Here is a 65,276-nt window from a genome sequence, read left to right as displayed (position 1 = left end):
AAAACATCACGTTGGAAGAAAAAAAAGACAAAGGGTACTAAACAAGTCCCGTGGAAAGTACTACGTTATTTCCCGTTAACAGATTGGTTGAAGCGTCTGTACGGTTCTCGTCACACAGCTAAAGATATGACGTGGCACCATCGTGGGCTTTCAAATGATGAGGATTTAATGTGTCATCCAGTCGATGGTATTGAATGGAAGGAGGTAGATGAAAAGTATCCTGAGTTTTCACGTGAGCCGAGAAATGTTCGCTTGGAGTTGGCCGCTGATGGTTTCAATCCTTTCGGGAACATGAGCCTCTCATACAGTATGTGGCCGGTAGTTTTAACGGCCTACAATTTACCTCCGTGGTTATGCACTAAGGATCATTATAAGATGTTGACATTGTTAATTCCTAGCCCAAATGCACCCGGAAAGGATATGGATGTCTTTTTAAGGCCCCTTGTGGATGAGCTAAAAGACTTGTGGAATGAAGGAGTATTTATACGTGACGCAGTTTTGAATACATCATTTCATATGCGAGCTATGTTACTCATGACTGTTAATGATTTTCCTGCTCGTAGTAGTTTATCTGGATGGAGTGGTCAGGGCTATTTAGCATGCCCAACTTGCAACGATGCAACTCCATCAAAGAGGATAACAAGTAAGACTTGTTTTGTTGGCCATCGGCAATGGCTTCCTATTAAACATGGGATGAGAAAAAATAAAAAGTTTGATGGTATGGTTGAGAAACGACCTCCACCGGCTCAAAAATCTGTTCACCAAATCTTAGCTCAGTTACAAAATGTGTCCTTCAGATTGCCTGGTAAACATGAAAAGTATGGTGGTAAGAAGCGGAAAAGACATGCAAGCGAGCTTAATTGGACAAAAAAGAGTATCTTTTGGGAGTTGCCTTATTGGAAGTCATTATCGTTACGTCACAACTTAGATGTCATGCATATTGAGAAGAATGTATGCGATAGCTTATTAGGCACAATTCTAGACATTGACGGAAAAAGTAAGGATATGGATAAGGTGAGAATCGATCTGCAAAATATGGGGGTGCGCAAGGAGTTGCATTTGTACAAAGATGGTGATCATTGGATGAAACCACATGCGTCTTATACACTATCTCCCGACGACAGTAAAAAGTTTTGTGATTTTTTAAAATCAGTAAGGTTTCCTGATGGATTTGCTTCAAATTTAAAGAAAAATGTGATCGAAGGGAAGAATAAAATTACTGGGCTAAAATCACATGACTGTCACATCATAATGCAGCGATTATTGCCAATAGGGATACGACCATTCATGAAGAAATAGATCGTTGATGCAATAATAGAATTAAGTAATTTTTTCGAGTTAATATGCTCAAGGACATTGCGGAAAAGTGATTTAGAGAAAGCTCAACAAGATATTGTGCTTATTTTATGCAAGTTAGAAACAATTTTTCCTCCTGTCTTTTTTAACATAATGGTACATTTAGTTATACACTTGCCTGAAAAAGCCATTCGAGGAGGACCAGTTCACTTAAGATGGATGTATCCATTTGAACGTTTTCTTGGATCATTAAAGAAATATGTCAAGAATCGTGCACGTCCTGAGGGTTCGATTGCTGAGGCATACATTGTGAACGAAGCTCTCACTTTTTGTTCGTTGTATTTAACTGGAGTTGAAACACGGTTTAACTGACTGGGCAGAAATTGGATGGACGATGAAGATCGTATTGTTAAAAAGATTTCTGTATTTTAGACTCACTGTCGGCCAATTGGGAAGATGACCCCCGTCACATTGGATACTCATTTGCGAGAGAAAGCCGAGTGGTACGTCCTACAGAACTATCCAGAAATTCAGGAGTTCATTGAGTACGTATTACTTTCACTTTTGTCACTTAATTGTTCATTGATTGTGTCGCATACAATCGTGTCATTTACTTTCATTCTCTGTTAAACAGTGACCATAAGAAGGAGATTGAGCCGACGGTCGAATCATACCATTGGATGAAATTCAATCGAAAGAATTTCTAAAATGGTTTAAGAATAAGGTACATTTATAATTAATTTGCATTAACATTGTTAAGTCATTAAAAAGTTTCGTTTTAAACAAAATTCATGTCTCCTTACAGATTTTCAATATTCGAAAGCAGAATGGCCCAGAAGCGAATGATCAAATACTTTCGCTTTCAAGTGGTTCAAACTTCTCATGTTGAAGTTATCCTGGTTGTGTGGTGAATGGTGTCAAGTTTCTAACACGCAATCGGGATATGAATCGAAGTACTCAAAATAGTGGTGTTTGTATTCGCGGACCTGATAACCAAATGTTTTATGGAGTTTTAGAGGATATTTGTGAACTGTTCTACTTGAATGACAATTATGTTATGCTTTTTAAATGTCTGTGGTTTGACTCTCGTCCGGGGAAGAAAATGATTCAACACTATAAAAATAGAATAAGTGTTTTTGTTAAAGACACGTGGTACGAAAACGAACCTTTCATACTTGCATCTCAAGCAGAGCAAGTTTTTTACGTAGACGATTTATTTAACGGTCCAAACTGGAAGGTTGTAGAACACTTTAGACATCGACATATCCAGGACATTCCAGAAACTGAAATTGATGACATGATGATAGTCCAGGATACAGAGTCTATAAATATTGAGTTAGTAGTGAAACTACCAGAGATTGACTCATTTGTATTGAATCGAGATGATGAATCGTCTAATGTTGTCACTTCCGATGTTGATGCAATTATGAAAGATAAGTCTCCCGTAGTTGATGATTTTATTAATGACGAAGACGATGAAACTTTAGAGGAGTACGTTGAAGAGGAAGTCATTGAATCTGAAGACGATGATGACATAAATGATAATGGAGACAATCAACAATGTAGCAGCGACGATGAGTAGAACTACAGAATAGTAATTTTTGTCATTTTTCTCAGATTTCGTTTTAATATTATGATCTTATTTGAATTTATAAATATTATTATTAATATGAATTTGTTCACAGACATTGATGGCTGGTAGGGTAGCGACTTGCGCTGGCTCTTCAGGGGGAGCGCAGCCTCCTCTCGGTCCTCATAGAGTCCCAGCATACTGTGAGTCTGGTATGTTATTCTGACTTTTTTTCTCGTTCTATCATATAGTAAATAAATGTAGTAGTACATGTTGATTTGAAATGCTTTCATATGCTTACAGCACCTGAACCTCGTCAACGTAGAGGGCGATGTGGGACAAAAGGTTATGAAATCGCCCAAAAGGTTCTTCAAGACAGAAAAATCACAGTAGAATTTGATGAGGCGGGAGGTACTTGGAAGGCGCTTGGTAAATATGGTGTCTGGTTTGATAGTGCGGTTGGTATTCATACCAGGGACATATGCGAGCCCTTCCACGATGCTTGGCAAGACATTAGCGACATGGACAAGAGGACAATTCTGGCCCGGATGCTGGTATTTATTTTATGCAATAATTTGTATAGTTTATACTATAGTTAACAATGCGTTTTAACGATGTGAAACTGTTTTGCAAGGATTGATTTAACATGGATTATAACTATAAGAACGGCATTCTGAGGTCTGTTGTTGATAGGGAGGCAGCAAAGTGCTACAAAGACTGGAAAAGTTCCTTGCACCACCACTACAACTATTACTTATTATAGTTAATCATAAACAGAAAATATCAGAGACAAATAGAAGTAATCGCAGCAACCAAAAGTATCCAAGCCTACATGGTCGGTTATCGTACTTTCAGCATCACAATAAAAAGGTTAGTACTTAGTTTTTTTTATCATTAACGTATTTATATGTTTGTGATTCTTGTTCTGGGTGGCACATCTTGCAGTTATGGTGTGCCGAAATCTTTTAAAGTTGTTTTTTTACAGGTTTTGATTTTTGGATTATATGAAAAATAAGTCGTTATGCTGCCGAAATTTAGTTAGAATTTAAGAATTTTAATAAATGTAATTTATTTCACAGGCCAGTATGGAGACCCAAGAGCTGATGTCTGCTATAGACAATTGGGCGGATATGCATCGTCGCGGGGACTCTTGGGTTAATACCCATACGGAACAGACTTTCGTAAGTATTTTTACTTTTCATATTACATTTTTTCATACTGAAATAATGGTTTTATAACACGTAAAAATAATTATAATGTCTTATTATGTAGAACACCCTGGAGGAGGAGAGACAAATGCAAAGAACACAGACTACTTCAAGCTCGACTAGACCCCCCTTGACGACCATGGGGTTTTGGAGCAAGTTCTTGGCATGCGTAAAGGACATAAGATAGGAGTGGGTCCGACGCTCTCCCAAAAGCATTACTCCGGGGCTTCTCCTTCATCTGCTAGTTCATTCTCGGACGCAACATCATCGGCTCAACCTGACCCACGTATGGATCGTTATTTAACGAAATCGTACCGGGAACAAATGAAGATTTATGACAATCAGGTGAAGATGTTAGAGTTGGCGTCTAAATTGCAACCTAACGTCCAATTACCTATGATTGCTCGTCCAGAACCAGTTGACCTAGATGCTCCTCTGCCTCCTTCAGATGATGACAGTCCTGATGATGATTCAGCTGTTGGCGATACTGCAAACTTAGACGAATAGTTCCGTTATATGTTCTATTTTATTTTTCACTTTATTTAGACTTTTATATTTTTTTGAACATTATATATGCACTTCATGTAGTATTCATAATATATTTTATAAATTTATTTAGATTTACTGTTTTTAATATTAATTTAAATTTCACTTTTAATGTATCTTAATAAATTATATTCAGTATGTAACATAATAATGTTTAATTAAAATTATAAAAATTAATTAATTGCCTTTTTTAAAAAAATTGAAAAAAAAATTTATTTTAGTTTTTGGCGACGACTTTTTTATACTTGTCGTCGCAAAAAAGTAAGATTATTTGCGACGACATTTTGAAATTTATTGTCACAAAAAATATTATATCACGAGAATTTCACAACGGCGTATTAGCGACGCTTGTTGTCGCAAATATATTTGCGACGATACTGTGGCGTCGCAAAAAAAGTTTTTGCGATGACATATCTACGACGACATGTCGTCGCCAAAACGATTATTTGCGACGACACTGGGTTTTTGCGACGACTTTTTGTCGTCGCAAAAATTCATTTTTCTTGTAGTGTAGGAAGATATATTTAAAGGTTTATAAGTAAATTGACGAGTTATTTTCTAAAATTTCTAATCAGAAAATTAGTCCCTGAATTCAATCAAAATATTGCAGAGTAATCCTAATTAATTGACAAAAGACTTAAAATTTTGAAAGAATAGATCTCATGCAACATGTTACATGATATGCTCAGTCCTCATGCAGTCACGGTTTTCAAACGAGCTCACGTGACGTGTCTCATCCTTTGCTCACTTAATTTCCTCTTTGCTCTTGCTCTTAGTTTTTGTGATCTCGTCACTAGTACAATAAGCAAATACAATAACAGTGAAAAACCTTTGTCAGAAGATATCGTGACGGTTTTTAATCCATCTTTAGATATTGTGTTATCGTATGTCTTTTAACCTATAATGATGAGTTTTTAAGTGTCATCTAATAAGCATTAGACGATAATTAATTTTGCAAAAACCGTCATTAAGTGTGCCACTTTTAATGATAGTTTTTCTTTGGAAGGTAAATTAAAAACATTTTAACCGAAAACTATTTCCTTACTCAAACAAAATTTTCTTCCAATGTTATTTATAAACTAAATATAATCAATTTCCTTAAGATTACATAAATAACAATCTTTAAACAAATATATTACAAATGCTCATTTTTATATATAATCATCGTCGATATAAATATAACAGAAATATTCCTAAAATTATAACTAAAGTTTCTCTATGAATTGTAACTAAGAAAGAAGACTAAAAATATACAGACAAACTCATTTACAAATTCAAACAACTTAATTACAACAGAAAAATATTTAGGATTATATGCGATATCTAGATTATGGTGGTCACACTGGTGGTGACGTCACGACGGTGATGGCGGGTATAGTTGTTGAGATTGTGGAGGCGGCATCGGCGACAGTGTTGAGAGACTGAATGGTGTGAAAGAGATGAAAAGGGTATTTTTGAGATAAAACTTTGAGATTTGGGATGGAAGGGAGTTAGTGGTGCATCCCATAACAATAAAGAAATCTATTTTTTTCGCTCGAATACAATTATTATAGGAAAATGTTCAAATTTTTATTATTAAAAGTTTTCAATTAATTAAATTACCATTTACAATTAGAAAAGTTTCATTTTTATAATAATTTGGTCTAAGAAAGTCTAAGTTTCATTTTGGCTTAATTCTTAGGTCAACTATAAGTTAGTTTCCTTTTTTATTTTGGGAATCATTTATTTTTCTATTTTTATTTGTAGTTTTTTGTTACCATTTGGAGCATTTTAACCTATAAATATATTAGTCCTATCACATGTAAGAAAGAAGAATTGATTTTATTCTTGAACAACACTTGGTGGAGGTTTCTAAAATATTCATTTTTAAAATTGATACAATTGATTTTATTTTACCTATTTTAAAAAACGATCATTTTAGTGAGTTCAAAATTTATTCACTTCAAAAATGGATCATCTAGAATTCATGAAGAAAATTATTCTCTACACATATCACTTGAGGTTACTCTGAATTCTCTCCAACCAAGGGAAGATGATGCAGGCCACATTAGAAAACAAATCAATATTTTTGGCTCGAAGACAATTATTGTGTAAGAAAAGTCAAATTCTATTATTACAAGTTTTTAATTAATTAAATTACCGTTTTACAGTGAAACTTTTTGTAATAATTTGGTCTAAGAAAGTCAAGTTTCATTTTGGCATAATTCTTAGGTCAAATATAAGTTAGTTTCCTTTTTTATTTTTAGTAATGATTTATTTTTCTATTTTTATTTGTAGTCTCCCGTAATCGTTTAGAGCATTACAACTTATAGCTATGTTAGTCTTATCATATGTAAGAAGGGAGAATTTTATTATGAATAAAATTTGAATGTTGACACTTTATTTTTTTTTTAATTTTTGGCATTTTTTGTGAATCAACGAATTTTGATGTCAATTTCCAGTATTCTATTTGAATCAACGGAGTTTAAAGCATTTTTCTTAGTGTTTTGTGTGAATCAACAGGCTAACTGATCTATCTATTTTATTTTAATTTTTTAATTTTTTTTTCTATTTAAGCTTTACATCAGTTAGAGAGAGATTTGGGAGGTGAGGAAAAAAGAGAGAGGGGAAGTGAGAGAAAAATCTAGAGTTTATAAATTAGAGAGATCATCGATGAAAGAGTCTATTGGAAATTATAGAAGGGCCGGGACATAAAATTTGATTTCTTTTTAATTATGAGGGGGAAAAGGTCCATTTTTTTTAATTAAAAAAAAAAGAGAATTGACATTAAGCATCTAATATATGCTACTGATTTTTATCTTGTTATGAGCTACGCCCTTTGTAAGGGCTAATTTGATCCTCCTCCCTCTCTTCTTCCCTCCCAAGATTTCTCCACCTCTTTCTTTATCTTGTTGTGATCTACACCGCAAGCTGACCATCAGGTGCCACTACTGTCTTTCCTTAGCTATATAGGTCTTTTTTTTTAAAAAAATGGATGATTATAAAATTTAATAGTTGATGATTTTGTGATTTCATTTTATTTTGTTTACTTTTGGATATATGCATGGGAAGCTAGTATGAATTTGTGATTGGAAAATTAGTGATGTTTGTAATTGTTTTGGTTCTTTGATAAGTTGGTTTTAAGTTTGTTTATGTGTTATTTTTGTAATGGAAAGTTCTAAAATGTGTTGGTTAGGTTTTTTTTTTTTGTTAGTTAGGTTTGCTTCCCTATTTTGGTTAAGTGGTATACGTTTGGATATGAATATGTGATGTACGGTGAATTTGGTTTTGTTGGGGTTTTCTAAATATGATTTTGATTTTGATTTTTTTTTTATAAGTAGATATTGATATGAGAATGTGTGAAGTAGGGTGATTTATTTCTGGTAAATTGGTATATGATTAAGAAAATGTGTAGTAGAATCCTTCCAAAAAAAAAAAAAAAAGTGTAGTAGAATGATTTATTCTTTTTTTAATATGAACAAGTAAAAACGTTAGATTGATTTTGAGGAGACTTACCATTATTAGCACTGCTCGAGAGGCTCCTAGAACTGTATTGGTGCTTTGGTGTCCTTCTTTACAGAAATATTGGATAAAAGTTAACGTCATTGATGGTGTTTCTAGTGGTTGTTTGGGGCAATCCGCTTATGGTGGACTTTCATACTGACATTGGCAAAATTTCTAACGAAAGGAACTCGAAAGAGAGAATTCAAGAACCAATAAAGAATCATAACACCACACACAAATCAAACGCAGACAATTTACGTGGTTCGGAAATCCCCTTCCACGGTCAGGACCTGGATTTCACTAAGAACAAAACCAGAACAATTACAACAAGAAACCCTTTGAGACTTTTTTTTTTGTTGGAGAAAAGTATCCCTTTTCTTTGACTTTTCCTCACAACAAATGGGGCCCACTCACGAAGTTAACGTTTTGAGTTGGAAAAGTCTCTTCTAGTAGAGTCCATAGTTCTAGCATATCCCTTATAAAAATATAAAGATTTTTGCAAAGGATGTTTTTGAGACAATCAATGTTATTTTTCTTGCTCATTCGGATGTGGAAGAAAGGTTTGGATTGAGTGATTCTATTTATATCTGTGGTTGACTTGATTAAATCGTAGTTCATATGTTCTTTGGAGATACAAGCTGGCCCGTTGGTTGTTAGTTAACTTGTCATCTTCTGGGACAAATGACATATTTTTTTATTTGTATATTTTCAGAGAGGGCAAAAAAGTTGCTAATAATACAAACTGGTTTCACATGGTATTAATTAATCTGGAGGATGAGGTTTGGTGGTTTAACGTTCCTCCTTCTGCCTGGGTCCTCTTGCCCATGATATGGAGGGTTGCTTTCTTATAGTTTTTCTTCATAGACGACTTATTATTTGACTGGAGTTCTTGGTTCTAATGTTGATCATGTACCCTTTTTTCTTTTTCTGGCCTTTTCCTATTGGGTTTTACAAGGATTTTTAAGCAGGTTACTTTCTAGGGGCATAACATATGCTTGGGTGCTATACTGCTATTATCTTCGGTATTCTTCACCAAGATTTCCTCGGCAGTTTCTAGTTTTTGTTATGCTTTTATTTTTATTTTTGTTAGCTTTTTTAGAAGTTTTTTTTCTTTTATTCTCTTATGAACTTTTTGTAAATCTGATTCTTTTTCTTTAAATTTAAATGAATTTGAGTCGGAAATTTGGAATCTAGCGGCCGGGTGCCAACTTATTGAGACGCGTTAGTTCTTCTTTAACATCAAATAAGAGCCAAGAGAAGACGACAAAAAACCTCGTGTACAAATGTCCTACGCTCGGTTGTTGGGTGAGAAATTTGTTAATCATTTACACCAGTTGGATTGTTGCTTTCCTTGTAGAAGCAAATTAACTAGAGGGGAAAATTTAAAAAATAAAAAAGGAAGAAAAAGAAGAAGAAGAAAATCACTTTCTTTTCCTGCAGAAAAAAAAAAAAAAACAAAGAATAAACAACGTAAACACACAATGGTCATGTTCACTTCGCCAATTTAAGTTTAGAATTCGAGTTTTGTTATAGTAAAAAGCTCTCAAAAACAGTCACATCTAACTTTTTTACTACAATAAAAAGCTCTCATATAACATCACATCTTAACTCAAATTAAAAACTCGTAAAAAACTCTCACATGAATACATATACATTTCTCTCCTTTAAATTTTTATTTGGAAGGATCGCTTTATATAGCTATATATACACATACATATGTAATTAACCAATAATTCAGAGATGCTGAAGTGTTTCCAGGTGATGACTTGGATTCATCAGTGGTTGTCAATTTATTATAAGCTAGCTAGGGGTCGACCAAGACAGCAACCAAGGTCGACCAAGACAGCATGGAAAGCTATTAATGGTTCCGGACATAACAGCTTCTTCACCCAATACACAAAAATGGAAAAAACAAAAAAAACAAAAAAACAAAAAAAGTACTAATCGACTTAGCTGTTTTATTATAAAGAAAGCCAACTGAGGAAGTTGCAATTGTTTCAGATTGAATAGCTGACCACATGGAAAGAGCAAGCAAATGCTTGTATGATATATTTGCATTTATTATGACCAAACCAAATAATATTTCTTCGAGTTTCTCACACGACAGATCTGCTACTTGCAATCAATGGTACTGTAAATATATTTGCATGTTTATAACTGTAGATCTAGATTTTGGTTGTTGGGGTTGAAATTAATCGGTTCTTTCTTTTCACTCTTAAAACGTGTCGACAGTTAGGATTTCCACCAATGTATCTGTTCGATTCTCTTTTTTACGTGTATGTATTATAATGTGTCATGATTAGACACTTTCCTGATTCTTCGTATAATTATAAATATCCATGCACTATATGCTACGTGCATTGTTATCAGTTTCTACATATATATCATATATAATGGGACAAGGGTTTTTTTTTTTTTTTTTGGGTCTAAACGATCAACTTTCATCTAATTCCAAATAATAATATGGTTGGGTTAAATTTTCTATCTAGCTATTTAAAAACTTTGCACCTATTGTAATTAATATAAGAACGTGTATATGTATGTATATAGTGCATATTATATGATATCTATATTATGGTGTTACCGAATCGCCCAACGGAGAGAATTTGGTTAAAATAACCAAGTAAAAAAGTAAAATTAAGAAAATAACTTTTTTAATTTTAATTTTATTTATTTCTCCTTCCGCCGGTCTCCTTCCGCCGGAATCAATGACAGCTCCTCCCGCCGGTCTCTTTCCGCCGGAATCAATGGCAGCACTCCACTTTTCTCTCTTCTTTTCTTTCTCTCTCCCCAAAAGGCCGAGACCCACCTCTAGAACGTGGCCGCTGAGAATGACCCTGGTGACGACGCCGGTGAGGTTCAGGACTCTGAACGTGCCGTTGATCGCGCCGTTCACGATCGGGATATCTCCTATGTTGGGTCTGCTCTGTTGTATAATAATGCTCGCTTTATTTTATTGGCAGAATCTGTACTATTCGCTGATTCGGATTATAATTTCTCTGCAATTAATACTTGAGAGGGGAATCGGTCGTCGATTTATAAATAAAAAAAATAAAAAAAATAAAAAAAAAAGATACATGTTATTAAAGGCTGGCAAATTTCTGCAGAGTCTGCCATGGGGCAACGTACCTAGACCAGTTTTCACTAAAAAAAGGAAAACAAAAGTAAAAAAAATAAAAAGTAGGTATGTATATCAGTAGGATAATTTGCACAAATAATCTTTAATTTTTTTAATAAGTGACAATTTAATCCTTAATTATTTATTTTAATAAAACGACTCCATTAATCTCTTTAAACGATGCAATCTCCAAAAACTAACAGGACAATACACGTGACCCCCGACGTGACCCATGTTTATGGTTGAAAGGCAAAATTGCCCTTAATTACTCTTCTTCTTCTTCTTCCTCGAATTCCCTGGTCTTTTCTCTTGTTCGGTACCTCACTTCTGTCCTCTCCGGCAATGCTGATCATCATCATGACCTTAACTCCTCGAAGCTGATCGTGCCGTCTCCGTCGCAGTCAACGCCGCTGATCATCTTCTGGCACTCGGCGATTGAGCATTCGTCGCCGAGGCTCCTCAGCACCTCGTAAAGTTCCTCCGCCGAAATCGATCCGTTCTTGTCGATGTCGTAGACCGATGAACTCCTTCAAATCGATGAAGCCGACGCCGTCGGAATCCACCTTCTTGATCATCTTCCGAAGCTCCTCCTCGCCGGACGGCTATCCCAGGCTCCCCATTATCGCGCCGAGCTCCGACCAAGAGATCTTGCCGTCGCCGTTGATGTCGAATTTCTTGAACACCAGCTCGAGCTCCTCGATCTGAGTGCGGCCGTTGACGGATGGCGATAGGGACACAAACAGAACCTCCGCCGGCGAAAGATTAGGGTTTGCGGTTGAGGAATCCGGTTTCTTTCTCCGGCCAAACAGGGATTTGAAACCCATTCTGTTGAGGAAAGAGAGAATGCAAAACAAGGATTTGAAACCTTCCACACCATTTCTTCTTTCAAATTTTCTTGCTTTCTGTGGAAGCTGAGGAAGAAAAGGCCCTTAGGGCATTTTTATCATTTAATTGAAAAAGGATGGCACATGATGTTCACATCTAAAAATCTGTTAAAAATTTAACAAAAAAGAATAGATTATATCTGTTTAATGAGGTTAAGAATTGTTTTATAAAAAAAAAAAAAAAATTAAACTGTCACTTATCAAAGAAGTTGATTAATAAATAAGAGTAATAATTGTTTTTTTTTAATTATTCTTTTAGTTTCTGTCTATGTTTGATGGGATCCACATTAACATTAAAGCAATGGAGAAAAGGGCATACATATATGAATACATACGTACGTACTTACATATATGCATATGTATATATCTATCATTCAGCAACATGCTATGTGCCTTTGTCTCATGATCGATTTGAACAATTAATATTTCTGTTTTTATGTGGCTACAGCGTTAGCGTCTTGTTTTGTTTTTTTTTTTGTTTTTTTGTTTTTTTGAGTCCGAGTCTTTTCATGGTTAGGTCCGAGGTTAGAATTGATCCAGACGATGAACTAGCAATGTCTAAAAAAAGTTGTGAAAATAAGCTTTTATTAGTTAAGCTTAATTCTTAAAACGTTTAGTCCCCAAGTTATCATTATTGTAATGATTTGGTCGCTAAATTTTTGTAAGGCTGATTCATCTTTGAATTTTAGTATAATTGTAACTTATTTTTAATTCCTTAGAGTCAAAGTTGATATATGGACTTTTCAAATTAAGCAAAAGTAATGCATAAAACTTGACAAAAACAATAATATCATGAGTACAGAGTACATACTCTAATATTTGAAGGTTTCGAGTACAATGACTTCAACTTCCTTGTACTTCTTGTACATTGGAAACTTAAGCTACCAATTGAATTTTTAATTTCAGTTTTATTGTAGTAAAATTTTTTTTATATAAAATCACATATCAACTCGAATCTGTGACCTGAACGAATCCTTAATCACTTTAATCTGAACAACTAATCGTTAATATAATTATTAGAGTTTAGATACCACAATGCCGTGAAAATAAATTCAATGAATATATATAATCAACTTTTAAAAAAAGTTTTAAAGACTAAACAACAAAATACTAATCATCCATGATGCATAGTGCGATAGTACGATATATTACCTTCAAATTTGAACGTTTAAATGCAAAATGGAACAATATATTTGCGAACTTTATAAAGGTTCTAGCTAGTATATTGAATTACTTGCTTAAAACTTTAAAATGATATATTGCAAATTTAACCGTTCAAATTGTAATTCTGGATTGAGATTGGAGCCGCGAATTAAATTTCGAACACCAGAAAACAACCTTTAATCTTAGTGAAGGATTGACCTGTTGAAACCAATGAAGTGGAAAGAAACCTGACAGCTCATGATTGAGACTTTTCCACTCGACAAAAGAGCAAATTGCTAAAGAAATTGATGTCTGATGGCCGCCAGAGTTGAGAAAACTAACATTTAGACCATTGACATAGGACCTTTTTAAACTTGACATATATCCAACATTTATATGTAGCATAATTACTTGACTTATCTAAAGGCTAATTTTTTTCCTCATAAAAATACATAATTTATCATGATTTTATACAAGTCTATTATTTATATCATTTTAAATAATTAGATGTTATCGTGACTTTTTATTTTCTTTTTATTTAATTGAATGACACTTATTTATTTTTAAGTGAAGTGATATAAACAATATTTTTTTTTATTATCTTGAGTGGTATTTCTATTTTTTTTTTTTTGCCCTAATTGTATAAGCTTTGGATTTCTTTTGGGAGATTGTTGTCCAAATAGAAGCTTTTTTTTTAAAGAGCAAATTGGTGTCCTCATATATTTTTTCTTTTTTCTTTTTGTATGGTTTTATTGTGATATTTTTCTTATATTTCTATGAGAAAAAAATCTTTGAGTACTTTTTTTTTTATTTTTAAAATCTGGTGAGACGGGCACTAACTTGCTATTGCCAGTTGCCAAAGTTTTTAGTATCACAAGTATCTTGGTAAGATAACGGTAGTCTTCAACTATCAAAATAAAGTATTACGTAGGAAATAGATAGCCGCTGGCTAGCTAGCGCTGATTTATGATATTTTTTGTACAATGATAGGAAGTGATGAGGTGACAAATTTTTGTCAGGGGGCTAATTATAAAGATAACAAAAATTTAGTCAAAATTAATTGTTAACACACCCTAACGGGTTCTCATATAACCTCATTATCAAGGTTATTGAAGCTATCCTTTTCAATGTACACAAGTAAAACATTATTTATCAATTGAACTCACATTCTATTACATGGATGATTCTCTTCACGTTCATAGCAAAAATACCCGTTTTTGAAGTAGAAGTAACAAAAGATACAATTAATATTGATATTAGGAGTTGATAAACTAATAGATTTGCATTCTTTTTTTTTTGTCTCAACCATTTATTATTATTTTTTTTGGCAATATCATAAATAATTTTTTATATGAACTATTGCTCATTAGAACGAACATCAATAAAGTAAATTTAAAGCTGATCACCAAGTATCATGAGCTCTTTGGCCAAAAAAAAAAAAAAAAAAAAAAAAAAGGACACCTTCAGATAATACTCACTAAATTGGATTAACTTTTTTTTTTTTTTTTGGTTATAAAATGAGGATAAATCATTTGGACCATTAAGCTATTGTAACTGCATAACGATAATAGCAAAAAGATATCTTCACAATGAAGGAGAAGGGTTAAAATAGATTACAAATTCCTCTTTCCTTTTCCTTTCTTCTTAAGTTGAAAAGGCTTTTAAAGTATGAACCCATTAAATATTCAAAATTTTTTAGGATATAAGAGTAGATTTTTAAATTTTTTTAAGGGGAGGGGACTATGTCTAATTTACTATATACATGGCCATACTATACATACATATAGGTTACAAAATACAAATAAGAAGTTGAGGGGAAATTGAGCCCCCGGGCCTTAAAGGAGACCAGTGTTGGTGTGGAACTTTTTGCAAGAGCTTGTTTCTCAATAGTTCATTCTTCTTCTGAGGCTTAATACAGATGGGGTACTGTAATTGCTAAATTGATTTTATAGTAAAAAAAAATTATTGTGGAAAATGTCACATTAGACATCTGGAATATAAAAGGTGTCCCAAACAGTGGTCACCAACGGTATCCTATGATGATAATAAAGGTAATCCAATGTAATACTGAAAGTTTTTGCTACCGATAAAAGTTACTCCTAGTTTCTCAGCGAGCTACTACAACAATCACGAAACTAGTTAATTAAAAAGCCAGCTGATCAGGACAGAGCAACACTGAGGCAAAGAAGATCCAAACTTAGCGATCCCTCGTATTAAGTCGTCATTGTGTCAGCCATATATGATGTACTAATTAAACGGTGATGTGTATTCGTCATGTCAATCCGAAAAATAAACATTCTATGTTCGGGATGACATTTTTATTATTATTAATGAACAATTTGGATTAATCTGATTTTTTGACATAATTAATAAAGAGATTAACAAAACACGACCGTGTTAAACACAGATTGTCCCTAATAGCTGGTTAGTATAATTCGTGACAATAATATTTAACTTTATTTATGATCCATATCAAAGATAACCGGTTACTATCAAATCCTCAAATTCTTACGAGGATACAAGCTGGTTCATCAAAGGTTGAGATTGAAGCCAAATTTATCTAGGTCCTCAAAAGTGACTCCGGTTTTCTGATTGATGCCTAATCCTGGTTGGATTAGGGTTAATACTGATGGTTCTGCTAGAGGTGCTCTTGGTGCGGCTGCTTGTGGGGGAATTTTCAGGATTTTTAGAGGTTTTGTTTGCTTTTGAAACAGAGCTTTGGGCTATTATTAATGCTGTTCTTATTGCTTATGAGAATGGTTGGCACAAGCATTGACTTAAAAGTGATTCAGTTATGGCCGTTTTGCTTCTTGAGTCTAGCTCTTTAGATGTGCCTTAAAAGTTGCGGAATGCATGAAATCGGGCTATTCTGTTGTCTAGAAGGATGAATTTTAGGTTTTCTCATGTATATAGATTAGCTAATCTTGATATGATAAATAAGAATAAGATGTGGTGGTCAGCTTGTCCTGATTCTTTTGATTTTTTAGTATATGAGAATGCTATGGGTTTGCTTTTTTACATATTCTCTTGATTGAGTTTTTGTTTCGTATTCTTTTTCCTTTCTTTAATAATATTCTCCTCTCTTTGAGGGAGTTTCATTCAAAAAAAAAAAAAAAAAGTTCTATCCATGCATGAGGTTTTCTAATTCAATGATGCACAGTATTCCATCTATAATAAATTAACTTCTTAGAATCCAAAATATTGTACATAGTTCGAGTTAAATATTCGTATTAATGCATGTAATTTAACAAATATCGTTTATGTCACTCTTTCATTTACACCTATCAGGCAATAAGGGGAACCGGGAATGTAATCTATTGAAACCATTTTTCATTTGCATTATTTCTAATTTTTAAGAATCTAAGCGACTAAGATCGGCTTATCTTGGGCTACGATGGGTTAGCCCATCCATGGTGATGGACTTGCTCGTCTATGGCTCATGTGCTATCTTGCCCAACCCAACTAGCACGTTTAATGGGCTGTTGACTTGGCCTTATATGTTGTTCAATGGTTTAGGCCAAGTAGTTGGGCTAACCCAGTCAAAAGCTCGGGATGAGCTAAAAAAAATTACTGAACTTATTGCACTGTCTTAATTTTTATTCTTTATTTTTAATTAATATCATTTTAATTAATATAAATATTTGATTAAAGAGTATTTTGTCTCTTTTCTCCACCAAACAATTGGTTGATTGGGCTGGCCTAACTTGCATTTGTATATAAAGTGATTTTAGGATTGCTATGTTTTAACAGAATCAGAAGTAATAGAATTTAAAAATTACACGTTTCAACTTCTTTAAATAAATTTAAAAGTGTATTAGTCTTTTTCCAAAATATTTTAATATTATAACTGCATTCATTTTTGTGCAAAATGTTTTTAAGAGATTAAAAACAATCTAAGATCAAACCAACAGTTGCTTTTAAATTTAGCAATCTTGCTTCGCATTTCCAAAGGAGTTTTGCAAATCTTATTAGACTTATTTATCAGCAAGTTATAAAAAAAAAAATGGTATGTGGTAATGAGCACAGTTTCTCCAAATGGGTATCTTTCAATCTCTTCAAAATTACCACCATTTTGATCCTCATCCTCACCATTTGCAGCCATGTTCTTCTTCCCCAGCACCAAGGTTCACCAAAAAAATAATAATAATAATAATAAAATTAAAATTAAAATTAAAAACAGCACTAAGACAGACCGAAGAACAATATTCCAACACAAAAATTAAACACCCAAACAATAGTAGTAACAAAAAATACCCAAAAAAAAAAAAAAACGGAACGGCACTTGACAATATCTTCAATTATTCCATCAGAACGGACTCCTTTTTAGTGCTCCCAATGGATCTGAAAACATATCTCAGAAATGCAAGAGTGATTTCGAAGAGCCATCGTGCCTCCTCTCTTATAACCATAAATAAAACTATCTCAATCTGTGCGATAAAGAGGTGGGTAAATGGTGAGAAAAGATGGGCGTTAGGAGGGTTAATGGTGTTTTCCGATGACTGAACTTTGAAGCGATGAAGTGCAGAAATGCTTTTAGATAGAGAGAAAAAAAAGTTGAGTTACAGAGAGAACTAACGGGTAGATTACACCGTTAGAGGTTTTAAAGTTTCTAATGAGGTTTCATTAATTTATTGGTTAGACACACAGACACAGAGTGGGACATGAATTTAATTATGTGATTATAATTATTTTTAATTTATTTATATTTTTTATGAGAGAAAATATTATAGTAAATTACGAAACATGATTCGAATCAGAGAACGAATTTAGGTACCAAACGGACTCGAAATTTTAGACGAAGAATCTCAGGTGTCGTTCAGTTTTATGAATTTGAGTTAAAATGTAATTTTATATAAAAAAATTTTACTGTAATAAAAAAAATTAAATGTGATTTTTTATAAAAAATTTTAACTGTAATAAAATTAAATTTAAAAATTTAAATTAATGAAATAAATGAGACTTGGACAAAATTATTAGTGGTTTTTTTTTTCTCAATATAATTAAGGAAAAGAATTGCCACGTGGTTTAGTTGGACAGCAATGTCGTTAGGATCTACTGGTAATTAATACTAAAGCAATCTCTAAGGATAAGGATAAAGATAAGAAATACTTTAGGTTGTGTTTGGAGTTATTTTTATTTTTATTTTTTACAATTTTTGAGAAAAAAATAAAAATAGAAGAAAAATAACGTTTGATAAAATTAAAGTCAAAAAATAAAAATAAAAATAATTTTTTAATTTAGTGTAAAAAATGAAAAACAACTTTTATTTATTTTTTATTTTTTATTTTTATTTTCTCTTCTCTCAAATAAAGAGAAATAATAATAGATTTTTTTATACTGAAAATAATTTTTTAATAAAATTATAAAACATATTTTTAAAAATAAAATCGGTCTAAAATTAAAATTATTTTTATTTAAAAAATAAAATTATTTAAAAATAAATTTTAAACGCACCATTAATTACTCTACTTATTTGCAATTAGTGATGGATCAGTAGATCTTGAAAATTTTATGCCACGATGGGCAGCAACTTCCCATTAAAATATTGTGGATCGCAGACGGTGCAGTTGCTTTTCCAGACAGCTGCAAAGAGGACATGGCCATGGCATGGCTCCAGCTAGCAGAAATAACAAATTAAGAGGACGTTTGGTTGGAGAATTTAAATTATGTGATTTAAATTATTTTTAATTTACGTGAATTTTTTGTGAGAGAAAATACTGTAACGAATCACGAATCATGATTCAAATCAAGGAACGAATTTCTCTACCAAACATCCTCAATTTCTAGAGAAATTCTTTGTACAAAGTCAAAATCCAGTTTGCAATCTTTATTAATCATCATGAGTTCATGACATAACCCACAATTGCAATGGCATTGACTTTGACCAACTGTAAAGATATGTCTTACGCGGCAGACCCTTGGTATAAGCCATCAAGGTTGCCGGTGGCTTTATGATTTAGGTCAAGTTTAATTTATGGCTTTAAAATGATGATTTATAATTTTAATTTTTAAAATTTAAATTTTTTATGAGAAAAAAATATTATAATAAAATTAAAAATTATAATCTTAAATTAGACAGAATTTTTAAAACAAACGTCACCGTAATATTGTTGAGTCAAATTGTGTGAAACAATTGAAAAAAAAAAAAATGAAGTGAAAAAGTGTGAAGAGATCAGGTTGGTGTGGTTGGTGAAGGATTGAGCTTTTGAAGGTTGTTTGTAAAGTTTTTGCTTTTGCCTTTAATTGGGAGAATAAGGGGTAAAAATTATGACTTTTTAATAAGTGTTTGAAATTTTAAGTTTAAAAAATCATAAATAAATTAAAATGTAAATTTTTTTATAAGTAATAAAAATGTAACAATGAGATTTATAAAAATGTAACTTTAATTGAAAGTTTTTTAACAAATTATTCGAATACTTTAAGAAATAGCTTGGACTCATAAAACAATTAGCCTTGCTTGTAGTAAAAGCACACATACGGCTAAACCCTTCACCAAACCCCACATCCCTTTCTCACCTATTTTTTATAGGGCATTTCTTTAAAAAAAAATAAAAAGTTAAAGGAAATTAAAGACATTCTTCTTGAAGGGGTTTGATTTCTTTAAATACCAAGCAATGATTTCATTCTCAAAGTCCTCGCCGATAATCTTGGATACGTCTCTAGTCTCCAAATTCAAAACTATTTTAATCCTCTTCCTCTCTAAAAAATTCCGAAAATAAATTTAACTTTTCATTTAAAATTAGGTTTGCAAAGAAGAAACAGAAGACTATTATTGCAAAGCTACTTGAACACATTTTTTAACACAACCACGATTGTGTAGTCAATTTTCTAAGTAAACAATGAGATGACCATTGGTAACACCATAGTGGCACGGAAAAAAACCCGCCACGGCCGGATTTATGACTAGGAAAGATTCAATTTCTAATTTGAGCATAAATAATAGTTTCAATATTCGAAGTTGTGCTTTCCAATATTGACTTATTCGGAAGAACCTTTTCCTACTCTCTTGCACATTCTTGTTGTCAAAAAGATATTAGTTTTAAGAAGTCTCTTCTATGGGAACCAGAACACTTTCTCTAGCACGCGAGTTTCCATTTCCTGCCTGGCTCTACCTGAACTGAAGCTATTTCTTTTAAGTAGAATATTACGTTAGAATATAGCTTTCAATCGTCAAAATTCAATCAAAGCTATACCAGTTTAGTAGATATTTGATAACGGACGGTTTATTGTGTCAAATTGATAAAATATTCTTAAAGGAAACTTTTCCTATGCTAAAAGAAAAATTCCTAATACCAATGTCGAACATACAATTACATACGAACTTGATGGAAATTACAATTACAATTATGATTCTTAAACGATTTCATGATTCTTGTAGAGCGATAAATTTACGAGCCAGGCATTGGTGTCATGAATTAGCTAGATTCCTAGTACCATAAACCATCCATTTTTTTTGTACTTGCAACAAAATCCTCGTCCTTTTAATTTATTGATTTCCCAGTTTTCGTTTTATTCAACTGTGTGTTGCCACATATATTCAAAACTACCCCAAGTATTATCATTTATTTATTTTTTAATATATATATAGTGGCAGACTCGGGATTTTAGTTCAGGAGAGGTATAGTAAGTACTCTTAAGAGCAACTTCAATTATGTTAGTTATTTTATGTTCTCAATTAAAATAGTTAATAATTTAATTAGAATTTAACTTTTTTTCACTCCAACCATTAGTTAAATTAGTTATTTTAGAGACTTCATTCCACACTAGTTAAATATAGCTATTAAGAAGTGGCTAGCTATTTTGATTTTTTGTATTATTTTATTGTTTCAAACTATAATAAATACAAAGGTTCTTTTAAACTTCAATAAAGTTATTTATATTTTTAAACTCAACAAATATTAAAATAATTTATACTCAGCTAAAATAGGGAGTGTGTTTGGAGTGTATGGTCACTCAAAAATTGCTAGTTAAAATAACTTTCTAGCTATTTTAGTTAAAATTTAGAGAGCTCACTTAGATATGCTCTAATACTATTAACTAATTGAAAGTGTGTGTTAGGCACATACATGTTTAATTTATTGAATTTCTTGTTTAAATATAAAATTTTGTGAAGATTTTACTCTCTTTTTTTAAGTCATCATTCTCATAACATTTTAGTTCATAAAATATCTAGTAGAATGGATTATAATATGTTTTGGTTAACATTATACATGCATAGAAACGCATAGAATATAATTGAGTAATAAATATTTTAGTGACAAAATTATTAGAAAGTACACACGAATAACTAATAATTGAAAGTGCTAGAATAATAAGAATTATTAAGGGACACATTTGAAATAAATATTTTTTAAATAAGGGCAAACTAAAGAAGAAGTATTTATGAGATAATAATTAAGAGGGTTGTGTGGATAGTGATAAATTTGAGGACAATTATATTAATGACTCATTTAATAAAAGTTTTCTTATTTGAGATCACTTTTGATATGATAAACACTATATGAAATTAGATTTAGTGGAGACATTTAAACTTAGCTGATTAAGAGGAGGGTAAATTTGGAAAAAATTTGAAAAACTATATGCATTTTAAACTAAAAAAAACAAAACTCCAGGAGCCTAAAAAATTTCTTAAAAATCCAGGCCCTACCTCTCTCCTCCTCTATATTTAATAGCATGCTACTGATACACCTTACCCTACTTTGAGGCAACCATTAAGGGTGTTTATCGAATTCAATCAATTGATTAAACTGACTGGTCCAATTCAATTTATTTTTAACGGTTATTAACCGATCTCAATTGGATTGAATTGAATGTGAACTTTTAAAGATTGATTTGGAATGAATTGGATACTAATTTTACTTTCAAAACACTCAATCAAAACCGATCCAACCTCTATATATCATATCAAAATATATAATTATATTATTGGTCTGAAATTTTGATTCTAGCTTTTTCTCAAACACTTTCTTTTTAGGCTTTTCATTATTCTTTTTTTTTTTGTTGAACTTTTCTGTTTAATAGTTTGTAATTTTATTTTTATTTTTTTAAGTTGTTTGTTGGTGTTTAATTAATTTTGAAGTAATTTGGAGTTTATATGCTTTTTTCAGATTTATGAAAGTTAATTCTTACTTCAAATTTTCAATTGTAGTATTTAAATTTTGTCAAAAAGATCTAACAAATAAGTTAACTTGAAAAATAAAAAATAAAAAAATATACAAAAAGCTCAAATAAAAAACCAATTGGTCCAATCCGATCCAAACCGACCTTATTTACAATTAGTAAATAAAATTTCCCATGCCAAAAACCCATTTCTTTACTGATTTTTACTTTTTGATTTTCTCGGGGGTCATTTTTGGTAATTAAGTTGCAAGAAAAGAACCTGAATGGCATTCCCGTCCCGATTCATCAGTCATCACTCCATAAATATAAAACACTTTCATTCACTTTTCACGTAATAAGTACAACCCTCTTCGTAACCGGCGCAAAGCAATAAAATACCGCGACGCAAGTCTCTTTTATACAAGCGGCTTCTTTCATTCACATATCACGTTTTCTAGAGAGAGAGAGATGGGAATCGGAGGAACGACGTCGTTGGAGGAAGTAATAGAAAAGGCCGGAGGGTGCGCGGTGGTGGACGGTGGATTCGCGACGCAGCTGGAGAGGCACGGTGCCGACATCAATGACCCTCTCTGGAGCGCTCTCTGCCTCATCAAAGACCCTCATCTCATCAAACTGGTTCTCTTTCTCCTTTCAATTCTATCCCTCCCTTTTCTTTTTCCTACATTCTCGATTCTGTTTATGTTTTTGTTTTTGTTTTTTTTTAAAGGGATTTTGTGGTTTTCTGTTGGACAGGTGCACATGGAGTACCTGCAGGCCGGCGCTGACGTTTTGGTCACTTCATCTTACCAGGTCTTGCTTTTTCTCCCTGTAATTTTTTATTAAAAATAAGAATCTTTCTCTTGTGTGGGCTATAGACTTGATTTTGTATCACGTACATGTACAAGATTCAACGTTCAAATAAAAAAAAATAATAGTTGAAAAAAATTCGTGCTTTTCATTGTGGAGAATTCTTTGCTATGGTGAAGAACCAAAAAAGAAAAAAAAAAGTTCTTTTGACAGTTCAAAACAATGTCTTATCTGTGGGGGGTTTTTTTTTTTTTCCTCCTATATCCTAGTACAGAATTCTCCTAATTGCTGTGTTTAGAAATTGTGCAGAAGGTTGAACCATTGAGCTATGATTCTTTTCTTTCTTACAGAGATGTGGTTGCAAATTGAAGCAAGAGTAGTTAGTAAATTCTAAGGAGCATAAAGATTTGTCTCCTTTTTTTTTTTTTTTTTTAACAATGTAAGATTTTTGTTTTGTTTGCCTTTTTTGTTTTGTGTTCCTGTTTTTTTATACTTTTTCTCGTTGTATATTGAGCTAAGAGAAACAAATTTTAGGAGAATAACACAAAACTAAAAAATAATGATGATAAGTTGAGAGGAACATTTCATACTCTTCTCTAGTTAACCGTACGATTATTGGATAGTTCTGTGTGGATTTCTGACTCTTATACGAGTTTGGTAAATGATTTGCTAGAATTCTGTTTAACATTTTCAATCTCTATCTCTCCTTCCTTTTTTTTTTTTTTTCAACAGGCCACCATTCCTGGATTTCTGTCCAGGGGGCTGTCCATTGAAGAAGGAGAATCAAGAGCGTCACATTGGCGGTAGAAGCTCGCGATAGCTTCTGGGATTCCATGAAAGCAACCCCCGGGCATGGCTATAACAGGGCTTTGGTTGCAGCGTCCATTGGAAGCTATGGAGCTTATCTTGCTGATGGTTCAGAATACAGGTTCTTCTATTCAACAATATGATGTCAAATTCAATGACATGAAGCCTGTTTCTGATTTTATTCAATGTAGAACATTTGAATTAACCTGTCAACCTATTTTGTTTCAGTGGATGTTATGGACCAGAGGTTGGTTTGGATAAGATGAAGGATTTCCACAGGCGAAGACTGCAAATCCTTGTGGAAGCCGGTGCGGATTTACTCGCATTTGAGACCATTCCTAATAAGTTAGAGGCACAGGTTTGTTGATCGGATCTTTTCTCCAAGTCTGGTGAACCATCTCTTTCATGAATAATCTCTATTTACCAAACACCAGACAAGTTAAACTAGTTCATTTACTTAAAAGTTGAAACCGTCTAGGCTTGTATAGAGTTGCTTGAAGAAGAAAAGGTGCAAATACCATCTTGGATTTGCTTTAGCTCTGTAGATGGTGAGAATGCCCCTTCAGGAGAGAGTTTCAAGGACTGCCTTGACATTATAAACAAAAGTGACAGAGTGAATGCAGTCGGAATAAACTGCGCACCTCCTCATTTCATTGAGGCTCTCATCAGAAAATTCAGTGAGGTAAACCTCTCAACTTCGACCATATTAGGCCGAAAAGAAATAATTTGTTCAACTTTTTTACACAAAAATTTATGTCTCCAGTTTACAGATAAAGCTATAGTTGTCTACCCAAATAGTGGTGAAGTCTGGGATGGCAGAGCCAAGAGATGGCTAGTAAGTTGCTCATTTTGAAATCTCTCTCTAAAATGATTGGTGTTTCTTGTATTGAGCGATTCAAATTCGGTTTGCATTAGCAGCCATCGAAGTGTTTCAATGACGACAAATTTGAATCTTTCGCAACAAGATGGCGTGACCACGGAGCTAAACTGATTGGAGGGTGCTGTCGGACAACACCTTCTACCATTCAAGCCATTTCAAAGGCATTGAAAGAAAGGTCTTAATATAAGGCTTCAGTCATTGCCAATCTGAAGAGACACTACTTATTTCCTTTGTCACAACAATAGCTACTACGCATAATTTACAGCTATCACACAGGATTGCTATAGAGAAGATTCAACGAGGTTTCAAGTCAAGTGCAACGTTCTTTTGCAGATTACCAAATTTAACACAGGTTCACCTGTCCCCTCCCTTACTAGCCGAAACACAAGATTAATTGACCTTTTGAAAAGAATAATGAAAGTTTATTTATTTCTTTTTGAAAGTGGTTTATTTATTTATTTAAATCCAAGGAGTTGACACATCAAGGAAAATGTACTCCTGTCTTGTTTGCTTATCTGCCTTGGGTATACTTTCTGTTTAGATTCATTAAAGCAATAAATGCATTAAAACTTGTAGAAAGACGAAAACAACAGTATACGGTCCTCCTCAGCATACAAATTATTACCTTACAGTTTCGTAATGTGCGTATTTACTGATGAACAAAATGAACTCAACGTGATAAAAAAGAAAAAACAAAACAGAATGAACTCAGAAGCACATGGTTTAGAAGAACAAAAAAGGAATAATATATATAAAAAAAAAAAAAAATGCTTGCAAGCGCAGACAAGAACATACTGTGCTCCTGTAGTTTCTCTTACTCATGTAAAGAAAATTGTGTTCGTTGAAAAAAAAATCGTAGTGCATTTCTTTTCAACAAAGTAACTTATTTTTTCAAAGCCAAATGATTGGTCTCGTTCATTTTACCAATATAAGTTTTTAATTTTAATTTTGCTACAGTTAAAAACTCTCACAAAAAGTCACATCAAACTTTTTTACTACAGTGAAAAGTTCTCACATAAAATCACATCTCAACTCAAATTAAAAACTTAAATCTGTGAACTGAACCAGGCCTTTAAACGTGAAGTATAGTCATTCCGCCCTTTTTTTGTTGCTGTAATTACACGCTATACTTACCTGTGAATCCCCCCATATTCTAAAAAAACAAGAAGGTAGATCCACAGACTGAAAGCCAATGCAGGAGTGTTTTAGTGCATGTTTTAATGTCGAGCGGGCCCACATTTATCATAATGTCCCCGAGCATTGGCATAGGAATCACCAAATTCCCTACCTGAATATCACATTTCAGGGCTTCCTTTCAACATCTCATGGCTCCGAAAACCTAGATGCATCAAACAAAAAGAGAGTGAGAAACATCTTGCTTTCAAAAGGTTTAGGCCCCGTTCACTTCGCTGATTCAAGTTTAGAATTCAAGTTTTTTTACAATAAAAAACTCTCACAAACAATCACATCTAACTTTTTTATTATAGTAAAAAATTTTCACATGAAGTCACGTCTCAACTCGAATTTTAAACTCGAATCAACGAAACGAACGGGCCCTTAGAGTACTGGAAGATCTCATCATCTCAATTTATCCAAAGAAGAGGTTTTTTCCTCTGCATTAAGGCACTGTGCTCGTAACTTCTCTACTTCGCGAGCCATGAAAACGAGGTTTGTTTCCATCGCTTGCTTCTGCTCAACTTGCTCTTCTTTGGCTTTTTTCTCATACTCACAAATCCTCCTAAAAACACGGAGATTGACAATTTTAACCACGAAGATAGGCAAAGCTTTTGGCAAGATACATGATAATCACTCTATCCTTGAATCGTACATGCTAAACTCCCTCAATGAGCTAAATCAAAACCTAACCAACATAACTGGAAAGTAATGAAACAGCGACTCATTGTCAAACCTGGCCTCAACAAGCTCCTTACGCAAAGCATCAATGTCAGTCCTCATGGAAACAAGTTGCTGATTCTTGTCTTTAAATTGATTAACAGATTTTGTGAGGCCCTGGACTTGGGAAGACAACTCCTGTCGTGAAGCATTTAGTTTCTCAACTCCAGCTCTTAACTGAACAACCTCTGCCCTTGAAGGACTGGTGGCATCCAAATCCGCTTCTAGCTTTAATCCTCTCGCCATCAAAACTCTTGAATGTGCCTCTTTCTCAGCTTGAGAGTCGGTATAACCTCACGCAATCTATAAATCTCATCTTTTGTATCTGTCAATTCCTTTCGAAGAAGCATATTATCATCAATCACAAGCCGATTCTCAGCAACAATCCTGTGCATTTCTCTATGTTGTATTTCAAGTTCTTCTTCCAAGGCTGCAAAATGAATAGGCAGGGGTCCGGGTCCTCGGTCCATCATGGAAACCCCGGGAACCATCAGGACGACGGGGCATATAATTTCTCGCGCCATAATTTAGAATTTAGATCCTGCAGAAATTACGTCATTGTCAGTTGTCACATCAAGGTGGAAGTAAACTGCATTTAACATAAACTAAGCCCAGTTTAAGACGAAATAAAATGAAATATCATCCTTCTTCCCTGGCTAAAATTAGTCACAGATATGATTACACAAACTTTGTAGCAAAGCCAGTGAAACATCTCTACTCTGACAAGGACTTTAGTTACAAAAGAAAAGCTAAGAATGATGAAAACTAACACACACACACAAAAAAGAGTTGTGCGGGAAACAAAAGCAAAGTTTTCAACGATTGGGAACAAAGGCAATCCCATCAAAGAGGGCGTCGTATTTGTTTCAACTGAACAAGGAGATGACGTGTTACAACTTACAGTGCTTAAGAACTAGAGGTGAGTCTCCGGTGGATCCGATCTCTCTGGCAGGAATAACCGCGGTGCCTTTCGTTAGAAAAGCAGTTCCTTCCTATTTGCCCGTTTTATGTAAATTCACGAAATCACCCTTGTATCTGTAGCTGGGGGATGAAAATGTCAACAATATTTCCACAACATTATTCATATTTTGAAGTCTCGAATAACGGAAGGAAAGAAAGAGTGGCCATCAAATATCCACAATATTAAAAATATTCATAATATCTTTAAATATCCATAAATATTCAAGATATTTTTAAAAATGTCCACAAAATGTCTAAAAACACCGAGAATATTTTTTTGCACAAAAATCAATTTTGTAGTACATTTTTTCCATTTTTTTTAAAGAACATGTGACAACATGATTCAAATTAAAACTAATAAAAAATATTAAGACTTAATTAGTTTTTAAATAATTTTTACATTTTAAATGAATGATTCTTATTCAATTTTTAACTACTTTCACGATTTTTCCATTTCTTTGAAATGTTATTATACATTCTTAAAGACTATTCGTCAAGTTAGATAAACTAACAGTATCCAACATGAGTTAACGGTGGAAAGAGATTGAGAAACATACATATGACACATCAACAACTACCTTTAGAATTATTCAAAGGTAATATCTTAACAAATGTATTATTTAGATCAAGATCAGAATCTACCTAATGCTTTTCAACGTGCTATAAACTCTTTTTGATATTAAAAGCATTTTGAATCTGTGTGTGCTCTATTATGTTTAGTAGTCAATTTTTATGTAATATATTGAATTATTTTACCTTGTTTGTATTATATTTGAATAATAATCTATATACAATTATGATAATTTCTTACTATATTATTTGACATAAAGCTCATTTTTCGACCAAAATGTATTATTTTTGTTATTAAATTAGTCTAAATTAAGTAATATTAATTGTTTCTAACATTTTTTAGAGTTTCAATAAAAAAATTTTAAGGTTTTCTTAAGGTATCCATTTTTTCTGGAATATCTGTTGACGTCGACAATTCTATCAACATTACTCATAAATGAAAACCTCAACAACCATGTCGACATTTTCATCCATGGCTGGGATAACCTTAGACCTTGGAGTTTTAGGTACTATTCATGGGCTTTTAACAACTTTAGTGGCCTAAATTGCAAAAATAAATAAATAAATAAAAAAAGAACAGACGGAACGTTGGAAAAAGAAAAAAAATTAGAAGATTGAACTTTTTTTTTTTTTTTTTTTTTTTATGAGTAAGCATGCATCAGAAGAGCGAACTTACGAGATTGAACCCTTTTTTTTAATTTATGAGTAAGCATGCATCAGAAGAGCGAACTTACGAAATATGAATGTAAAGTGTGTTAGAACAACTTCAACTATATTAATTATTTCATATTTTTAAATTAAAATGGTTTATAATTTTTTTATTTTTTTCCACTCTAATTATTAGTTATATAATTAGTTATTTTGAATAACGTCTTTTACACTAACTAAATATAGTTAGCATATAGAGGCTACCCATTTTATTTTTTTGTATAATTTTATTCTTTCAAATGTAATAAATGTAAAGGTTCTTTTTAAATTCAATAAAGTTTTTTATATTTTAAATTCAGTAAATATTAAAATAATCTATATTTAACTAAAATATAGAGTATGGTCGGAGTGAATTATTTAAAAATTATTAGTTAAAATAGCTTTTTAGTTATTTTATTTAAAATTTAACTAAAATTTGGAGAGTCCCTTAGATACTCTTATAATTTATGGAACGTCAGATTTATGTTTTTTCAATGAATTAGTTAAAGATTGACAACATGTAATTTTTCCCTGATATTCCCGTTGATCGGCTGGAATCAACATCCCGCATTAAGGGTTTTTGAAAAATCCGTGAATCTACTCAATCCCTTAAATCCAAATTGATCCATCTATTATATTAGATTCACAGATTGGAAGATATTTTTGGTGTTGGTAGGAGATTGAAAAAATTCCAATATGAAGGTTTTGAATTGATTTGTAGATGAGCATTGCTCAAGCGTAAAATTCGTAAAATGTATAAATTATCTATATATATTATTTAAGAAAAATATAAGGATAAATTTTATTTTTATCGTGAACTATAGTATCACTATCACTTTAATCTATGAAGTTTGAAAACTGGTCTATACGCCCCATGAGTTATGAAACATTATTGATTCTGTCAAATTAATAGACAAAATAACTGACGTGACAACATTTAGACTTATAGTTTAATTATATAATACCATCTGCTACCCTTTTCCACTAAATCAGTTTTATTTTTTGTTTTTTTTCCCCTGGTTTTTGACAAAAACAAGGGTTTATTCTTCCTTTCTTACTGTATCAGTAGCTTCTTTCAAATTGGTCTGGCTAAGGTTGGTTAGGGTAAAAAAAAAACTTTAAAATTTAGAAGACCCATGGTAAGTAAGTAGTAGCCAACGGTGTTCAAGATCAAGCATTCAACACGAGCTAAGCTTTAACTTTAGTAGAGAGATTGAATCAAAAAGGTTTACGCTTTGCAAATATGAACTTAAACCGATGATTAGGACTGTGAGAACACAAGAGAATCATTAAGAAGATTCTATGGTAGTGCAAAATATGAGGTTATAAGTTTTTTATTTTTTTTCTTTTTCTTTTTCTTTTTTTTTTTTGTTTTTTTCCCTCAAGTTTTAAGATTTGTGGCATTGTTTAGTATTATTTGTTGAAACGTTTGGGCCTTAAGAAATAGAAAATTTATCATTGAGAATGCATGAGTCTAGATTTTTACTCTTTATTCTTGATAAGTACTTTTTTATAAGTGTAATTATTTAACTAAAAAAGTTATGAATTAAGAATAAAAGATAAAAATTTTGACTCATACACTTTTAAAGAATATTTATCAAGATCACCTTAATTTTTATGGAAATGCATTAATTCAGGATAGTTAAAGCCATTGAAGAAGAAATTGAGAAGTTGCAAAAAATATGTATGAAACCCATTATATTTTCGCATTAGACAAAATTAGGGGAAAAACTCACCACAATCTGGTACAAAAATCTTCTCTCTGTCATTACCCAAAGTATTCATGACGTTGACAAATGATTTTTTCCGAATTTAGCCTTGGATCTCACAATTACAGCATCCTCTGTGTCCACAATTAGGGTTTGAAAATAATTTCCTCATAAATTGTTTCAAATGTGATTTCTTAAGAGTACGGTTTTACTAATCTCAACCCCACTTTAATTTGGCAGGTTCTCACTTTAAATAAAATTACTTTTTGACCCTTCAATCTCACTCAAAATCACATCCACGTAAGCTTACTTAAATTATATGACAACAGCCAGAAAGGACAAAATCAATAATGTTTTATAGTTCAAAAGATGTACAAACTAATATTTAAAGTTTGGGGACAAAATAACACCCTACTATAATTCAGGGTAAAAATAAAATTTATGTAAAATATACTTATATGTTTTTTCACTCAGCTTTTAGTAATATATATTAGTACTTTTAATTTTTAATTTTTAATTTATTTGTACGAATGCCTAGTACTAAAAATACCATGGGCTAGCCCCCTTCTCTCCCTTTTTTTTTTTTTCCTTTTTTTTTTAATAGAACCTAACTCACATGAGAACCGTATAGGTTAGGGATGAGAAGTTTACCCGCATTCCATTTAGGGAGCTGCCTTAAATGGGAGGAAGAAATCTGGTTAATAGGGTTCAAGTCATAAACGAGTAAAAGGTTAACTTGTCACAGATTGTGGGATGGGAATGAATTTTTAGAGATTTCCGATCATATTCACCATTGAGCAGCCCCGTTTAATTATATTCGATTTTTAAAATATTAAATAAATTTATATATATACATATATAATGGATGAGTTATTAACGCTTACGTTTTTATCGGTGATTATTATTAAATATAAAAATTTAATGACATAGTGTTATAAGATTTAATTTTATTAATTATCATAAATTTTTTAGTCAATTATCTAATTTATTACAACTGTCTAGTCGATATCTTATGACTAAAATAATAATACTCATTAATAAGTAAATATTAGAGTAACCATTAAAATTACTATTTTAATTACATAATACATATATATACATATATATATATATGAAAATTTAAAATTACGATTTCTTTTATTTTTAACTAAAAGTTTTGTATAATGAAAACAAATGGGTGTATCAAAAAAAAAAAAAAAAGGACACTGCAAGTACTTCAAACTCGTAACAGAAAAACTTGTCTCAACGGGTCAATGGGACGAGAATAATGAGTATTTTTATTCGTGAGGCAAGTTGACGAGAAGACTACTACATTCTAAATCCTTTCCATAACCATCTCTATTATAGATTAGAATCATTAAACATAATTTAATTTCAGGTCCTATTCGTGGAATCCGTGAAAACCGATTGTTTTGAATTAGATTAGTAAGTGATTAAGATTTTTATAAACCAATAGTTTTGTATTGAATTACAAGTGGACCACTAATTCGTCACCACCCCTATCCCTCACTTAGCCTTTGGTCGCCAGAGTAACATGATGGATAATATATGTAATCTACCAGATTAGTTCACAATTTCAATTTTCAAGTTTTCAACACATCAACGGCCATCTCCGGCACTAATCGTCAGCGGCGATTGTCAGCGCTGGTCGCACGAGCAATTTTCTATATTAAGACCTAATCCATTAAATTAAATTACAGAGTAAAAAACACATGAAAAAAGCAATGCGCTTTCCATACAATTCCTCTCCCAACTTTCTTAATAACCTAAGAAATAATAGAAAAGTAATTATGTCAAGATGAAACTGTTCAACATTTCATAGCCAAATAATAAATGATAATCCCAATTTTTTTAATCAAGAAAAAAAAACAAAATAAGGAATTGTTGAACACCAAAACCACAATTGAAGACATCTTCCCCTGCACCATCTGGGATGAGATATTTTTCCAGCATGTTGATGGTGAAAATTTGACAACAAAATAATAACGAATTTTTAAACGGTTTGTACGAATTTAATGGACTAAAACACAATTAAAAGCAGAATTTAAATAAGAACATGCATAATTTATAGTGGTTCATCTTCGATTGGAGAGTTACGTCTACTGTGGGGAGGAGAGAAATTTCACTATCTTTGGAGGAATTACATGCACTAATGCTCAGATGAGACTTAGGGATTTTTTGACCTATAATCCCTTTTTTATATCTTAGGTCACCACCCCTACTTGTTTCTCTATTCAAATTTGAGGATATTTCTCTTATCTTTTAGGATAGTTTCTCAAAAGATAGATATCACAATCAATCAGAAAGGTTTCCTTATTTAAATTTCATATTTTTAGATTACAAATAATAAATCTCATAGGAAATCCTTTAGATCTTTATCTTTCATAGCCTCGTCTTCGTACTAGCTTCCCTTACTTTCTTCGTTATTGCCGGTGAGTGAGATCGACCTCATGTCCCCTTCTTACAACAGTCGACCTCCTACTCATATCATATGTCTCCTCGTAGCGGTAGTCTCCTAAGAAAACTGTTTGCTGACGTGGCTTTTAGGGTTGAACTGTACTTGACAATTTAATGCTCTTCTTTATGGTCTGCGGGCCCCATTTAGAGTCTTATTTATGATTCAGCGTTTTACCCCACAACACAGCACATTATAAAATAATTGCATTATTGTTTTCTTGAAATTTAAGACCTTGCTGATCGAAAGTGGTAGTTGTATTGCCTTATTTGTAATATATTCACCTTTTACAAGTTTGATATTCAGAGACATATTCAAAGTCCTGAAAATAAAATGATGGATGCATATAAATTATTTCTCGCATGGTTTTTGGTAAAATCACCTTATTAATTAGGATATAGATGCTAGACTAGTTACAAAATAATATTTCAGTGTCAAACTAATTATGAAAAATCACGCGATAGTAAGATCTGTATCTAGTTGAAAGAGATACCAATGTTGAATGGGACAAAAAGACGAGGAGATGAGACCAAGCGAGTCATTTTCAAGCCAAGGAATACTATTTAGGCTTTTTTTTTCTTCCTGAAAATTCCTTCATCCTTCCCGAAAATTTCTTTCAGATGAGGTCTACACATCAGCTCTTCTATCCATTTTGATTGATATTCCTCACATATATCTCCATTAGATAAACAACATTGAAATATTAATCCTTATCCTTTTCCTCATTTATCAACTGTTTAGTTTCTTTCATCACATAAGTCTTGCATTACAGCTCTTAACGTTATCAGTTTTATCTTGAAATTCACGTCACGATATGTACTTATACCTAATTAATGTACTCTTATTTCAAAGCGTTATGTGGTGGATATCACATGGTAAAACTTCTTACTACCTAAAATCGATTGTGTGACAAACCAAATTCCTTACTATTGAAGCGCTAGGGTCTTTCTCTGAATGGAGATCGCGGACTGTACTTTTCGCTATTGCATCAAGAACTTTATCAAATATTCACACATGCTCTTCATATATGATTTCTTCCATCAATTTTTCAACAGCCAATTATGGGTATTGTCTAAAATGGAACAATTTTGTAGACCGGAAACTTGTAGGATTAGCCCTTAAACTTGTATTGACGTTTTAAAAATCATGAATAGATGAGATTTACCCTTAAGTGTGAGTATTAAAGTAGGATTAACCCTAATATTAACTATATAGTATTACGAGTTCAGTGTCATTTACCCATATATTCTTCCTAATTATGTTTCTTGTCTGTCCTTTTTTTTTTTGTACCTTAACCGTCATTCTTACATTCTTTATGACTTAAAACCTTGCTCCTATGTTCTCAGTGACAAAGTCAAAAAATTTGCTCGGAGAGCGATTACAAATGTTTAACGAAAAATAAAAAAAATTTATTAAATAAAACGATTGTTCCTGACATGTTTTTATGCCTAAAGTGTTACATAATAACTTTATCATCAATGCTATTGAATGTGTCTTTTTCAATGTATACAAATAAACTGTTATTCATCCATTAATCTTCCAATTCAATTATTTTTATCAATAAGATAAAAAGTAGAAAAATTTTTGAGAGATAACTTTAGTACATCCTAACAATATTCAATATTGGCACTTAATTTCTATTCATTTGTACGGTCGATTATTATCAATATTCATTATAAAAATATACACTATCAATAATAACACTAATAACAAATATAAGTATTAAATGGAATGACAAAAGAAATAAAATGGTATAGATATATTACAATCATGTATAATTATTACTCTGTTACAATGCTCTATTTTTTCTGTCTAAACTCATTATGATGCATAATTTATACACTTTTCCAAAATAAAATATTGGGTATACGCTTTATTTTTTAAAAGAGGATATCTACACCGATGAAAAAAAGTATAAGAAAAAACGATATAAAAACAAATAACTTACCTTAATAAATAATCCAAACTATTATTAAGGGGGAAAAGATCTTGTTCATTTAGCTCTGTTTTAAAGCAATATTTTACAATTTTGGGAGGAATGAAATAAATTATTTATTTATTTATTTATTTATTTTTGGGTGGGGGCTAGCTATTTATAAATTTAATATAAAATGTTGGTTTGGGGGGGGGCGCTTGCCTTGACTATCTTCGTCTCTGTGTGTTCTCCCTCATATTCTCGAGTTTTTATTTCAAAAAATCTAAGATAAACATCAACTGTTTATCTCGAATATATGTAAATGTAGCAAACTGGCCAGATTATCTCTTGTTGGTTTTTTTATTTTTATTTTTATTTTTTTTGTGGTTCATACTTTCCTTATGCTCATGTTCATACTATCTTTTTGACTAGCTTAGTACATGCAGTTAAAAACCACGTGTGTGGATATCATATAATAATATGTTTTGTTTTTCTTCCACTGGAATTAACTAGCCAATTAGCTATATATGTTATTTAACAAAAAAACAAAAAATCTCAAGTAGAATAATTATAAGAATTAGTAAATTTATAAATGTCCCCTCTCCTTATAAGTTAGTTTTTTAAAGTGAATTCTATTCAATAAATTCGTAACAATTAATATCAGAGTCTCTTTAATATATGTAATCCAATCCTAAGTTTTAACATTTTAGTTAAAGAAAAAAAAAAACTCTAGATTGTAGTGCTATTTTAGTGTTAAATTTAGCATATATTATACGTAAAGTTAAACGTAATACCAAATATACATACATATGTTCAATTTTATATTTAATTGTTATTGGTTGATCTATTGTCTTTGTAACACCCTGAAAAATTAATTGAGATTAATTAAGATAATTGAGATTATTAGTGTGCCTAATCTGGATTATTAATTGAGTCTTGATTAATAAATGTTTCTGACATGTGAGTTTAAATAGTTTCAAGGTATTTAAATTATTCTCAGTAATTTATTTTAAACCAAAAGTGTGTATAGGCGCATTTCTAGACTGCTCTTTTAAAATATTGGCACTTGTCCATTTTCTTTCCTTTTTCTTTTCTTTCTTTTTCTTTTCCTTCCTTCCTTCCCGTGCACTTTCTCTCTCTCTTTCACTCTCACTCTCTTTCTTCACTCTCGTGCATCCCTCTCTCTATCTCTCTCTCTCTCTCATTTTTTGTCCCAAATCAAACGGATCTTGAACAAAAGAAAGATTTAAAGAAGTTTTCAATGCCAAGAAAAGGATTCGAGGTAAGATTACTGAAATAACCTCTCTTGAATCTCAAGTTTTTGAATTTCAAAACTTTTTTTTGGTTCAAACCGGATTTTGATGGTTTTTGAGTAAAACTAGAGTAGAAATTAGAGATCTTGAGTTCTTTGGACTTGTTTTAGGACCTAGAACCCAGATCTAATGGTTTTCCTTTGAAATATCTCGATTTGGGACTGGATTTGCAGGTTTTGGATTGATTTTCGTGAGCTTCTCTCGCACAGCTGATTCCACCGGTCGACCTGTGCGGTCGACCGGATCACATGGAAACCGGTCGACCTATGCGGTCGACCAGATTGCAGGCTAACCGATCGACCGGTGTGCACACTACCGGTCGACCAGTAGTGTTGCACTGCTCTGTCACCGGTCGACCGGTTGACACGGGGTTTGACCCTGATTGGCCTGAACTTGCTGTTTTGACCCATGTTTTCGGAGAGAACCCAAATTAGCTTCATTTGGGGACTTGAGATAAATGGATTAGCATTGTTAATCCTTGATTTGAGATTGAAAACTCTTGGAATGATCTTTTGAAACATGAAAATGGATTAGGGCACACTAATTGAAAATCTTGGCACATAAATGAGATTTGGATTGCTTTAGGAATGAAAATTGATCCTAAAGTGTTGACTTGCATCAATGATCGCTGAGGATTCAGACTGAAGAGGCTTGAGAAAGTGGAAGCCGGAAAAGGCAACGCTAGTCCCAGGTTTGATAGTGCGAGGTAGGATTTCTATCCCTTTTCTTTGTGAGCCTGTTTTCAAAAAGGATTTTGGCCTTGAAAATGTTTTAAAGAAAGGGATTGGTTTGTGAAAGAAAACGTTTTGAAAACCATGGCTTGTTTAGTCATGGAACCTCATGGCTTGCCCAGTCATGGGGCCCGCGGCTTGAGTAGTTCGTGGGGTCATAAAAACGATTTCAGAAAAGTTAATGAATGATTTCTTAAGCTAAGAAATCTTGTGAACTGGTAATAGAGTCTATTGCTGTTAGCCTAGATAGGATACGGAGAGTGCATCCTCGGGGGCAGAACTTGAAACTCGATCCGGGTAGGCGAGGCACTTGGTTAGGTAAGTAATTTGCACTAATTACTTGCTGGAGCCTGTAAAACGGTTATTTTCAGTTATATTTTCTTTGAGAAAAAGGATGTGAGGTTCCGGCTGTTCTGTCGGGACTGAATATCTAATTTTATTTACTTATTCATTCATTTATTTACTCGCTCATTTATTTATTCATTTATTTTAAGTCATTTCAGATTATATCCTACTGAGCCTTTCGCTCACGTTTTATGTTTCAAATGTATTAAATCCCTCCCAGGAGACTCTAGGAGCGGGGCACTGTAGCTGGATAATTGCTACAGAGCAGCTGAGTTGTGCTGCTGTTGGAATCAAGTGGGGATCGTGGACATCCTCTTGGACAAATGTAAGGAATTTGAGAAATTCTGTAAACTTATGTAATATTTGGATTTACTAGATTGTGGTTGATGTTTGTTGTAATGATTATTTACATGAGCATGTATGTACGATACTGTATGTCCTGTGGGGTGGAGCCCTGTGTGTCAGAGGCTCTGGGATTATGTAGTAAGGGCTCGTCTGGGAATCTGATTTGTTAATCCCTAATCGAGCTCCACGTCACCCACCCCGTTTGGAAGGGGGGCGTGACAAGAGTGGTATCAGAGCCCTAGGTTAAGAAACCCCATGATTGTACATACATGTGTGACATCTGTAATCCACTGAATAGTCTAGTTTTATTTCAATTAAAGGAAATGGCGCCTCGTCGTAGGCCCGCTAATCAACCGACACAACAGAATCAAAGATTTCTAGATGCCATGTATGATGCCTTTCAAGGCATGGCCACAATAGCTCAAAACGAACGACCGGTTGAGGATAGGAAGCAAGGGTACTTCCGGGAATTTAGGCGTGCGCCTATCCCCTCGTTTAATAGTGAGGGAGGACCCCAGGAGGCAGAGTTCTGGTTAGACTCCATAGTCAAGCATTTGAGTACTATGAGAGTTCCAGATGAATACTTGGTGGAATTTGCGGTATACAAGATGGAGGGTTTAGCCAATACCTGGTGGAAACAGGTTAAGAGAAGAATAGATGTTGCAGGGCTGACCTGGGAGCAGTTTGAGACACTATTCAATGAGCAGTACTTCCCTCAGAGTTATAGGGAGGAAAAAGCGCTGGAATTCATGTCTCTGCTGCAAGGTGACATGTCTGTAAGGGAGTATGAGGCCAAGTTTAATGACCTGTCCCGGTTTGCGCCATCTTTGGTGGAATCTGAACACCTTAGATGTCTTAAGTTTGAGAAGGGCCTCAAGAACTCTGTGAGGAGACCATTGGTGGCTTTGAGAATCCAGAATTTCTGAGATTTTGTGGCTGCTGCTACTAGGGTGGAGCATGATAACATAGCTTATCACCAGAGTAAAGAACAAGCGGGAAGAGTTTCAGTTTCTGGGGGATCATCTGCTTCCGGCGGGCCACAGTGAAGTAGTAGAAGGAACCACAACTAGGGACAGCCTGGTGGGGGAGTGGTTAGCGGTGGCAGTAGTTCGTCAGGAAGTGACAGAAGTGCTCCATACGGGCCTAGGTGTCACCATTGTGGGCAGGTGGGTCATATTAGGAGGAATTGTCCTAATCGACCGCCGGCTCAACAAGCCCAAAGTGACGCTTCCTACAGTCAAGAAGGGCCACCACAGTATATGCCACCATATCAGCCACAACAGATGCCATACCCTCCTGTGCCGACTTATCAACCACCCCCGTTTACACAATTTCGGCCTCAAGCGCTGAGACCGGTACAACCACCTCCACCACAACAGTATAGGCCTCAAGAACTCATGTCTGTAAGGGAGTATGAGGCCAAGTTTAATGACCTGGTAATAAAAACGATTTTAGAAAAGTTAATGAATGATTTCTTAAGCTAAGAGATCTTGTGAACTGGTAATAGAGTCTATTGTTGTAAGCCTAGATATGATGCGGAGAGTGCATCCTCGGGGGCAGAACCCGAAACTCGGTCCGGGTAGGCGAGGCACTTGGTTAGGTAAGTAATTTGCACTAATTACTTGCTGAAGCCTGTAAAACGGTTATTTTCAGTTATATTTCCTTTGAGAAAAAGGATGTGAGGTTCCGGTTGTTCTGTCGGGATTGAATGTCTAATTTTATTTACTTATTCATTCATTTATTTACTCGCTTATTTATTTATGCATTTATTTTAAGTCATTTCAGATTATATCCTACTAGGCCTTTCGCTCACGTTTTATGTTTCAAATGTATTAAACTCCTCCCAGGAGACTCTAGGAGCGGGGCACTGTAGCTGGATAATTGCTACGGAGCAGCTGAGTTGTGCTGCTGTTGGAATCAAGTGAGGATCGTGGACATCCTCTTGGACAAATGTAAAGAATTTGAGAAATTCTGTAAACTTATGTAATATTTGGATTTACTAGACTGTGGTTGATGTCTGTTGTAATGATTATTTACATGAGCATGTATATACGATACTGTATGTCCTGTGAGGTGGAGCCCTGTGTGTCAGAGGCTCCGGGATTCTGTAGTAATGTAATTATATTTTAATGCAGTTGAGTGAGACTCGTCTGATAATCTACTTTATTAATCCCTAATCGAGCTCCATATCACCCACCCCATTTGAGGGGCGTGACAGTCTCTTTCGTTTAATAGGCACATTATTGTTGTTTTCTAGTCATTTAACATTATTAGTGTACTTATTTATATGTTCCAAAGCTTAGCAATTATAACAATATATAGATATAATATTAAGCTCATAAATCATTGTTTGCGCACGTAATAAAATTTTCAATATATATATATATATATATATATATTTTCCACAAACAACACTGCTAGTCTAGGGCCGGGTATTGTCTAGGGAAGATAAGAATCCGATATCCATATGACTATGCATTATGAGAGTGAGACAGTGGCTTATTTTCCCTTTTGTTGCGTTGCCCCTGCACAGATTGAGACTTTTGGATAGAAGCCAAAACATTTAAGAAGGACATGCATCATAGGGACCGCGAGCAAAAAGTCATCTACTAGAAAGAGGTATCAACAAATTATTCATCAATCCAACAAAACCAAAAGGGTCTCCTTCAAGTTTTTTAATTTTTTATATATTGGGTTAGCAAAAGTTGAGCAGTGAAAGCGAAGACATTAATAGAGAGGGATCAAAGAGAAAAATCCCCCATTTTCTTATGGGACCCACTTGAGAAATCCCCTTGATTAGAGAGGCAACCAATGAGAAGACAGGGATGTAGATCAAATGCCAAAGGTTGGCCAATCAAAAATTAGATAAGGCCTTATTGTGGACCCAAAAGTGCAATTCCATCTGTGTAAGGAAACAAAAGCACAACGAGCCACAAAAAAAAGTGCAACTCATCACTGTTAAATAGACTATAAAAGCGTTCTATGTGGGTCACCTCACATTATAAAAGTCCCCCGTATATAACACTTTCAAATGTCACCCTTTTTTCCTTGGCACTTCTTAACAATCATTCATCTCTGAACATCCACTGTTTAGATTTTAGATCATGAGTTGTTCTTACAAGAATATTCACAAAGTAGTCTCAAACGGCGTCGTCGGAGGCAAAACCGCCAGAGCATGCGACAACTGCGTGAAGAAGCGCGCGCGTTGGTACTGCGCCGCCGACGACGCGTTTCTATGCCAAGCCTGCGACCTCTCCGTCCACTCGGCCAACTCCTTGGCTCGCAGGCACGAGAGGGTTCGCTTGAAAACTGCGTCGTCTTCTTCACTAATTAAACCGTTGCCGACTGAAGAATCGGATCTTACGGCGCCGACGTGGCACCGGGGCTTCACACGGAAGGCCCGGACACCGCGGAACGGAAAGAACCACGTGACCCACCCGAAGCTGCAGAAGAATCAGTCACGTGACCACCACCACCACCACCAACAATTCGATCCTCTCGTACCGGAGATCTGCAGCGACGAGACCTCGCATGAAGAGAATGAGGACCAGCTTCTTTATAGGGTTCCGATTTTCGACCCCTTTGTGGCCGAGCTTTGCACTGCAAACTCGGCGAATTCCAATGGATTGATCGAGTCGAAAGCGGTTTCACCGTCGGTCAACGATTGCGGCGGTGCTCATGAAGTTGAGAATACTAATATGCAACAGTTTCTTCCGACGGAAATGGACCTCGCGGAGTTTGCGGCCGACGTTGATAGCTTGCTAGGCCGAGGGCTTGAGAATGAGTGTTTCGGCATTGAAGGCTTAGGGTTTGTGGACTGCGAAGAGAAGGAAATGGGAAGATTGGTGAAGGTCAAAGAAGAGGAAGAAGAAGATGAAGGTATAGCACTCGTAATAAATTAATAATAGTACATTGGTTATTAGCTATTAATCAGTTGTTAGTGATTTTTAAAATTGCTTTATTTCTTCTATAGGTAAAGATTTGAAGGGTTGTAGCTGGGTTGAGACATCATCGACGGATATTGATATGATGAGACCGGAACCGCTCGAGCTGAATTTTGAGGACTATGAGGATTCTCCGGCGTTGTGCGACGAGGAGGAAGATCAGAAGGTAGCATTGGTAGAGGCCGACAAGGCGGTGGCAGAGGCGGAGACGAAAAATGATGAAGATGAGGAGAAGAAGGGCAAGAAGAAGAAGAAGAAAAAGAAAATACTATTGAGGTTGGATTACGAGGCAGTGATTACGGCCTGGGCGAGCCAAGGGTCACCGTGGACCACCGGTGACCGGCCCGATTTCGACCCCGATGCCTGCTGGCCTGACTGCATGGTTAGTAGTTCGTTTTGCCTGCAGCCCTTTGTTTCGGTTTGAAATTACTAATCAGACTGTGCAGATCTATTTTAGATCTTTTGTGCTAGCTAGTTGTTATTGTTTGTTTTTATCCTTCTTGTTGTTCTACACTTTGGAGGTATGTAGAAAGAGGGAAATTTCTTTAGCTAAGGCTTTGGACCACTAAAACTAACAATGCTAGTTCACATATGGACACTCCAATTATATCTGTATAATTCAGTGAAAGGGGCTTTCCTGGCCCATGCAGCAATGCTTATGCGGTTTGGTCACCTTGCAAATAGTGAAATTTAATTACTAGCAATAACCATTTGATATTATCATGTGGGACAACGTAATTAGACCTAAGATTTCGTTTAAAGTAATTTCCTTCTTCTGCTTATTGTGCTCCTGAAGTCTTTTGACCTCTACTAATTAATATTGCTAAATTAAATACACATACATAGGATATGTAATTATCAAAAACTCATCCATATATACATATATGTAGCTACCTGTTTAAATACTTTTGTATCATTCTTTTGAATACAATACATTTTGTTTTCGAAGAGCATCCTTTGTCATGCATCTAATTCTCATAATTTGGTCGGTTTAGTTCTTTAGAATAAACTATGAAATCATTTGGTTAAAAGTTAAAACAAGAATGGCCTCTAATTAGGTTGACATCTATTTGTATTGGATAATTTGAATTTTAATGCATGAGTTGAAGTTTTCTTTATTAAAGAAATTAGTAGACATTGATTCAGTATTTGTTTATGAATCTAACAGGGTACATATTATCCAACACAACTCCATCATCATCAATATATGGATTTGAGTGGAGTTGAGTTAAACCCAGCAATATTGGCCGATGGAGGGAGAGAGGCAAGAGTGTCGAGGTACAGGGAAAAGAGGAGAACTCGTTTGTTCTCGAAGAAAATAAGGTACGAGGTTCGCAAATTGAATGCCGAGAAGAGACCTAGGATGAAAGGAAGATTTGTCAACCGAGCTTCTTTTGCAGGACCTACTTTTCCAGCCATGCTTATAACTAAATAGTTAACTTCTTTTGCAGGACCTACTTCTATAATATCCCCAATTTTGCTTTCAGTTCTAAACTTTTCAATTTCGTGTATACATATCAACTGAATCAAATAAAATTTTTGTCTGAGCTAAGAAGCTTATTATGTACTATATGTTCCTTTACGTGCATAAACTCTCCCTCGCAAAACGTTACACGTGGATTTGAATATTAATAGTACTGTGCAAATATGGCTTCGCATATATGCGATTGAGAAAAAAAAAAAAGTTAAAAAAGTGATTGAGAAATCTCCAGAGAAGTATACAAAGCTAATATACACAAGTCATTCGAAATTTTAATTTTAGCACAACTCGAATCTTGTGCAAGAGTAGATAGTAAATACACAGTACGCAGCACACAAATACAGACTTTAATATAATGTAAATCTTTGGATAGCTTAGAACAAATGTTATTGAATGAAAGCAGTCATTACAGCGAATAAATTTTCCTCTTTTTAAGCAAACCCACAGAAGCAATATTCACTCTTAATTAGGAAAAATAATAGCACTTGACCGAAACAAAATTTTAATCAATTATCAAATTACACCATATATATAAAACAATAATTTTTTAACAACGTCAGAAGAAGTTAAAATTTGGGCAGTCCAAATTATGATTTTATTTTCTTCGATAAATCAGAGACATATTCCACGTGGGAGGAGAAAATTGCATTACAAACGAATTATCAAAATGGGGTTTTGCTAACCGCCGAGGGTCGTGGTGTAGTGGTAAGGATATTTTTGTTAGGTCTCCTTTACCAATCCTTTAAGAATTTGATATTTCGCACCCGTGTGTTACTACTCTACCCTTGTGGGAGATTAAGTGGGCCTCCTCACATGATGAATGAGAGTGAAAACTAGTTGTATGGTCAGTGGAAGGAAAAAAAAACTACTAAAAAACACAACCATTTTTTAGTGGGTTAAGTTAAGGGACATGATCCTTTTTTTGATTAGCAGAAAAAAAATAAATAAAAAACACTTCAGCTAATTATGGGTTTAATTGATAGAAGTACTGCAACCGAGTAACTGTATAAAAACAACTAATCATTTCACTCTTATTAGTTCGCATATTTGCAAGTACACAAGTATACATATATGTATGAACTGAAACGAATAATATCTTATATCCGCGTAATTAACCTCTGGAAAAGATCTTGCAATAAGTCTTGGGAGGATGATGGAGAAATTCCTTATCCATTTCCATGAGCCTGGCTTGGTAGAGACAAATTTAATCGGTAAAAATTTGATGGCGAGAGTGGGCCACGCAATAAATTTGAAACCTTGGCATTTCTCTCAACTGATCTTTGGTTAGCTTGGCGTGAAGGGTCCCCATATAATAATAAGACCGTGTTCATTTCACGAATTCGAGTTTAAAATTTGAGATATGTTATAGTAAAAAGCTCTAAAAAATAGTCATATCTTACATAAAGTCACATCTCAACTCGAATCAGCGAACTAAACGGGTCCAAGTCAAGCTCAATTTCGGCAAGAGCCAAAATATATCGACTGTGAAGTGTGAAGCGTGACAGTACAAGTAAATCCATGGACAAGCTAGTAATTATCTCACGACCACAAACATTATTTATTTATTTATTTTTTTGGTTTAAACTGGACTTCTTTTTATTTATTTTGAATGACGTTCTCAAGATTCAACTTCAAATTGAAATTCATTTTAAATTTGTGTCTGGGTCAATTAATTTGATCACTCAATTAAGGAATATATCTTTAGGTTAATTTTAATTTTAACTTTAGAAAGTGGAGGTTGTCTCATTTGGCCCACTACAACTCAAAATGATACAAAACTGCCACCGAATCTTTTAGGCTCAAAAGGGTTGAACCACTTTACCAAACACACTGAATTAAGTGTATTTTCAATCAATTCACAGATCGGTGAAGTTCGGTTTATGGTTGTTTTAGCAATTTTCAGTTTTAGTAAGCTAGTAGTTTACCAGCTGTTTACCAAAAGTAGTCATTAAGTTTCATATATTTTTCATATCCATTCTCTACTGGACAAGCCTAAAAACCAATCATTTATGGACAATATTGACAAATACTCCTTAAGAGTGCATGAGTCAAGATTTTTACTTTTTATTCTTGATTCATAATCTTTTTAGTTAAATAATTACACTAATAAAAAGGTATTTATTAAGAGTAAGGAGTAAAAGTTTAGACTCATGCATTTTTAAAGGTAAATTCTCTATTTTTCTTTTAAGAGTAATAATACAATTTATCAATTGAAGGGTTTTCAATTCAAAAGTCATGAACTTCAACATTATTTTAATAAACCAGAACATGAAGTTCAAAACTCAAACATATCCTTAGTGCAAAGATACCAAATGTTAGATTTTAAGTTCAAATGTACCAATTACCAACCATAGTTCAAGTGCAAAAATATAAATAAAACTAGTTTGGAACTGATACCTAAATCCAACACCGACCACCGAATCACACTTCATGCGTTTGGATTAACCGACCAAACAGGCCGTTGACTCTGATGTGGACTGACTATATCGCTGATTGGACCCAAACGGGCCGTTGATTTTAATGTGCACTGACTACATCGCTGATTGGTTTTGGTTTCCCTGTTTTTCAGAACCTTATTATTTGTAAAACGCAATATATATAAGAGTACGATGGTGATGGTTACAAGAAAAGGTATAGATGTCGTCAGTTAGGTTTAGTGCGAGCAACAATCATGATTTCTAAAATTCTAAAGTCTATTTTGCTTATATTTACTGTATTGCCCTTTTCCAAGCAGGTACTTGGCATACATGTAAATCCCTCATAAATTGGCGCGTCAATGATAAAAATGCTGACATTGAAACTTATTATAGGTTTAGGGGAGTTTTGTGACATTTTGAATTGTAAGAAGCAAAGTGAGATAATTGTCATTCTTAATCTTTAGAGTTAAACTTGAAATTAGCCCTATATCCATCGTAGTTTATGGATAAATCTAAAGCCAGACAATAAGTAATGAACTTATCTTCTGCAAATTATCTTAAATTTTTTTTTTTATAATTTATTTAACATCACGCCCAATTCATGTGTGTTTATAGGCTTATATATAAACTACAAATGGTAGTTTTTGAATAACAGGTTATCAAGTATGGTTTAATAGGTTATTTCACGATGGCTTTTCAAAAATGTCTATAACAACAGTTTCTTGAAAAATTGTCATCTAAAGTTTATGAAAACAAAAAAACAAAAAAAAAAAAACTATTGTCCTCCATGCGTGATGTGTTTTTTAACTGAATATTTTATGATAAATTTTGTCGAAACCAAGATTAAGATGGTTGTTTAATGTATAATCTGCATTAGTAAAGAAATATAATTTATAGTTAATATATTACAAAATAAACAAAAAATTATATACATGTTACAAAATGTTTTATCAAGAATCCCAGATGTTGTAATTAATTATAAGAAAACGTTATTTCACCTATAGATCTATCTAAGAAAATTCAATTAGACAAACAATAAGTTTAAGCAATAGATGCTACCAAGTATATGATCAAGATTTCCTAATTATAAGCAGACTAGGTTTGGTCTAAACCAAATCTTCACATAGCTTCTATAGCAATTACTAGCTTCTTTGGCAATTACGCCTTTCCAACATGCACTACATAACTATAAATAAAGAGACAACCCGACACAAGAATCGCGAAGGTTTAAAAAACAGATGAAAAATTTAGCCAAACCAACATTCGAAATTATTTAAAGATTTACCCATATACAAATTTGTTTGTTCCCATAAGTTTATTAAGGTAATTTCAATATATACCTCCAAAGTTTTAACTTTTTTAAGTATTTCTACAAGTGAGTGTTCAAGATTTGATGTTTTTGTTTCAATCTCATCTTTCTGGCTGGAGAATGATTTTAAATAATTCCTTTATTACCCCATTATTGTTTATCGAATTGAATTTTGTGGGTGTTGTACATCTCCACGTATTCGATAATCTAAACACCATTTCAATTTCATTTCATGGTACGACGTCGTTTTAAAGTCACTCTAGCTTGTTTGGTTGCGGGAGTTAAAGATCCGTGATTGCCATGGCCTTCCTCGTTTCGCCCTATCACCCCTCCCAATCAAGTCACACAAGATTAGAGGCCTTCAGATTTATTAAGCCCGGATAATAACAGTCGTCGGTGTGGAATTTGGAGTTAATTCAGAACACTTTTCTATGTATGGATGCTAAATTAAATTCGAGTATCATGGTTGGCCTCTAGAAGTATCTTGGATCGTTTATTGTGGCATCGACGGAGGGAAGTGTTGACAAGAAATAGTCAAAATTCCTATGGCACTTAAATGTTCCCCAGAAAGTTAGCTTTTTATTTGGCCAGCTTTTTACAACAATCTCCCCACCGCGGAGAACCTCTCTAGTCTTGGAATTTCTGAATGATATCGGTGGTGGACTGGTGGTTCATGGGGCTTTGTTGCTCGCGCGTGTAATAAAGCAGGCGCAATTTGCCTTCTCTCTTGATCATGCTAAACAATTTTGGTTAGGGAATTTTTCTGATTTGTATTTCATTCATTGTAAGTGTCGAGATGGCTATTGCTTAATGACATTCTCCATTCCATTTAAAAAAAAAAAGAATCATTTAACGCACCATTTTAATTACTTAGGGTGCTCTTCTTGCTAGCTGCCTTTTTTTGGCCAATGACACAGAAAAATTGAAATTCAATGCAAACGCTAATATAAATAATATATATGATACTAAAAAACTTAAAAATAATAATTTGATATCTTATATATATATATATATATATATTTGTAGTACTCCACGAATATGTTATTTCAAATGTTGTAGTTACTTTTTATTATATTATCATTAAGTTTTGAAAATTGCAAAAGTAAACTTTTTTTAAGGGTAAAAGTAAACTTTTAATTTTAAAATAATTTAAAAATATCATTATTAAGTAACTATTAAATAAAAAAGTAAATACATAGATTAGAACAGAAATCAAATGCCAAAATTTATCACATGCTATTTAGTGTCAAACTCGTCACTAAATAGAGCATATGCTAAATTTAATTAGTTCTAAATAATATTCTATTGGAGGATATTTTTCAACTTAAATTCTAAAGTTTGACAATCGGACACTAATTTGGCACTGTAGCTCTTAAATCTATAGGATTATGTTGTAGTTTTTTTCTAAAAGAGATGGAGTAATTTTCTAAAAAAAGTAAAATTAGAATGTATACTTTTGTAATTACCCCTTAGTTTATTAGCTTGAATAACCTAAAAGGTTAATTATGAGATTTCCTTAATTATATGTACACCTTGCATCACTCTTTTTCTCAACAAAATAGTACAAACTAAGATTATATTCTTCGCTATGGCTTTTTCTTAAATTATTTAGAAGATCATAAATGACGCTCCCACCGAAACAGATTCACGGATCTGCAATTGATAATGGCATTATTCGTATAAGGTAAATTCTGATCTCGAGTTCTTGATGTTATTTAAACTTTCGGTGAACAATTCACTTCACACAACATTTCCACGGTTCCCATTAACTTACAAACCTAGTCAAATTTTATTCCCTGTCAACATTTAGATTTTAGACTTAGTCCGTTCTATTCACAACTCGAATTAGAAAATTTCAAATAGAGTTAAGTTTTCAACTCAAATTTGTATTTGGGAGTAAAAAATAAAGAATTATTCAAGTTAAAAACCCAGTTCGGTTAGTCAAAGAGTCAAAAAATTCGAGTTAAATTAACAGTGCCTTTTCTTTCTTCTATCTAATTTCAAAAATTCGAGTTAAATTATAACTTTTTTGTTTCAACTCCGGTGGAGACGTTTGTTTTTATACATATATACATACAGAGTGAAGAGACGAACAAAATCTTATCCATATACTCCATTAAATTATGTCGTCATCATTGAGTTTCTGTAAGAATGCCGTTCAAACCCCTTTAAAATTTTATAGTTTAAATTAGTTCAAATCGTAATTCTAATTTCAATTTTATTCTTAGTTCATATTTGTTTTTTTTTTTTTCAAACCAAAAATTTCAAATCACATATATAATTCAAACCGTGAAAAGAATGGAGCCTTAGACTTTAACTGCAGATCCCTATTCAGTTCAGACTACAATTTAAATCGTATCGCTTAAATATTTCTATTTAAATCAATACAATTTGAACCAACACATCAAAAAGAACTTATTTTTACTTTAAATTTGCATTTTAATTTTTTGAACGTGGGGTGGGGATTTAAACTATATCTTTATGGTGGAGTAGATATGTAATAACCACTAAACTATGCCTACAATCACTAAAATTACATTTTATGTGCCTATTCAAACGCCGGTTTAAATTGCAATTTGAATACCTCTTTTCTGATTTTACAGTTTAAACCAAAATATTGGAATGTTATAATTCCAACACACGAACCAAACAAAGCCTTAGCAAACCTAAGGGGACCTCAACCAATCTTTACAATATATTTGACAGCTTCTTTAGTAATCCAACTTTGCCAATGTGTATTTTTTTTTTTTTTTTTTTTTTGTGAAGAAGAAGAAGTCCACATGGAGAAGTAAATGCAACGAAAGTTTGAAGCTCTCACAAACTCCTAGGGCTGGCATGAGCGCCATGTGTTGACAATCACCTGCATATCACGGCGCTGCGTCTGATCACCGCAGTTCCACCTAACTAGTTCTTGCACTTTTTGCATGCCCCACTTACAAACTAAAGCGAATTAACTTTTATGGACACTTTTAAGTAACTATGATCATCAGCATCATCATTGTCACATGATCATGGAAGAGAATCTGAACCAAATAAAGGAAAACGAAAATGAAAGGAGAGTAATTTTGGGAAATGTCTAACTTCTTAGACATTTTTGGGGAATAAGATCGGAAACATCAATTCTATCTTTCTTATTATATATCATCATATTTCTCGACCACAACGCAAAAAATGTACATACATTTATACATCTTGCGCAAAACATCTGCTCTAATAAGCTCTTATCCTAATAATCTGTGTATACCAAAAAAAGAGGAAGACCCCAAGAATACCCAATTTCCCATTTTGCTTAAACTTTAATAAAAAGAAAATGGGCATGCTTGCTAGTTGATTTTTTTAACGAAAATAAAAAGACCAAAAAAATAAAAATAAAGCTGATTCTGAGCCGCCAAAAACTGCTTCCCCCTTGCATTACTGCATCAAAGAACACACCCTCCTTAATTTCCCCAACAATGTCAGTCCCAGAATATAGTTCCAGTTTAATTAAGCCAAGCCAAGAGTCAGTTCCAAGCCAACCTCTCTGTCGTCGGCTCGGCTAGGCTCGGCTCGCCGAGCCAACGAAGCCTCAACCGTCTCAACAGAAAACATGCTCTCGCGATCCTCGCAGCTGGTGCCATTGACTCCCTGCGCCGGGCAGGTCCACCAGTAGTACTCATGACCCGCGTTCAGAAAGCGAGTGAAATCCGCGACGCCGTTTGAGCCGCCGACTCCGAACTCCGAGCCGACCACCAAATTCCTGTGCTTGGCCGAGGTTCTCTTGAACCGGTTCCGGGTTTTAACCACTTGGTTCAGCTTCTGATCAGCGGACTCAGCCGAGGAGTCCTTCGCCACGTGGCGTATGTCGCAGGACTTTAGCGGAAGTTTTGGATTCAACGCGCCGCCGTCGCCGCCGCCATCTCCTGTTATCGGCATCCCCGCCAGCACCGCCTCGACGGCGACTTGGCACTTTTCCCACTCGCCGGACCACAGAAGCCCCACCGACCCGTATATAGGGTTCACAATCCTCCCACATGCCTCGTACAGCAAGCTCTTAAAAACAGCTGCTCAAAATCATTAAAAAAGTAATTAAATTTCATTCAAAATTAACTGATGGAATCGGTTACTCTTTAAGATTGACTCTCCCTATGCTTTAAGGTCTTTAGACTCGTGTCTTACTTAGTGTTTGTATCTATTTGGGATATAATTTTCCTTTAAGAAATGAAAATTCCATTTTGGTTGTACAAAAATAAGTACAATGCGATTCTCTTTCCTTCTTTTTTTTCGCTAGAATTAAATAATACAACGTGATTTAATTTTCCTAGAAACGTTGGGGTTTTTTTCTCTCTCTCTCTACTAATGCTTAGTAAATGTTGAATGTTGTGTTTATATATAATAATAGTAAAAGACCAAAACATGAAAATTAAGAGGAATTACCAGGACGGAGATACTCAGGACCGGCGTCAATGAGGTTAAGAAGGCCAGTGCGGCCATAGAATTTGGCGAGAAAGAGAGTGGCATGGGCTTGGGAATCAGGGGATTTGATCCACTGAAGACAAGGTTTGATGGTGCAGTTGTCGCTGCATCCCTTGCGAAGAACTCTACACCCATTGCAGCTTGTCCTCATAGCTTTTTTATTTTCTTTTACGTTTTCTCGAGAAACAAACAGCGAGCAAAAAGGGTATATATATAACTCGGAGGTGGGGTTTGGGCGGCGCAGCAGAAATATTATACGGAAAATGTACGGAGATATGAAGAATGGGAGCTCTGGATGGCTGTATTTAAAGGCAATGTTTTCGAGGTTTTTTCCCTGTTTCTTTTTTTTTTTCCCCTCTTTTTACAATGGGAAATTTTTTGGGAGCCAGTGGTTTCTGAAGAACTACACTCAAAACCAGGGTTCAACATCAACTATACTGCCTTTTTCTTGTTCAGGGAAAAAGAAATGTGGGACCCTAAAAAATTCGCCAGATTGCCTTGGATTTTATTTTGTTTTAGAATTACCCTACATGCACGACTAAATTACATAAATGCCACTGTTACGTTTTTAATATGCTTCAGCCTCGTTCATTTTACTGATTTAAATTTTTAATTTTAATTTTGTTATAATTAAAAGTTCTTATAAAAAATTACATCTAATTTTTTCAGTTACAGTAAAAAATTCACATAAAATTGCATCTTAATTCAAATTTAAAACTCGAATCAACGAACCGAACGAAACCTTAGTATATCCCACCAAACAAGACAAGACAACAAGCAAAACTTGTTCAAATATCTTACTCTTTCACGACAATGTTTAATCTACTTTTGTTTTCTAGAAACAGTAATCCAGCAAAACTTGTTCATATTTGCTTTTGTTATTTCAGGTAAACGGTCCAATTTTTATTCCATTGAAAAGAAAATGTCCAATTCCGTTGAGCTGTGTGAGAAGGGCAGTTTTGTAGTTTTTAGTTATTAAAGGGGCAAATGTTTTCCGTGTCAGAGAAGAGGACAGGAGCAGCCAAGTGTGAATGCCATGCAATGTAACTGTAAACGGAAAACCGACACGTCCTAATCGTAAACTTGGCAGCTAAGAATAAATACTCGGCACGTGAGAGGCACGAGCTGGGAATCGGAAACCGGCTCACGCGCCGTCATCGAGTCGCCGCGTAACCGCGGAAAAAATATGAACCGGCGAGAAGAAAAAGGAAACTCCTGGCTTTCGGGAGAGAACCAAGTACGTGTGCATGCACGAAAACCGCCTTGTACGTACAAATGGTGTGTTTGGTGTCCGGTTTTGTGGGTCCGTACAACTGTGGGCGCCCTAAGCTCTACGCGCCAGTGGTTTTGGGGGAAATTAATGCAAAATCCGACCAGTTTGGGCTCTCCATATGTCCTCAACAAACAGAGATTTTCACTCCCTTACTTGCTGTCTTATTTATCCTTTTTTGGTTAGGAGGAATCTTTTGTGATACTTATTATTATGTGTATATATATCATATGTATATGTGGGTATGATTAATTATTCTTTTTTCTTTGACGATATTCAGACTCACCGGAGCAACTGTAACTGATAAAGGACTGGTGATATGCCAATGATGAGGTAATGATGTGTGAACATTTGAGTTTTGTCTTATAATTAGTCCGTTCAAATTCTACGGATCGATGGTTATTGGTCAGTTGATGATCATATGACAATGATGATTCATGTCTGAACATTTCACGAGTTTCGTTTGAGTCTCTCAGATTTTTAAAATGTAACAATCGTATGTTATCCCGAAAAATAAAATGTCAACGAAATAGCTCCTTTCCGTTAAGATTTTTAATGAAAGTTGACTAATAATTAACTTGTAATGCAATAATATAAGGATATTTTGGTAAATCTCTCTAGCCTTAAATCTAACTTCAATTTAAAACCTATTTACAATTTATATTAAATAAAAACCAAAACTTAACAAGTTTTTATTTTTCTTAAATGAAATTAATAATAATTAAAAAGAGATTATCTTCACAAGTTTTTTATTATCCGAGAGTAGTACCCTACCGGTGCCTAGTTTTGATTTCTTTTCTAAACATACCTAGCGTGGTTGGCGTTCATCAAGGTGTTCACATAATTTTCTTTATTATCAAGGTTTATTCTTATCTAAATTTCGAAGTTGATCAGGTCACTCATTTAGTGTGGGACTAAATTTTAATTGCAACCATCAAGTACCACATTCCGAACATTCTAACTCACAATAATAAATAAACCAAGCCTTTTTCTCCTAATTGACCATTTTCACGTTCAACTGCAACAAAATATAAACCAAGGTGCAGCCGCATTGGGCCCACTGGGTCAGCCACTTCCTGGTCCAACGAACTCCTTTTAGTTTTAGAGAAATTGTGTTGAGTAGCTTTAACCACCTCTTTTCATAAATTACCGAATTTTTCTTTTATTTCATGAAAATGGTCATTTTGTTTCCATAAGTTAATCAATGATTGACCTATTGACCACAGTCAATTAGTCTAATTGATTGATCGATTCATTATTAATTTATTAATAATTTATCATTAATAAAAATGTAATTTATCGATTGAAGTTGATTAAATACTAATTGACTTTGGTTAATTATTAGATAATGTTGATTGATAATAAAGAATAATCGACTTAATCAGTGATAAATTCAAGTCAATACTGATTAACAACTCAACTAAATCAATCTGTGATTGACCACTGAGTCAATCAATGATTGACCTTTAAGTTAATGAAAGTGACTATTTTTACAATTTTATAAAATTTAGGCCATTTATAAATAAATAAATAAAATCCTTTAAAAAAGACCATTTGTGTTGAAATCCCTTAATTTTAACGTAGTAAAGGATTTCAGTATAACTGTCCCCGAAATTGTCATAGCTTAGCAAAATGCCCTTTAAATTTTTAATTTTTACAATCAACCCTATGAACTTATAAAATTATTGCAGTCCATTTTATTAAATTTGCTCAAATTTTCTTATTAGATTTAATTTTCTTTGTGTTATTTTGATGTTTTTTGTGTCATTTTGTAGGAAATCTTAAAAATGGGACTTTATGGCATTTTTGGAGTAAAAATTAGAGCTTTTGAGCTTGAAGGGACGCAACACAGACCCTCACGCCGAGAGAGGTGCACGCCCGCGCCATAAGCAGTGCACAGGCCCCTTTCTAGCAGGTATTGATAGTCAAGTTAGATAGGGATATTAATTTGATTATTTGCACATATTATCTCATTTGACACTCGGGAGAGGTAGTGAGATTAATTTAGATACCCTCGATTATTGAATTGAGCAAAACCAATTGGCAATTACTAAATAGGAGAAACATAGAAAGAGTAGAGTGAAATCAAGACCCTAAAAATCATTTATCATTGACATTTCCATTTGTGATTTAATTCTCCGTTATTTAATTTGTTAATCCTCAATTTTAGTTTAAATAGTTTAATTGCTTTAATTTCTTGCATTTAATTCCGATTTTGGTTGCCTAGATAAAATTAAGGCGTGAAAACTCTAGTAATTAGTTTAATTTCTAAAAATTTAATATTTATAAGACGATGTCCGCACTCCTTACACTTTTTTACTTTAGCGATCTGTACACTTGCAGAAATCATTGCAACAAATATACATAATATTATTTCAAACTTAAAACCTCGTATAAACAAAAGTGAACTACAATACCAATTTCGTTAATAACTTTTTTGTTTTAAACCTTTAAATGTGGGTTTAACTTAGATCATTACTATATATATCTTAATTCAGAGTCGAAGGAAGGAAAATCAAGTATATAAACATATAAAAAACAGTGAAAAGGTGAAATTTTTTTCTTCAAAAAAGAATCATTCCACAATTTTTTAGTGCAAAATCTCCTGTTAACTCATGTTGACATGAAAATTAATAATAACTTCGTCATGCTACTGCTTGCATTTGGAATGAGCTAGCTTTTAATAGCGGTGTCCGTCCAGTCTAATAATTAATATATCTTTTGCCACGACCAAGTCAATCCAACAATATGCCTTTTCAATTAAAAAACAAATTTTTGCATTGCGAGTTAAAACAACATTTTTGAAAAAAAAAACAAAACAACACCAACCATGTACCTGTCTTGTTTTCTTTTAAAATCTTTTGGCTTTCTCTTTTTTATCTTTTTTTAGAGATTGATATAAAATACCTTATTTTTTTGAAAATAAATAAATAAATTTAATTTCCTTCAAAAAAAATAAATTTATTTTATTTTATGCATGAATTACTATACTTTCAATCAAAGGCGGTACCTTGCTTAATTTACACTCTAGACTGAAAACGGCCTTCCATAAAAGCAGGCTGAGAAAATAATCCAGCCCAAAACTTCACAATCTATCAAGAAGCCTAAATCAGAAACAACATTCTATTAACTGGCCGTAACCCAATATTAAGTTCTGATCATCATACTGTCCCTTTTATCTTTTCTGAACACACTCAAATCTATAATGTCTTTTGATCGTGGAATACTTTTTGCAGGGCCTCGAAATTATCCCAAAATCTAAAGATGCAAAAACGAAATAGAAATATGCGAGTTAGTTTCAAGGTGGAAAAAACAAAAACATGTACACGAAATACAGAGGCGTATGTGGAATGTTAAAATTGCATCAGTCTCCGTAGTAATTTACCATATTACATTAAAAAGTTACACGTTTATATATAAAAAAATGGGAGAAAGAGAGAAATAGACCAAGACTTGAGATGAATTAAAATTAATAGGTCAATAGTTTACATAAGTTAATAAATAGGCCAAATTACTGTTTTTGCCCATAACTTATCTGGTTATGAACCATAACTTGACAAGTTATTATCCATTTTTGTCCATAACTTGTCCGGCTATGAACCATAACTTGACAAGTTTGTCCATAACTTATCTGGTTATGAACCATAACTTGATAAGTTATGACCTATTAATTTCTATAACTAAAAGTTGGCCTATATATTTTCTTAAGCGTTTCATATTGACCTATTTTTTACTATTTCCGTAAAAAAAATTACACTTACCGAACCGTATGCCTACATATGTTAAGTCTAAATTTATAGGGCCGTTTAGTTTATAAATTTAAACGAAAATTAAAATTTTATAAAAGAAAATATTATAATAAAAAAATTAAACAGTAATTCAAATCTATTGAACAAACGGGGCTATAATGCTAACATCTAATAATAATGTCATCAAAATATAAATGCCTCATTTATTTTACTAATTTGAGTTTTTAATTTCAGTTTTATTACAGTTAAAAATTCTAACAAAAACTCACATTTAATTTTTTTTTATTATATTAAAAAACTCTCATATAAAATCACATCTCAATTTAAATTAAAAATTTAAATTCACGAACCAACTGAAGAAAGCCGAATATTCTTAAAACATAGTTGGACTTGGGCGGCAGGCGCGGTTAGGCCTTAGGCTGGCCCATCTACCACCCATGTGCATTCTCTCTCTCTACAGATGTGTAAGCTGAGACAAAGATAGCTTTCCCCACCGGACCCCACGCTATTATTTCATGCAGCTGACATCAACTGCGTATTGGGAGGAAAACCAAAAGTAAGCCATTGAATTATTTGATTTTGGACGCTACAAACAACTAGACTCTATGATTAGCAAAAATAAAAAAATAAAAAAAATAAAAATAATAAAAAAAACAACTAGACTCTATATATGTCTATATTATACCATATATATTACAGGCACATATATTATATCAAAAACCATAAAGTATGTCATAAGATTCTTGAGAAGTTACCAATCAAACATATACTTATTTTAACATAACTATTAAAATTGTCAAAATTTGACCAATATTTTGCAAATCCGTGTCCCCATTTCGCCCATGAAAAACAAAATTGTAAGAGCAGTAGTACTAGTACTATTGGAAGAAAAGTATAATATTAAGAGAAAAAATGTACGGTTATAAGCATTACATCGGTGAGCTAAATTGTCTTCATGAAAGAAAGATGAAAATGGAGTCAATTTGATTCCCGTGTCCAAATACAAGAAGACAAACGACATTACTGCGATACAATTGCAGCTTTTTATTTAAAACTTCTTCTTCGCCGCATAATACGTGTTTCTTTCCCACATCGGTTTCTCTGCTCTTTTTTTTTCACTCCCCGGCCGGTCGGTCTTCCTATATATGTTTTTTTTTTTTTTATTTACACACACATATATATACATACATACATACGTACATATATATAGAACATAAGCACCGAAAATACCAGAAAACGAGACTAGATTTTCTTGTCAACTATGTCTATGAAAAACAACAAATTAAGGCACTGTAAATATGGTGGAATGTCAAAATTACACGTTAAGCATGAGACCAAGTTCAACAGGCACTATATATTCTCTCTTTTTGTGCACTTGGTAGTGGGCAACTGGTAATAAGGTAAACTTGTCTTCATTCAATTCTTCTATAAGGAGCCAAAAGAGTTTTATGGGAAAATCACAAAAGTGTGGTACAAAGTTTAATTTCTGTGTTTGCGCTAGATTACAAGCACTACAGTCCATCTGCCATTCAGCTACGGATTTTACATTTATTTAACTATTCAATTAATTATGTGTTTTATCTATGTTTAAAAACTAGCGAATATTGACTTGAACTTTCACGTTTTCAAATCCCACCATGCTTTCCGAAAGTATGTCACTTGATTACCAACTAACCTCAGTAAGTAATATTAAAAGGTCAATGGAGAGGGAAGTAATTTAATTTTACAAACAAGGAGCTTTGTTTGGCTGCTCTTGATATAGAATATGCATTAACTTCTGTTCTACTTGCCCGAAATGGCATTAAAAATCATATCACGAAGACTAGAGATTCTTGCTCCGTAACATTTTTTTAACCCCCCCCCAAAAAAAAAAAAGAAAAAGAGAGAGAGATTACATTTACCTCTTCATTACGTGATTATGGACATAAGAATATGAAATTAAGGCTAAAGAATTCAGCAAAATGACTTCATAGCAAATATATATGTGAAATACCACTGAGTTGTGATGGCAGAGGTGATCTATCAGGATTCTCTCTTATTATTTAAGAAGCATTATGCCGTCTACAATGAGTCTACAATTATACCTCTCAGTGAGCTCGCCGAATATAGCTTTGATCTGTTACGACTTGGGCTTATTGTTGGTAGATAAAACATAGGCCAGGTTCAATTATCTTCTCACTTGTGGTCTTAATAAATCCCTCTTAAGGCATTGAATGAGACTATCAAATATACATATATGTGTGCGTAAAATGTGCTAGACTTCATGTTTCAGTATAAACCTTCTCCTATGTTTATCTCCAGCAACTAGCTGTATACCTAGTAACCAACCTCCAAGGGTTACAAAATTGTAGAAAGGCTATTTATTACGCACACATTGAGCGTACCTATGAATGTTAAATTAAAACAGAACATTGTATAAAATCTAATGACAGAGATACATATAGCTCAACTAACAGTGCCGCGTCAATACGTATATATTAATAGATAACGTGATCAGATCGTATGTGAAATTAAAAATTCAAACCTCAAACGTATATTTTATATACACAGAATGTAATGTCTCTAACTTCGAATAACTAGCCATAATTGATGTGGTTTGGAGTGGAGCTAGTTAGCTTAACTTGGTGGCTATTTTCTGAGCGATTTTTTCTCATTAGTTGAATTAGATAACTTGAACCAATTAAGCATCACATATTTACCATCAATTCCATCAATCATACGGCTTTGATGATCAATATTAATGTTACGAGGAAAAACCTATAGCACGGCTAAAATTATTACAATCTAAAGGAAACTCTTATCACATACGCCAAACACACAACCGCATACATATATATATATATATATATGTGTGTGTGTGTGTGTGTGTGTGTATTGCATTGACGAAAGTACCATCACGAAAGAGAGAAACTGAGTGTTCAATAAAAAGACAGAACACAAACAGCGATAACCGAAGCATGTTTTCACCAAAACGGGTCACCCTTTTTCATTGAGACTTGGAGAAACAAGGCAATATTTTATTTCTGCTGAGCTTCAAAAATATCTGTTGTATTGTTGCAGTGTAAAAAGGCTACGAATCCCTGTTTGTAAAATTACATTTCTGCCACTCCGCCCCTTATCTTTTCTTCTTCCTCTACTTCCTTTCCATCTCAAATAAATTAAAAAAAAAAAAAAAAAAATCTTGGAAACGGTACAAACAGAGATTCTACAGCAGTACAAACAGTCGTCACTCTAAAAACCAAATTCTCGACTTCTTCTATACACATCATATGATCATCGTGCATTTCTGGGTTCTTAATAACCGCATGCTAAAAACCAAAAAAAAAAAAAAATAATAATAATAATAATAATAAAGGATTTCTTGATACCAAAATACCCCCGGTTTTCCCACCTAAATTACAAGAGCCCATCAAATTGCTAACACTAGTATGATGAGAAAAACGTGGGTATTTTGGCCAGAATTCAACAAAATTTCCCTTAAGAAATAAACCAAGGAAAAAAAAAAGGAAAAACTATTCATGAAAGGAAATGAAGAAGACGAATAATTAAATTTTACTGGCTAGTTATGGAGAGGATCGGGGCAACTGGGCACTCGTCGTTTGCTTTCTTCAAACCCCTTTTCGGTTTGGTTGAAATTAAGATTTCTTCCATTGAAGAACCTATCAAAGAACTCTTCTTCACTGCTCTTCTTATGATCATTACTATATCCCATCGCTGTAGAATCACCACCGTCGATTTGCTCGACCTTCCACGTGGCATCATCTCCGCGGAGCAACCTCGCCGCACCTGCTTTGCAGCACTCACGGCAGAGCCAAATCTGCGACATCGGAACGATCAGCAGAGCCACAACGCAAAAGTACAAAACTACCCTCCTCCTATCGCCGGCAAGCGACATCACCGGAAAGGGTATACCCACATAAAGTCAATGGACAAATCCGTCCAAGTCCCTCTCTTTTTGCCCTTTTGAAATGAAGTGACCGAGTACAAAAGTACTTAGAAAGAAGAAAGAACACACACACACACACACACACACACACACAAAAAACCTCTCACTTTGATCCTTTTCTTTTCTTCTCTTCTCCGAGGAAAAAGATTAAAAAAAAAAAAAAAAAAAACGGTTTTTAAATCTATTATAGGTGGTTTGCTTGGTGTGGGTGGTGTTGACAACGCAAGAGGCTTTTGAGATTTTTATTCTCTTCCCACTCTCTCGAGGCTATGACTTGTGAGTGATGAGCAAATGAATTGACGGCTATTATGTGTAATACGAGTTTTAAGAGAGAGAAATACAGTGAGGAGAGAGAAATGGCAGATGGGTGATGGAGCCTCAATGTCTCCACACTGGCCCACGTGATGAGAAAATAGCAGCGGTCTATAATGTCATGTGTTTAGAGTTTAAAATATATTATAACTGGCAATAACAGAAATACATTAAAAAAGAATTATATTTTTTTTTTGCTAATAAAAAAAATAAAAATAAAAAAGAATTGTATTACAAGCTTAGATAGGTTCATTCAAACCAGAAAATTACGTACACAAATAGTGAGGGCGCGAATGACTTCAAGATATAGGGACCCAACCCCAAATAAAAACTGCATTCACTAATAATTTTGAATGAAAACCCTTAAAGAGGAGAAACGTATTCCAAATTCTAATGAAAGAAAATCAAATAGACATGTCAACTTTTGCAAAGACAAAAATTGTTCCTTCAACTGCACTTTATAATCGACGAAAATTTTTGACTAAATGAGATTAAGGGTTCGTTTAGTTCGTTGATTCGAGTTTAAATGTGATTTTATATGAGAACTTTTTACTGAAGTAAAAAATTAGATGTTATTATTTTTAAAAACTTTTTATTGTAGCAAAACTCGAATCGGTGAAATAAATGAGGCCTAAAACACCTATAACATTAATGGTTCGTTTGGTGCGAGAATTTAAACTATGGTAATTCTAGCCATGATTCTGGAATCAGAACCATGATTCATAATTTTAGGTTTAAATCATGATTCTGAAGCCATGATTCAGAATTAGGGGTTTAAATCACCTTCAATCAAGAGGGGGTGGTTTTAGAATCATGATTTGAGCTAGTTTAAAACATCACATCAGATTCTGAATCATGATTCTGAATCATTCAAACTAAAAACTAATTCTGAATCATGATTCAGAATCATTCAAACCAAACACTAATTTAGAATCATGATTTAAAATCACTGTAAATAAATACTGATTCTGAACAATGATCCACCTACTAAACACACCCTAAAGCTACCTATTACACCACATAAAGTCAACCTTAGCTGATGACAAGACACACTAACAACATTAGACAGTGGGAAATCACCTTTGTTATTGCGTGACTAAAACCAAATTATTACAAAAAACACATAGCAACAAGTAAATGGAGGAAAGGCATCACCTCTATGGAAACAAGGAAAAACTAAAATCAAAGAAAAATTCTTAGGCCTCATTTCGCTGATTTGAGTTTAGAATTCGAGTTGAGATGTAATTTTATGTGAGAGTTTTTTACTGTAGTAAAAAAGTTAGATGTGACTGTTTGTGAGAGCTTTTTACTGTAGCAAAACTCAAATTCTAAACTCGAATCAGCGAAACGAAGGAGGCCTTAAATCACGAGAGAGAAATTTCTGACAACATAACAACTTTTGATGCCAAAAGAAACGGAGCAAGCACCAAATTTAGACAGTTAGGGCCTGGGGGCGCAACATAGTTATATATCTAGGGTCAAATGAGTATCAATTAACATGTAACTTTATCATAGAGATTTGTATTTAGTAAGGGGATTCGTACCCTAATTTGAATCATGGTTTATGGTTCGTTACGGTATTTTTTCTCATAAAAAATACACGTAAATTATAAATTTTATAGTGTGTACGTGTGCGTGTGTGTATATACAACATATTTATATACACATAAATCATAGTTCGCTACAGTATTTTTTCTCCATTGAAGAACCTATCGAAGAACTCTTCTTCACTGCTCTTCTTGTCATAGTTTCAAAACTCAAAGCATTTCCAAACTCAAATATTTAAAACCCTGAGAACATTATTCTCCTTTTTAAAGGTTTTTTTTTGTTTTTTTTTTCCTTTTTACCTCTAAGTTAAACATCATAAATTTTATAGTGTGTACGTGTGCGTGTGTGTATATACAATATATTTAGTATATATTATCGGATTGAAGGTGGCCGAGACAGGGAAGATTGCCCCATCCCTATATTGTATCCCTCATACCTAGATACTCATATCTATTATTGATAAGGATGTCATCCATGTTCCAGCATTGATAATGTAGAGAAAATTTTTCTTTGCATACGGATAGGGAACCTCTTAGTAGTGTATATTTCAATGAGTTCTATTTTTATTCAGCATTTTCATTTTTATAATTTTTTTTACCATATATTTAAGGTTAATACATCCTTAATTTTAGATCGTTGCATAAGTATCATCCAAATTACATTTAAGAGGAAAATACATACCTTTTGTTGATCAAGAGTTTATTTTAACTATAAAATATCCAAAATATCCCGAAGACAACCAAAAAAAAAAAAATACTGTTAGAAATTAAGAAAAAACAACTATTGTTGTTAGGATCTTAAATTTTACTCTTTCAAATACTAATTGACGTAATATATGATCAGTAATTAATCTTTTATTAAAGTAAATATTAAAAAATTGTTAAGAAAATTAATATTAAAAAGTAATCTCTTCAATAAAAGTGACAACTCGTAAATTAGTATAAAAAAATTGAGATTCTAACATTATTCATACCCTGTTGATTTTATTTCAATATAATTTTATGACTAGAAGACTCATTGCTACTTCTTTTTCTTAAAGATCAAATCATTTTTTATTCTTTGAAAGGAAACTGAAATTTCACTAAGCTGAAGTGACCAAGTCTCCTTTTACAAAGGAGCCAAGAAACTTTGACAAATAGTCAAATATATTGAGCGCGAACTGCCAACAGCAAATATATATATATATATATATATATATATATATACACATACATACATACACACACATATGCATATTTAAGCCGTGTCTATAGTTACACCAAGGTAATATGTAGAAGTAAAAACGTAACATGATATTTGTTTAATGTAACATTGATATTGAAAGGTGTAATAATAGTGGGAGATAATTTAATATCTAGGTATCTCACATTTTAAATGTCGGTATTATGTTAAACAAAGACTTTTTTTTTTATGAACACCCTCTTAACTTTACGAGTTTAGTAACTTGGTCCCGCGACTTTTTTAATCTTAGCAATTTACTCTCTAAACTTTGAAATTGGTTGTAATGTTTGTCAAATTCATAACAAAATTAAAAATTGAATTGATCCCCCAACATCAAGAGCGAAATTTTTTTTGAATTTGGGATTAATCGTTTTGGGAAAAAAATTAAGAGTTTTCCAATTTCAAAAAAAAAAAATCAATCTCGGTGCGAAAAAAAGACTAGAATTAACCTCATTAAACGTTAACATCGAGGAAACCGTCCAAATTTTTAATTTCATTTTCAATTTGACCAATATTGTAATGAATTTCAAAATTTAAGGGGTGAATTCTCAAGATTAAAAATTGATGACTAATTTGACAAACACGTAAGGTTGAGGGGAGTCGGTGCAAAAAAAAAGTCGTTAAACAAATGTCATGTTAGGTTTTATTTCTACACGTTTTGTTAATGGGACATATATATATATATATATTATCACTGGTATCTCAGAATTTTAAGGTTATTCTCAATTTATTCTCTAAATTTTAAAAACTCTTTACCCCCTAAATTTTGTATTTTCTCACTTAATCACTTTTGTTGTAATTTATGTTAAAACATATATAAAAAATAGAGTAATACAATCACATAATTTGTCTGTTTAAATTTCTATTAAAAACAAATAAATAAAAATCACATAGCCACCCATATCTCCTTCTTTTTCCATCTGATTTCAATAGAAATTCATATAAGAAGGTTTAGGAAAGACTGTAGCAAAAAAGTTAGATGTGGCTGTTTCTAAGAGTTTTTTACTGTAGCAAACTCGAATTCTAAACTTAAATTAGTGAAATGAACGGGGTCTTAAATTGGACAAATTCAAAATTAAATGGGAAGAATGAAAATTTTCAAAATTTAAAGGGAAAAAAAAAAGAATCCAAAGTTCATCCCCTAACTGTCCAACGCAACAAAACTAGTGAGCTTTTGACCGAGTAGCAAATTGTTTGGTTGGGAGATTCATCCCCTGATTCGAATCATGGTTCGTGGTTCGTTACAGTATTTTCTCTCACAAAAAATACACGTAAATCGAAAATAATTCTAATCACATGGTTCTAATCTATGAACCAAACATCAAGTTACATTATTTAAGCCCTCGACGTGATCTTATTACTAATTTGCCATTTAAGTACGTAGCATTAAAAACATTTCTGATCTTAAATCTGCATGTCGGTGACACAACACAAGCAGGAGTCAAAATTACGGAAATATATAATACCACTAAGAACAAAAACTAAAACAAAACAAAAAAAATCATCAAGGCGCGTATATATACATTCTCTTCTTTAAAAACCACCAATAATTCAATAAAGAAACCGCAGGTATGAAAAGCCTGGAAGAAGAGCATTTGTTTAACCACACGCGCGCCACGGGAGGCTTGGAAAAATCTATCGTTTATCATTTTTTGTTTTTGCTATATGTTTACGTAATCAGAATATAGACAATACATAAACGATGCTAATTATGGGTTTGATCATGTGAGAATATTTATGGGTTTGAGATTAAAAAAAATAATATAAAGAAAAGAAAGAAAATTTGAAGAAGAAATGTAAGAGAGAGAAACAAACATGGGAATGGTGAAGAAGAGTGGGGGGATTGGCCGGGAATCCCGCCAAG

The 65,276-nt window shown here is 33.3% G+C and overlaps 4 protein-coding genes and 2 pseudogenes across 4 annotated transcripts; 2 read left to right on the top strand and 4 right to left on the bottom strand.

The window, feature by feature from the left end:
* Positions 1-5,957: 5,957 nt before the first annotated feature.
* On the bottom strand, positions 5,958-12,070 carry LOC21397789 (annotated as a pseudogene).
* Positions 12,071-22,735: 10,665 nt separating this feature from the next.
* Positions 22,736-25,420, top strand: LOC21397785 (homocysteine S-methyltransferase 1). Its single transcript, XM_010105462.2, is given in 8 exon segments — positions 22,736-22,983; positions 23,101-23,157; positions 23,887-23,935; positions 23,938-24,082; positions 24,190-24,319; positions 24,440-24,643; positions 24,725-24,796; positions 24,880-25,420. Coding segments are annotated over 8 exon segments (969 nt in total). The 5' UTR covers positions 22,736-22,815; the 3' UTR covers positions 25,024-25,420.
* A 999-nt stretch (positions 25,421-26,419) lies between these two features.
* On the bottom strand, positions 26,420-27,258 carry LOC21397784 (annotated as a pseudogene).
* A 13,532-nt stretch (positions 27,259-40,790) lies between these two features.
* LOC21397783 (zinc finger protein CONSTANS-LIKE 16) lies at positions 40,791-43,291 on the top strand. The gene is made up of 3 exons (XM_010105460.2): positions 40,791-41,643; positions 41,738-42,090; positions 42,877-43,291. Exons 1-3 carry the CDS (start codon positions 40,869-40,871, stop codon positions 43,141-43,143), a joined length of 1,395 nt encoding a protein of 464 aa, XP_010103762.1. The 5' UTR covers positions 40,791-40,868; the 3' UTR covers positions 43,144-43,291.
* Positions 43,292-50,397: 7,106 nt separating this feature from the next.
* Positions 50,398-51,545, bottom strand: LOC21397782 (LOB domain-containing protein 42). Its single transcript, XM_010105459.2, has 2 exons — positions 51,328-51,545; positions 50,398-50,954 (listed from the first exon to the last, which is right to left on the bottom strand). The coding sequence occupies exons 1-2, from the start codon at positions 51,515-51,517 to the stop codon at positions 50,398-50,400; spliced, it is 747 nt and encodes a 248-aa protein (XP_010103761.1). The 5' UTR covers positions 51,518-51,545.
* Positions 51,546-59,944: 8,399 nt separating this feature from the next.
* On the bottom strand, positions 59,945-60,280 carry LOC21397781 (CLAVATA3/ESR (CLE)-related protein 43). The gene has a single exon (XM_010105458.1). The coding sequence runs from the start codon at positions 60,278-60,280 to the stop codon at positions 59,945-59,947; it is 336 nt and encodes a 111-aa protein (XP_010103760.1).
* Positions 60,281-65,276: the final 4,996 nt, after the last annotated feature.

This window comes from Morus notabilis, unplaced genomic scaffold (assembly GCF_000414095.1).
Source record: "Morus notabilis unplaced genomic scaffold, ASM41409v2 Scaffold6, whole genome shotgun sequence".
Lineage (NCBI taxonomy): Eukaryota > Viridiplantae > Streptophyta > Magnoliopsida > Rosales > Moraceae > Morus > Morus notabilis.
Note: the sequence above shows the minus strand (reverse complement) of the source record. Positions and strands in the feature narration are given on the sequence as shown.

Excerpts from the sequence above, each read along its gene's own strand:
- LOC21397783 (XM_010105460.2), top strand. The coding sequence starts at position 40,869 with ATGAGTTGTTCTTACAAGAATATTCACAAAGTAGTCTCAAACGGCGTC. Across the intron at positions 41,644-41,737 it reads AGAGGAAGAAGAAGATGAAG|GTAAAGATTTGAAGGGTTGT; the intron begins GTATAGCACTCG and ends TTTCTTCTATAG. Across the intron at positions 42,091-42,876 it reads CCTGCTGGCCTGACTGCATG|GGTACATATTATCCAACACA; the intron begins GTTAGTAGTTCG and ends TGAATCTAACAG.
- LOC21397782 (XM_010105459.2), bottom strand. The coding sequence starts at position 51,517 with ATGAGGACAAGCTGCAATGGGTGTAGAGTTCTTCGCAAGGGATGCAGC. Across the intron at positions 50,955-51,327 it reads TCCTGAGTATCTCCGTCCTG|CTGTTTTTAAGAGCTTGCTG; the intron begins GTAATTCCTCTT and ends GATTTTGAGCAG.
- LOC21397781 (XM_010105458.1), bottom strand. The coding sequence starts at position 60,280 with ATGTCGCTTGCCGGCGATAGGAGGAGGGTAGTTTTGTACTTTTGCGTT.